The 57,784-nt window shown below is 37.4% G+C and overlaps 1 protein-coding gene across 1 annotated transcript; it reads left to right on the forward strand.

Moving 5' to 3' along the window:
• Window positions 1–29,614: 29,614 nt before the first annotated feature.
• Window positions 29,615–43,239, forward strand: LOC116115673 (DNA-directed RNA polymerase III subunit RPC5-like). The gene is made up of 13 exons (XM_031401802.1): window positions 29,615–30,016; window positions 30,103–30,171; window positions 30,250–30,357; window positions 30,458–30,526; window positions 31,942–32,106; window positions 32,577–32,627; window positions 32,790–32,896; window positions 37,666–37,737; window positions 38,492–38,543; window positions 40,296–40,894; window positions 41,556–41,765; window positions 42,617–42,740; window positions 42,972–43,239. Exons 1-13 carry the CDS (start codon window positions 29,615–29,617, stop codon window positions 43,029–43,031), a joined length of 2,088 nt encoding a protein of 695 aa, XP_031257662.1. The 3' UTR covers window positions 43,032–43,239.
• Window positions 43,240–57,784: the final 14,545 nt, after the last annotated feature.

A 57,784-nucleotide genomic window follows, 5' to 3' on the forward strand; every position in this document is an offset into this window, starting at 1 on the left:
CACAATGTAGTTTGCCTTGGGAGCGTGCGAGATGATAACTACAAGTCATGAACTGTTCATTTATACACTTTTGAAGGTAAAGAAAGAAGAGAAAGCAGTGAGCACTGAGCAATCTCTCTCGCTCGGAAAAGGTGATTCCTTTTCCCTCCATCTTTCTTTTGTCGCGACATTGACAGAGAGAAAAGTTGCAGTGTTTCCAATAAAAGTCGCAGAGGTAATTGATGATACACACAGCTACATCAAACGTATACTTGCAAGCTTTTACTAAATTTATGGCTGTTATTGCACGCTAAATTTTATTTCTAGCCAGATGGGGGAATTTTCAAGAGACACTGTTTGGTTGAATAAAAAAAGACACAAAATGTTAGGTTATGACTTACGTTAACTATCAAGACCCAAAATCATTAATTGGTAGTTAACACTTGCCACCCTAGCATCATTTCCTTTGTTGTGATAGAAAACTGGTGAGGATTCAATGAATGTGACATAACTACACCTACAGCAGCATCGTTGACAAGAGTAATGCTAGATTTATAAGCACTCATACTTACTTCTCCTACTCACCTTTATAAATATATCATAACAAAGATGTATGGGTATTATATATCATTTTAACAAAAGTGTTAGAGAAGTGAGTAAGGAGAGTGAATAAGACTAACATTTTTCCAATAATAATTATGGCAACGATTAAGGGATAGTGAGATTGTGAGAATCTGTACTGTAAATTTATGATATATCTGGCTATATTTATCATGCAAGAGAATCGATAACTATTCCATTTATGCCGCTTCTGCCATTAGGGGTGGGCATAAAACCCGATCCCGTGTTATTTACCCTGTTCCGACTTAAATGGTGTGGAGTTTTTCCGAATCATTCGGGATTTGAGTTAGGATCAGGTCTAAAATTAGCTCTAAAATTCGAAGATAGGTCGAGGCCAGGATAGGTTTTGCCCCGTCTCAACCCAGCCCCGTTTTGTCCCCACCTCGAAATCCCCAACCCAGCTCTGCTCATATATATATATTAAAAAGTCAACCATATATATTATATATACCTATATTAATTTTAATAATTAAAAATCAATCATATATACTTATATTAATTTTAATATTTGAAAATCAATCATATATTATACAATAATAAACTATAATTGTGTAAGTATTTTATGAAACCATATACAAATAGGAAATAAATAAAACTATATTAAATATAATAAATTATTATAAATATTTGTAATATATATATATATTTATTTATTTATTTATTATACATTATACATAATATGTTAATGCTATGAAACAAAAGTTATACATTCGACATTATACATTATATATGGTATATATTTAACATTATACATTGTACATTATATATGGTATATAAGTATAATGTATACAACATATATATGTTATACATTATACATAATATGCTATTATCTATAATCATATGTTAATATATAATACATATGTTATATATGTGTAACATATCATTTGGTGCTTTGGTTGATTATAATAAATAAATAAATCATTATAGATTTAATTTCTTTTTTGATGGTATATTATAATTTGGAAAAAATGGTAATAAGGACGCAAAAAGACACAAAACCCCAAAACAGGGATTCCCCGAACGGGTTATGAGCCGGGATGGGGGAATCCCCTTAGGCTTTCAGATCAAGGCCGGAGATAGGGGTCCCCGGCCTCGGCCCAGCCCATGCCCATCCCTATCCACTATCACTTTTTCAACAATTAACACATCGTTTAGGTTTTGAGGCATCATTCCATGATTTTTTTTTTTTTTTTAATATGTTCTTTGCTTTAATTCAGGGCACATGTTAAAATGCAATGCCAATTAAAATTATAACCGATTTAAGGGGTATAATAAAGATTAGCTCACAACTCAAATCTTATAAATTTTTTTCTCACAACTCCGATGTGACAACTCACAATTGGACAGACAGGACCTATTATTGGGCAGGCAAGACCCATTGCAAGCTGACAAATTACGAACTGTCATGTCGGAATTGTGAAAGAAAGTTCGTGAGATTGTGTTGTAAGTGTAATATTGACTTAAGGGTGCGTTTAGTTCAAGGAATGTTGTATTACTATGAATGTTATATTAATGGAAAAATATATTACCTTGAAGATTACTGAGAATGTTTAGAAAAATGTGTTTGATTAGGTTGGAATAAATTAGTAAATATGTTATATTGATATGTTTGGTTGGGAGTATAAATTGATGGGTATGTTATATATATTACTAACTTGCCCTCATTTTCAAATACTAATTTAATAATATGTTTTAATCACTTTTAAGCCCCTATATTTGAAATTTTGCTAAAACACCCCAGTCATATAAAACTTTACTTTGTAACAAAATCACTCCCACCCATCCTAAGCCACTGCTGACAACTAGCCACCACCGCTAGTCACCGCTAGCAGTCGACGGAATGACGCACGACCAGCCGTATTTGGCCAACAAAGCCATTTCCAGCCATGGATCTATGATCCATGGCTGTTTCGCGGCCAAAGTTGTGGTCGTGAAATGGCCATAGATTTGGCCGTGAAACAAGCACGACCGGCCAAATCTGGCTGACCGTGTGCTATTCCGGTGACTTCCAACGGCGACCGATGGTGGTGGCTGGCCGCAAACGACAGTCTTGGATGGTGGCTGGGGGTGGCTGTGATTTGGGGTAATTTGGTTGAAGTACAAGGGTAGTTTTGTCTTAAAAATCCTAAATATAAGGTTAAAATTGTCCATAAATTTATTGTAAATTGTTTCGATAACAAGGGTATTATTGTCCTATAATTTTATTTATAAAGGGTAAAATTATAAAAAAATTAAGATTACCAAGTAATCTTAAAATACCTAAGAAAATAGAGGTAAGCAGATTACCTCCTATATTACCAACAGTAAATATTATTGGTTCTGGAAGATTACTGGAATCTTGTATTACTTGACAACCAAATATGGTAATCAAGTAATAAAAGATGACATTAATGAGAGATTATCACCAACTAAACATGCCCTGGGGTAACTTTTATTCCCAATCACATTCACTTGTGCCCTTTTAGGGGGCACCTTGAAAGCATCTTCCATTAAGGTGATAGAGCTATTTCAAATTGTTGTGAGGACTTACTTAATGTAGTAGTCATTAATGTTATTAATCCTTGTGTTCATTTTTCAAACACTAGGAAATTTATTTTTAAGAAGAAATTTCTAAATAAAAGATTCCTTCTTAGAGTTTGTGTTTTGATTGATTTTTTTTTTTTTTTTAACCAAGGTGTCCAGGCCAATTTGCACATATCTCAACTAATCCCACGGTCTATTAAACACCTTACAAGTCTAAATGACAAGTTAAATCATGATGTGGTAGGTGGCCTCGAGGTTCCAATCCAAGAAGTTAATGAAGGAAGTAAATCTCTTTTACCATCAGGCCAACCCCTTGGGGTTTGTTGATGCTGGATTTTGACACCAACTATTTGCACGTGCAAGGTGCTAAGCGGAATTGGAAATTACACGTGAATGGAAAAAGAAATGACTAAAAGGGAAATGATTTTTAAAGTAGTTCGGATGCTCAAAGCGAATTCTACGTCCACTGTATTTTTTATAAATGAAAGATTACAATCTGGTCACAAGTAGCTGTCAGAGAAATAGAAATACAGAGAGGGAGAGTGAGTGTTTATGTTATCAAAATCAGAATCCCAAAAAATGAAAGGGGAGCTCTCTATTTATAGTAAGAGGTTTCTGAGTAATGATTATGAGTCTGCCAGTGAGCATGTGCCGTACAGTTCCTACCTTACTTCCCATTGGCTGGTTGCACGGAAGATATCCTTAAATCGTGCAGGGCTTGGGCAGGTGGGTGACTTCTAGCCACTCACTAGCCAGAACTTTACCTGCCAATTTGATGACAACCTTACTCCTTCTGTCCTTGGACGGCGTGGCAGTGCTTGGGTGGCACAATGCCTTCTTGAATTCTGATTGGTCCTCGTTGACATAAGCCTGCGTCAACCCTAATTTTTTAGGCATAACAGAAGCCTTCCAGTTCTTAAGGTTCAAGGCTTGAACTTTGAGAACTTCATGATTATGCTATGATTTGACTTGTCCTGAGGATCGCTTGCTCGAACTGCAAGTGGAGAACAGCTGAAATAACACGAAGTTCACAATCTAACTCGACCAGTGAACTGAGTGGAGGTTGCGATGTGGGCCTTTGCGAATTGCACAAGCGACCTGAGGTGATCGTCCCTTAGAGGTTCAACAACCTGGGGTCGGATCCTGCTTAGTGCTATACCAACGTGCTTTGAACTTTACCCATCGCTCGTGACTTGAAAACACTTAGAATATTTTCGTTGAAAATCAGAAGTCATTTCGCTTCAAGCTCAATACAGGAGAATAGTGTTTCATTTGAACGACCTCTTTAGATGTTATCCGTTGCGCTTGACAGCTGGCTTCGTCAATAAAGCATGATTTATCTGACAGATGTGTCTTTGCGCAATAAATGTTAGCCATAAGCATTAAATGCAAGCCATGCTGAACAACATTCTCTTTTTAAGCATTAAATGCGGATGAGGGCACATTTAATTTGGTGGAGATAACTACGTCGACGTTTGGTGTCTTCAACGGAGGGAAACGTTAATTGATCTCCACGAAGCGTGAAGGTTACTCTTCACAAGGATTGGCGACACATGGTCGCATCCAACGGCTAGGAACGTCTCCCGCCCAAACGTCACTTGCAAAGGAAATCAAACGTCACCTCCTTCCCTATAAAGCCCTAAGCTGGCTTCATGATTTTCACAGAACTCAAATCTTCAGAGAGAAAAACAAAGTTTTTGCACTCAAGAAACCAGTTCATCCATCTTCCAGTTGATGCACACTCACTGTTACGACAAAATGTTCGTCCCCAGCAACCAAGAGGTAAGGAAAACTCTTCCCTTTCTTGATATGAACTCCACCAACAATTGTGATGAAACCCGATAACAATGATGGTTTGGAACCCCAAGATCGTGTAGACAAGATTTGTTGAGCCTTGACACGTTACCTAACTAGATGAAAACCAAGACTACGAAGGATTGAAACGCCACACCAAGAAACCTAAGAATCTCTCAAGAATCAAGGTGATAAGTTTGGTTGTTTGAACGCCACAAGATTAACTTGATAAGTTCAAGAGTTCTTTCAAGAACGGAGAGGAATACAAGACCTCACAATGATAATAATTTTCTGAAAACCAAATCTATCTATTAAAATTCGTAATGTCAATCTATATACTTGGAACAACCCTCCAAGAATAGGAAAAGTCATAACTACAGCTAAGCAACACAAACATCAACATAAACAAGTCTCCACGTTTTTAGGCCTTTTGGACTTCTAGAGGCAACCAAAAAATAACTAAATGACTAAATTCAATGTATTTAACATAACCAGCCAAGACCATCAACATTCCCCTATTTAATATTCTTGAAACTCAACAAATTCACGCCCTTTAATGGTCAGACCATGCTGGTCATGTTTTTGCATGCTAATTAGCCTCTTCAATTGCTTTGATGACATGGACTAAGCCTTGATTATTATTTGAGCCCATCTTGGTCTTTTCAGAATTAGCTCAATTCTCTTGGATTAGCCCATTTAGTGCTTCCTTGAAACGTTTGGCTCTAAGTCTTGTAATTTGGCCACTAGGAAGTGACAAAGGGTCTTGTGCAAATTCAGCTCCATTTCCATGGGTATGATCAGCTTGTCCAGCTCCTTGGTTTGCATCATTTCTTCTTTTCATTCCTGTTAAAAACTCGTTCTTTCATAGCAATGATGGATTGTAACACCCACATCAAGGTATGTAATTTTATTTATGCCCTAATTCCTTAAAACTTCATTAGGGGTAAAATGGTATTTTCACTCATAATTAGATGAAAAAGTGTGAAGTGAAAGGAAGCAAAATAATGTGAAGAAGATAATAAAAATGAGGGTATTTTAGTAATTGACTAAAGGACATAGATGGAATTTCATAGAAAGTGCAAAGGCAAAATGGGAATACATGCTTATATTATTTGATATAAGGCTTCATTTGACGAAACCCTAACATACCTTCAGCCCTCGTTCATGCCACCTTTACCCCATTTTCTCTCAATTTTCTTTACTAAATTTCAAAGGGAAATAATAGGATTTGGCTTGGATTTTTGGAGATTGTCAATCCTAAAGCATCCTAAAGTAAGATTCTAGCAAAAGGAGTGTGATTAAAGTTTAAAGTTTTAAATTCTTATGGTTTTTATATGATCTAGGTCCAAGAGGAAGATAGTTTTTAGCAAAAGGAAGTGATCTCACACATTCAAGGTAAGTAAACCTAATTTTAACCTTGATTTGAGCAAGACTTGTGTTGAATAAATTTTTGCATGTTTGTATGTGATGGTATGAGAGAATTATTGGCTGTTTTTTATGTTTAATGATGCATAAATTCCAGCCATGAGAAGTAGAGTATGGTTATGTGATGATTTGGTGAAGTTGTGGAAGAATTTGTGTTGAAATTTTTGGAGTGTAGAGAAGTGATGAATTCGGCCAGGTTTGATATTAAAGTAAGTGGGTTTTTGCTCAAATTTTGGTGGATTCAGAGAGCTGTGGAAGTGTAGCCAACTTAGTAGTTATATGTGCATATGAAATGTTTGATGAAAATCCAAAGAGAAAATGCATGCATGAGTTGGCTAAACCCTAATGAAGAAAGGGTTAGAGAAAGGCAAGAATTGAAGTAGGAAGATTATGTTTGGGCTTAACCAAGTGTAAATGTTAACATTCAAGAGTGCATATTGTTATGCCAAAATCTAATATATCACTTGTTCATGTTGTTCCATGAGAGAAATGTCCCTTAGTGCTTGGTTCTAGTTACTTGAACTTTTACTACTTCTTGAAATGCACATGGAAGTGTTAGAGAAGAATTGCAAGTTAAAGTGTTACTTTGATATGGCAATTGTGATAGTAGAGAATGGTAGAATAAGTCATGATATACCATTATGCCATAATGAATTTGCAAGTCTGTATATGTGAATTTGGAAAGCATATTAAAGAAAGGGCTTGATCATGCATATATTTTGCACATGATATATATGTATAGCCTTGATTTAGTAAATGAGAATATGAAAGAATATGTTAGCAAAGAATGAGAAAGAAAGAAAAGAAAATGTTTATTAATTTTTTTTTAAGCTAACATGCAAGTATGTATATTTTCTCATTTACTAAAGAATGCAAGTGTAGAATTTTCATAGCTTGGAAATTCATGTTGAAATGTGTATAGTATCTCTTTCTATTCTCTTTCTATAGCATGCCATGTTATAAGGTTTTTGCGATGAGAAACCTGTGAGTAACAGAGATGCCCACATGCATGCCGCCACGAGCAAGCAGTCACAGCAGAGAGATACAGTATTTGTACAGTTCGTCAGTAGTGTATGTAGATGAGGACTGTATCCAGCAGAGCATACCTACATGCACGCCACCATGAGTGAGTGGCAACAGCAGAGAGATATAGTATTTATACAGTCCGTCAGTAGTGCATGTAGATGAAAACTGTATCCACTCACATGGCCAGGGTTCCAAATCCATGCATCAACCTAGTTCGCTCGGCAAACCAGAAAGAAGAAAGAAAAGAAAGAGATACAGGATAAGAGATAGAAAACAGAAAAGAAAAGAAAGTTCTTTTCTCAAGAAAGTTTATTATTCTGCATATGTATTATGCTACTTACATGATTCAGCATTTCTTATGTGCTCGACAATGTACAATTTTATTCATTGACTTTGCACGTTGGTAAGTAACAAATCAGAATATCAGAAAAGAATGCAGAATATCAGAAAAGAATGAAGAATATTAGCAAAGATTAAAGAGAGAAAAGGAAAATCAAAACATGAGTAACGGAGGAAGAACAGTTGTGCAATATGGTTTACTTACTGAGCAATTAGTGCTCACTCCGTTATTTTACTATTTTACAGGTACTAGATGATTTACGGTCGGGTGGGACATCAAGAAACAGAGGAGTTCGGCGGCACTGTCCAAGATTATCTTGTACTTATTAAAGTATATCAATTATTTTGTGTATATATTTATATGAATTAAATTAGAATTTTCGGATTTTACATTATATACCTCTATGTATATATGTTTACAAAAGTTATTTAGTGGATTTTTTAATATATTTCTCAAAGAATTACTAGCTAGACAGTCTATTACACAAACAGTCTACCACTATGAATTCCGTCATCTTGGTCACTTCGTTGGTCTCATCCAAAGTGACGGGAAGTGCGATCATTCCCTTGGAAATCAGATGATCCGCAGTAAAACCATAGAGAGGGATAGAGGCAGGCTTCATATCTGCCTCGTCCAATTGCATCTCCTCAAAAGCTTTCTAAAATAAGATGTTCGCTGCGCTGCCATTGTCCACCAACATCTTGTGGACTTCGCACCGACCTATTTCAGGTGCGATAACAAGTGCATCCTCATGAGGATAATGCAATCGCACTGCGTCTTTCACTGCAAACCTTAGCAGGTCGCAACGCCGTGCTCATCACACTCACGGGGTCATCGCGAGCTTTCCGAGCATACATTTCCTGGGCACCTTGAGAATTCTCTGCAAGGTGTGGTCCTACAAATATGATCCCCACAAAGTATAGACCCTTATGACCATGACGTTTCCTCCACTATTCCTCTTGATCCTTCTATCGAACGAGAGTCGGACTATCAACATAGTCCTTGAAGTGCCTCTGTTTGATGAGGTCTTCAATTGCTTGCTTGAGAGCCCGACATTCATCTGTGTGGTACCTATTACCCCAATGATAATGACAATATTTCTTGCTGAAGGGAGATTGTTCATGGGCGTCGGCTCTCCGAGCTGACTTATCCAGTATAGCCGATACTGACGTGTTCAGAAGAGTATATTGATTCTTGTCACAATCGTGACAAGGAACTTGAGCATAAGATTTTTTGGGCTCAAACCACTGCTTCTTTCCCTTCTGCTGATCGTCATTAGCCCATCTGCGATCAGCTCTTCTACTATCCTCCCCCCGGTCAGGAGCACTGGTCGAAGGACCGGGGTTGTGGTGATTGAGAGCGGCCACAAAATTCTCTATTCGAAGTAGGGGTGTTTGGTTTCGGATACCCTGCACTTTTTGAAGGAACCGAAATCGGAACCAACGGTTCCTTGAAATTTGGAACCAACGGTTCCTTGAAATTTGGAACCAGAATCGGAACCGACGGTTCCGGTTCCTAGGTACCCAGAACTAGAACCAGAACCTGTAACAAAGGTTCCGATTCCGGTTCTGGGCACCCGATAAAATTACAATGACCCCCCAAAAGTTTTTAAAATAATAAAAAAACCCTTAAAAACTTACAAATACTCCCCCGACAGTTGTTAAAAAAAATAAAATTACAAATTATAAATTCAAAATTACAAACTCCATTACTTTGTAAAGGTAGATTCTCAAAAGTCAAACCAACTTACTTTAAATATTATGAAATATAAATATATATGTATTCACATTATTTTTTCTACAAAAGTTTTTATTAACCCCCCTAATATTTAATTTTATTTTATATTAGTCTCGGTTCCTGGTTCCTAGTTTTGGTTTCTAACTATAGGAATTAGGAACCGGAACCAGAACCGAAACCGCACAGTAACGGTTCCAAAAATTTGGAACCAGAAACTACCCATTGACGATTGGTTCTGGGTAGAAACCGGAACCAAACCCAGGGTACCCGTTGGTTCCGGTTGCAACCGGTTCTTTTGAACACCCCTAATTCGGAGGTACTTCTCCGTAAGGTCGTAGAAGTGAGTGAGGGAAATGTCATCTTCGGATTGTAGCTTTTTCAACAGGTCGGTTTGCCGGCGAACTCCTATAATAATGAGAGTTTGAACAGATTCTTCAGGTGTGTTAGCCACCTTGTGTAGCTCTTTATGGAACCTATCAATGTAGGACTGGAGGGATTCATTATTCTCTTGCCGTATGTTGCTTAGATAGCTCAATGACATTGAGAACTTCCTATTTGCCTGGAAGTGTCCCAAGAATAATGAGCTCATCTACTACCATGAGTTAATAGATCCTAGCGGAAGTGATCTAAACCAACGCTTGGCGTGGGCAGTTAGGGTCACTGCCAAACAGCGACATTTGGCCAAGTTGGAAACTTGGTGAAGCTCCATGAGTTCGTTAAACTAATAGAGGTGATCCTGCAGATCAGAATTATCATCGAATTCTCGCATATCGGGCATTCTAAACCTTGATGGGAGAGGAGTAGCTAACACTGTTGGAGGAAAGGGAGACACTTCAACGATCTGCCCATTCTCATTTTGCTGAGCTCGAAGCTGATATAGAGCTCGCAGTAGCTCCTCAGTCTGAGGTAGCGGAGCTACCTGATGATCACTTTTCTCAACGTGGGTTCGACCCTTACGATTACGGTTGAGGAAAGACCACAGATCGTACTCTTCCTCGCCTCGGCCAAAAGCTCCGACATATCTTGACACATGGTGACTAGAGCCATGTGAAGGTAATGAATGGTTCGGGGAGTTATTCCGACCTCCACAGTGGTTAGAACCGACCCACGGTTGCTGGGGGTTTCCCTGCCTTGCACTCTTGTGGGGGTGCCCATGCGATGTGGCGTGGGATGATTCATGATGCGACATATTGCCAAGTCACAAAGCCACATGTATTCTACCTGCTTCATGACTGGTATTTGCTGGTCCCTTGGAGCCCTTCGGCCCATTGTCTGTCACTTGCTTTCCCTTGCCTTTACGCGCTATAGTGCACGTGGCATGGGCCTTTGCCCGTTTCCGTGCTTTAGTGCAACCTATAGGCTTTTTTGGCGGTGACACAGCCTTGTCGGTCTCGGATGGTACGACCTGATCCAAACGATCTAACATTTGGTTAACCGTTTGGAGAGTATTATTGAACCTCTCCAGGTAATCCATCATAGCTGGGTCGAGCTGTGAGCTCGAAGGAATGTCCGCCGCTGTACTATGCTGAATTAGGGGCACTTCGGGAGAAGTGTCATCCTGTACCAGGGGGACATCCTCGTTGCGGGGGCTAGCTCGCTTGGTTTTGAAACCACGAGCCATTTGCTAGCGAACAGAATCGATGGATCAAAGATTCCTGATGAAGAGCGGATACTAAATCAGGCCCTCCTTCTAGCGCTAAACTGTTGATGCTGGATTTTGACAACAACTATTCGCACGTGCAAGGTGCTAAGCGGACTTGAAATTACACGTGAATGGAAAAAGAAATGAATAAAAGGGAGACGATTTTTAAAGTGGGTCGAATGCTCAAAGCGAATCCTACGTCCATTGTCTTTTTTATAAATGAAAGATTACAATTAGGTCGCAAGTAGCAATCAGAAAAATAGAAATACAGAGAGGGAGAGTGGGTGCTTATGTTATTAGAATTAGAATCTCGAAAAATGAGAGAAGAATTCTTTATTTATAGTAAGAGGTTTCTGAGTAATGATTACAAGTCTGCCAGCGGGCAAGTGCCGTACAGTTTCTACCCTGCTTCCCATTGGTTGGTTGTACGGAAGATATCCTTAAATCATGCAGGGCTTGGATAAGTGGGTGACTCCCAGCCACTCACTAGCCAGACATTTACCTGCCAAGTTGATGACAGCCTTACTCCTTTTGTCCTTGGATGACATGATAGCGTCTAGGCGACATAATACCTTCATAAACTCTGATTGATCCTCGCTGATGTAAGCCTACATCAGCATTGATTTTTTAGGCATAACAGGGTTAATTTTGATTGAATTGTTGATGGATGAAAATTAATTATATGCTTGTCTTCTTCTCTAGCTCCATTAATCTCTATTTCTCTTCATCTAATCTGTTCCTTTTAACTTCTTGTCAGTATCTTCTTTTCCATTCTTTCGAATTAATGACAAAAAAATAAAAATAATAATAATAGCGTGCCAAATCTTTCCCAATTTAAAGAGAAAAAGTGATGCAGGATTTCACTTGTATACGGAGATGAATCCATGCAATAAATAGCTGTTCTGAAAGGATCCACTTACTTAAATGATAGACATGTAGGAGAAGTTTGAGAAATATTCCTCATCGAAAGTGATTGAATTCCTTCAATTTTAACAACTACCACCACTGCGTGGAATGATTGATGATACCATCTTTTTTACTTTTCATCCACAACCCACTAGTTTAGAAGCTCTGACTAATCATTTCCCAATTTCGATTCATTTCCATCACAAATTTTGAAAAGGGCACTTCAGCTTCACCAGCCAGTCAAATTTGGTTCTTGCTAAGATGGAAATATTTTTTTTTATGATAAAGTTTGTACTGAAACCTACCTCTTCAGCTAAACTACAAAAACTCGTCAGGAAATTCAATTCCAATCAAATCAAACTTAGTAGGATTTTAACGTGCAAGTAAGTTCATCAGTGAGCGTATTGCGTAGTAGTTCTCTTTTAAGGGTCCCATATCTCTTGTCTCAATCGTGTACTTAGTAGGAGTTGTCTATTTCATATTGAATTGCTTCTTTGTTTCTGCGTTTGGGGCCCTTCCTTTCAGAAAATGATGTTTCCTTTAGTTCAGTTCTGCATTGAAAATTGCAGAGTTATAAATCTTGTCCATTTCCAGCTCAACCAAATTTTGTATCAGAATTGAACATGTTTTCCAATTCAAAATTTATTGTAAAATGTAGTTCCAGGTTATCATTCTTGACTTCTTGTCCAGTATAATAAATCTCACTCCTCTTTTATCTTCATTATTATGCTGTTTCAGTGATTTTTATTGGACTGACAATAATAAAGTGAATAGTATGAAGGAAACAACTATGCCCCTTTCTTATTTAAGTTGTTAATCTCTACTAAAGACAACTGAGCTACAGTCATAATATTAATCAATTTGGACTGGGTTAAGGTAGTGTCAAAATCAAGTTTCTGCCTTATATAATGTGATACCGACCATAATTTTTTATTTTTTATTTTTATATTTTTATAATTGAGGGTGTCCAAGTCTATTTATACGTATTTTAATTAATCTTTCGAGTCCCTGAAATTGACAGTGAGATTAATCCCCTTAATGGTCACCTCTATTAACAATCAAAGTAGATCGAATTTAAGATCTCTTGAGTAATACATCCAAGAGTCTTAATTGATCACTAGACTATCCGGTGGTAGTTATACTTATGGTAAATTGTCACATGAAACAGAAAGTAATAATTTCAATTAAATATCAATTGTTATTGATTATTGATTAATTATTTGAAATACAAAAGTTGAGTATAAATATTAAATTGTTAAACTCATAAACAACTATTTAATTCAATTATATGCTTGTGAATTTTTTAAGAAAAAAACTACAGATTAATGCCATGAGCAACTATTTTAGCAGGTTAGGAATGTATTTGATGCGACGGCCGCAAAAAGTTTAGTACTTGTTCATTGCAGAATCGAATGAAATTCATTTTAGTCCCTAGGGTTTTGGATTACAATCAACGACACAATGATCTTTCACTGACAAAATCGTACCTAAAACAGACAGACGTTAGCTTGAAAGAGTCGGGAGAGTGGTATTTTAGACATTTACGTAAAAATAAAATAAAAATATATATAATAAAACTCCTTTGAAAGGTCTAATAGGACGATGACACGTGTTCGTAATAGAGAGATCTTAAAGGAGATACTTCCATGAGGTAAGTGAAAAGAAGAGAAAATAAAAACCATTTCCTTTCCCTTTGTTCGCTGGCAACAGAAAACATTACAATCGCAGTCACCCACCATTTCTCGCCGTTGCCCTACACAAGAAAACACCAAAAATCTTAGGTCTCGTTCGTTTACGTTTACGTTTACATTTTTTGTTCTTTGTTTTCTGAAATTTTTGCTTCGTAAAACGTGAGACTGTTCATTCACAGACATGAAACATCATTTCTTGTTTAAATAATTTACAAAATACAATTGGTTATTCCAAGAAAAAAGGCAGAATTTACGATTGAATGAGTCGAGACATTCCTCACTTTTCAATGTGACAATGTTTCCTTATTAAGCTTTTCTCTCCCTTAAACAATCTTTAAATCTTATATAATTTTTTTTATACATGAGATTTTAATTTAATTTATATCATATTCTATTTCATCTTTTTACTTGGATCAAATTAAGATTCATTTTGACTATGTATATAGGCTAAAAATTATATTAGACCTTATCAGACTCAATAACAAAATTCATGTTACATACGACCCAGTGTCTTAGCTCAATTTTACTTGGGCCCATGCTTAAATTCTTATTAAAGATTGATCATCTAATGGAATTACCCATTTTATAAAAAGATCCATTCTACAAGCTGACCCTTTCTACGACTACGAGTTAGACCATATCACTAGTCAACCCTCCCTACAAGCTAAACTACTTTCCGAGTTGAACTACTTTACGATCAGGGTCATCCCATGAATTGGGCCAACTTATACTTTGAACTACTCCACAAGTTGGTCCTTTCTACAAGTTAAACTAAATTGGGTTCCACCAATTAACTCATATTCCTTCTAAATTGTTTACATTGATGACTGAATTATTATCGGGGATAATACTTCTTTGGTGGATTGCTTTGTCACTCTCTTAGCCGATCGCTTCTCCCTTAAAGATCTTGGCTTGCTCTCCTATTTTCTTGGTGTGAAGCTTATTCCCAATAACCATGGTGTTTTACTTTCTCATCGCCACTACCTTATGGATCTTCTTGCTCAAACACATATGGTTGATGCTAAATCGGTGCAAACTCCTCCCCAACGAGTCCATCTATTATGTTGCATTCTGAAACTACTCTTTCAGATCCAACTGAGTTTCGGGCAGTACTAGGGAGTCTCCAATGTCTTTTGCTTATTCGACTAGACATTTCCTTTGCAGTTAATAAGTTATCTCAATATATGCAGAGGCCTACAATTGAGCATCGGGCTCTTGTTAAAAGGCTGCTTCGCTATCTTTGTGGTACTGTAAATGATGGTCTTCAGCTCTTCTGAGACTCCCCAATATCCTTGCATGCCTTCTAAAATGCTGATTAGGCTGGAAACAAGGATGATTTCTCCTCTACCAGTGCTTATATTGTATAACTTGGTCAAAATCCCATTTCTTGGAGTTCAAATAAGCAGTGAAATGTAGCTAATTCTTCCATTGAAGCTTAATATCGCTTGGATGTTGCCACTACAACAGAGCTCAATTGGGTGTGTTCTTTGTTACAAGGTCTTGGTGTAAGATCTTTATCAATCTCGTGATTTATTGTGATAATGTTGGGAGCTGGGACTACTAAACTCTGCTCCAATCTCGTATTTTATTCACAAATGAAACATGTTGCAATTGATTTTCATTTCATTCGTGATCAAGTTCAGAATGGATCTCTTCGGGTTACACATGTTTTCTCTACTGATCAACTCGCTGGTGCTCTCATGAAGTCACGAGCTTGGTTTTTCCTCCTCAAAGACAAGATTGGTACCATCTTTGCCGCTGTTGTTGCAACTTATTTTTTATTGTACTTTATTTGATTTTGTATTTAGTTCGTCCCTTTATTGTAGGAGTTAGTTTAAATTTTGAAGTTTACACGTTCAATGCCCGTACTCTATATATATTCAATTACATCAACGAAATAGAAAGTGTGGAAAAATAAATATTCTCTCAACTTCTACTCTTTTTACATCCATGTTCTTCTCAAATTTGTACAATACATCTCACATCAAACTACCCATGGCAGCCCCTCTCCATAACTAATCTAATCACCCATGCACATGACAACCCCTCCCCCACAACATAACCACCAAATTTATCCACCTAAAACTTATGGCAGCCCCTAAATGACGCATCCACAAAATACCCACCCACTCAAAGTCTAAAACTCATGGAAACTCCTTCACAATTGTAGGCCCCAAACTATACAATTGCTAAATGCACCTGATTGAGCACATATGGGAGAATGTGATGACTATGTAAGAAGTTAGGATTGGGGTGGCAATAGAAGTAGTTGAACTGCCGAAGAATGCCTAGAAGGATTCTGGAGAGGCAAGAGAAGCAACACTCGGTTGCAGAGTATGCCTGAAAAGAAAAGAAGAGAGGAATATTTTTTGTATTTTGATATCTTTTATGTAAAAGTTTATACAATTTATACAATTATAACAATGATACGTAAGGAAGTCAAATATACAAAAATAAATACAAATAAACATATAAACGAAATGAAATAAATCCAACAACACTATCCATACTTAGGCCGTTTCAAATATTTCCAATCTTTTAAATATGGCGCGTATCATTATTCACATGTCAACACTCCCCCTCAAGCTTGTGGTTTATAAATGTCATAAACTCCGAGCTTGCCCAGTAAATGTGAATTTCGTCTTTGATATAACGGTTTTGTGAATATGTCTGCTGGTTGCTCTGTAGTCCAGATGTGTTCCGTTTGAATCATTCCTTCCTGCATTTTATCTCTAACAAAATGGCAGTCAATCTCTATATGTTTCGTTCTTTCATGAAAGATTGGGTTGGTTGCGATATCATTTGTTGCTTTGTTGTCACAATATAGTTTGACTGGTGTTTCCACTTGTAGATTTAAATCCTTTAGTAAACCCAGGATCCATGTGATCTCACATGTAGTTTTGGCCATGGCTTTGTACTTGGCTTTTGCTGATGAGAGTGAAATAGCGGTTTGCTTCTTTGTTTTCCATGAGATGAGAGACTCTCCAAGTTTGATACGGAAACTAGTGAGAGATCTTCTTGTCATTTGGTATGAACTCCAATTTGAGTCACAGTATGCGATGATATTCATATCTCCTTTTCTAGGTAAGAGAAGTCCCAACCTTGGACAACCTTTTAAATACTTGAGTATCTTAATTGCTACATCCATGTGGGATTGTTTTGGAGCATGCATAAACTGGCTGAGAATTTGAACTGCACAGCTAATGTCTGACCGCGTCATTGTGAGACATATGAGCCTTCCAACGAGTCATTGATAACTGGAACTATCTTCTAATAAGGGATCTAACTCAGAATTCTGATTTTTCTCATTATGTTCTTTTGTGGTGAGTTTAGCATTCTGTTCTATAGCAACGACGCTTGGTTTGCATGCTGCTAGGCCTGAATCTGAAATGAGTTCCTGCACATACTTATGTTGGTTGAGGGATATTCCTTCTGAGGAGCAAGCAATCTCAATACCTAGGAAAAACTTTGGTGCTCCTAGATCTTTAATATGGAATTAAAGGTGGAAAAGCAACCCACCCGGCCCGGCCCGGCCCGGCCCGACCTGCAGTGGGTTGCTGCAAATGGCGGGTCGGTCTTGACCCGCCTGGCGACATTGGCGGGCCGAGTTAGGCCCGCCAAGATTAGAGAATTGGCTGGCCCAACTCGGACCACCAACCCTAACCCGCCGGGTTAGGTGCGGGTTGGGCCGGGTTAACCCGCTTTTTGAATTTTTTTAAAAAAAATTTTGTTTTGTTTTATTTTATTTAAGTTTAAATGTTTAATTAAATTTTCAAATGAATAATTAACAATTTATAAATGTAATTGTTAATTTCTTTTCAAATATCAATAAATAAATTAAATTAATTTTTTTTTGTTAACATTCCAAATATTAATTCAATTTTAATACATTAAAATTGTAATATAAGAATAATTAAATTTATTCATTTATTAAAAAATAAAATAAGAAATTACAATAATTATTGCCTCATCATCATTGTAATTGATGAGAGAGAAATATCTATAGATTGTAGTTGAAAAAAAAAATTGATATAGAAGAAATAAAAATTAAAGAAAGAGAATTGGAGTATGGAAATTGGAATTTGGAAAATTGGAAATATGAATTAAAAATTGCAAAAACTAATAAATGAATAATTGAGACTTGAGAGATTAGAGATTAGAGAATATGAGAGAATGAGAGAATTTGAGTTGTGAGAAAAATGTGAGAGTTTAGGGCCAATTTATAGGAAAAAATTGGAAAGAAAAATGATGAAAAAGACCCCTCCAACGGCTATAAAACGGCTATATTTCAAGGGTAAAGGTAATTTGAAAAATAAAATAAAAATTTTTATTTTTTTCGGCCAACCCGACGGGTTGGCTGTTGCAACCCGGTAGGTTTGCGGGTTAGCCGTTACAACCCGCCGGGTTGCACATAGCCAACCCGGTGGGTTACCAGGTCTCTTGCAAAAGAGACAAAATAGCAACCTGCTGGGTTGCTGGTTGCCATTGTGCAACCCAGCCCGCTCGGGGGTTGCTGCCGGGTTAGGGTCAACCCGGACCGCCATCTTGGTAGTTCGGGTTTAACCCGCATTTTTTCGGGCTGGGTTAGGGTTGACCTGCCTAACCCGGCCCAAAATTTCCACCTCTATGTGGAATGTTCTGTGTAGATGTTCATTTAATTCTGTGATTGCCTTCTCATCGTTTCCTGTAATAAGAATGTCATCAACATAAACGATGAGACTGATAAAAGACTTACCCTTGTGTTTGGAAAATAGGGCATAGTCATGTTTGGATTGGGTGAATCCAATAATTGTGAGAGCTTCTGTAAATTTTGCATTCCACTGCCATGATGCTTATTTTAGGCCATATAAAGATTTCCGCAATCTATATACAAGATTCTCCCTATGATTGCGAAGGCCATGAGGAATATCCATATAAATCTCCTCATCAAGGTCCCCATAAAGGAAGGTGTTATGAACATCCATTTGGTGTAGTGGCCAATCATTGTGGGAAGCAACAGACAAGAATGCACAAATAGTGACATGTTTGGCTAGTAGAGAAAAGGTCTCCTGATAGTCGAATCCTTCCTGTTGGGTGAAACCTTTTGCAACTAGCCGAGCTTTGTATCATTCAATGGAGCCATCAACTTGGTATTTGATTTTGTAGACCCATTTGCAGCCAATAGGTTTCCTGTGTGAGGTCGGGAAACAAGATCCCATGTATGATTTCTGACAAGAGCATTTAATTTTGCCTCCATGGCCTGTTGCCAACAATCATGTTGTACGACATCAGAAAAGGAGTCCAGTTCCCGATCAGTGAAAATATTGCTCATGCAGGATTTTTACCTAGGGGATAATCTGTCAAAACTCACATACTTGGATATGGGATAAGAAATATGTTTCACATGAGAACAGATTTAGTCGGCTTGCCATATAGGGGTTTGGCAACTTAGAGGATCGCCGTAAGGGAATAACATTTGGTGATGGAATGTGGGGAATTGACTCTGCAGGTGGAGAATTAGAGGGATCTTGATCGGACAGTTCAGTGATATGGAGAGATTCTTGAGGCTCATCTGAGTCGATAGGGTCGTCATGTTGATCAGGAAGAATCGAAGGGTTAGAAGGCTGTTGAGCAATGGGAATTGGAACCATGGTGATTGGAGTGTCAAGCAGAAACTCCAACAATACAGGCGGTGGTGTAGGAGAGGATGTGTCACTTTCGGAGAAGGGAAAAGTTTCCTCATGGAAAACAACATCTCTGCTAACAAAAAATTTGTTAAGTTGGGGATCATAAAGACGATACCCTTTTTGGAGTAAAGGATAGCCCATAAAAATACATTTCCTGGCACGAGGCAGTGGCGGACCCAAGATTTTTGCTTGTAAAGCCCGTTGCTCCGTCACTATTTACCAATCAACTAGTGAAAACATAAGAAAATAACATCCAATTCACAAGGAAACACAAGAAAATTTTTATGTGGAAAAACCTCTTCAATATGAAGAGATAAAAAAAACCACGGGAATCTAATGATCCACTTAAATCCAATATAATCAAAAGAGTTTATAATAACCACAAATCCACCAAAAATATTCTACACAAATTTAGAGCTCAATCACAACTCTAACAAAAGTAAAATACACAAAGGTTTACAAAGAGATGGATTACAATCACTCCAAATCCAAATCCAGATGTTAACATTCTAACTCAACCGTCTAGATTAAAGATCGACACATCCTCTGCGTATTGACCGAAAAATAAAGTTAGAATGTATACTTGAAGATCTAAATAATATGAATACTGATTATTTAAAAATGAAAGCAAGTTAGAATAGTAGACCTGAAGATGTTCAATTTAACACGATTTTCCGCTTCATTATGTTATGAAAATGTTCAATGATATCTCCATTTTGAATTGTAGCAAAAACTTCATTTTCAATGTAAACTACTAAGCAATTGTTCATCCATTCATCTCCCATTCGATTACGCAAAGTATTCTTAATAAGATTCATTGCAGAGAACACCTTTTCAATAGTAGCCACAGGCAAAACCAGTGCTAATTTAATAACACCCTTTCAATTGTCATTTTCTTGCATATTTTCCTGCAATTTTCAATATAATTTTAACATCAATCTTAAATATTCTTGTTAAATTACATATTTAACCATCTAAAGAGCTTATTTAAACTTAAGTGAGCATTATTTGTGAGTCATCCTGGAGAGCAGCAATTTTTTTCTCACCGCCTGCCTAGGAAGAAGCCTCTTCTGCCGATCGACCATTCCCAGAATTCTGGTCACTGGAGGAGTAGCGCGTGAGTCTCACGCGCCACCTTTTTCATCTACGTCAGTATCCACGTGCCGGCGCGTGTGATGGAGGAAAGTGCTCCGATCACCCTTCTCGGCTTCGTCTTGTTATTTCTGACAATTCTGTGTGATTAGTTCCTTAGTGTCTCAGACAGGTCAGAATAGTTTTGTTGGTTTCTATTGGTATCAGTTTTGTTGGTTTCTGTTGGTATAGAGTTTGTTCTTTGAAGAGTTTTTTTGTAGGCTATTTTTCGTCTTCTTACCATGACTGATAAGTCTATAATTGATATGGTTCCTGTAATGTCAAAAATTACGGAACATAAGCTTAATGGGTCTGATAACTATTTTGATTGGAGTAAGACAATTCGTCTTTATCTGCGAAGCATTGGCAAAGATGATCATCTCACCAAAGATTCATCTGAAGACGATTCAAAGCAAACATGGTTGAGAGAGGATGCCCGATTGTTCTTGCAGATACGGAACTCCATCAACTGTGAGGTACTTGGTTTAATTAATCATTGTGAATATGTGAAGGAATTGATGGACTATCTAGATTTTTTGTATTCTGGGAAAGGGAATGTTTCTCGTATCTTTGATGTATGCAAAGCTTTTTATCGAGCTGAGAAACAAGATAGGTCTCTTACGGCCTATTTTATGGATTTTAAAAGGATATATGAAGAACTTAACATTCTTTTACCGGTGAGTGTTGATGTGAAAATTCAACAAGCTCAACGAGAGAAAATGGCGATTATGAGTTTCCTAGCTGGACTCCATTCTGAGTTTGAATCTGCTAAATCTCAGGTTCTTGCTAGTTCTGAGATCACCTCCCTCCAAGACATATTTACTAGGGTTCTTCGTACAGAAAGCACTCCATCTGTTCAATCGAGTAGTGCTCTTGTAAGTCAGAATCATGACACCGGGCGTTCATATAACAAGAGCAACAATAGAGGAGGGGGTTCGAATTATTGTGAGAATCAGAGTCAGGAGTCAGGAGGGATTGTGTGCCACATTGTCATGAACTCGGTCATACAAAGCGCACGTGTAGAAAGTTGCAAAATAAGGCCCAGAAACGTCAGTCACCTCATGTTGCCGCTACTGATACTTCTGAGAAGAAGGTTATGATTTCAGCTGATGAGTTTGCCAAGTTTTCTCAGTATCAAGAATCATTGAAGTCCTCATCTACTTCCATCACTACTCTCGCCGAGTCAGGTAAACCAAATACATGTCTTATTTTCTTATTCTCCAAATGGGTCATTGATTCTAGTGCCACAGATCATATGACAAGTAATCCTAGTCCTTTTTCATCATATCAGTCACATAATTCCTCGTCTAATATTACTTTAGCTGATGGGTCAACTTCTTGTGTTCTTGGGTCTGGGTCTGTTATCCCTACTTCGTTAATTTCCCTATCCTCTGTATTGAGTCTACCACATTTCGCTTTTAATTTAATTTCTGTGAGTAAACTCACTCGTGCTCTTAAATGTTGCATCTCATTTTTCCCTGATCATTGCCTGTTTCAGGATCTTACGACGAGGCAGATTATTGGTAAAGGACATGAAACTTGAGGGCTTTACATCCTTGACACACAGGTGCCCCGAACCATTGCATGTTCCAATATTTCGACCCCTTTTGAGGCTCATTGTCGGTTAGGACATCCTTCTTTACCACTGTTAAAGAAACTATGTCCTCAGTTTAATAAATTATCTTCGTTAGATTGTGAGTCATGTCAATTTGCCAAATACCACCATCTTTTTTCAAGTCCAAGAGTCAATAAATGGGCTAGTGTCCCTTTTGAATTAGTTCATTCAGATGTTTGGGGTCTGTGTTCTATTATGTCTAAACCTGGATTTAAATATTTTGTTACCTTTGTTGATGACAACTCTCATGTAACTTGGCTTTATTTAATGAAAAATCGTTTTGAGTTGTTTTCTCATTTTTGGCCTTTTGTGCTGAAGTTAAAACTCAATTTAATACTTCTATCCAGACATTAAGAAGCAATAATGCCAAAGAATATTTTTCGAGTTCTTTTCAGTCTTATATGAGCCAGCATAGCATTCTTCATCAATCCTCTTGTGTTGACACACCGTCCCAAATGGAACAGTCGAAAGGAAAAATAGGCACCTTCTTGAAACCGCTCGAGCCTTATTATTTCAAATGCAAGTTCCTAAATAGTTTTGGGCCAATGCAGTTTCCATGGCCCGTTTTCTAAATAACCGTTGCCTTCCTCTATTTTGAATGGTTCCACTCCTTACAGTGTTCTCTTCCCGTCTAAGCCTTTGTTTCTTATTGCCCCAAAGATATTTGGTAGTACTTGTTTTGTTCGTGATGTTCGACCCCAAATAACCAAGTTAGATCCCAAATCTCTTAAATATGTTTTTCTAGTTTACTCTCGCCTTCAGAAGGGATATCGATGTTATTGTCCTAGTCTTAATAGATATCTGGTGTCATCTGATGTTACTTTCTTAGAAAACACCCTTTTTTTCCTACTTCGTCTACCTATACACGTCAAGGGGAGGATGATGACTTACTAATCTATACTGCCACATCCCTATCGGCTACTCCCACACCTGAGTCTTCCCCACCTACTGTTCCTCCTTTGGCACCACCACATGTCCGTCCACTACCTCCAATTCGTATTGTCTATTCTCGTCGACAGGAACCTCCTGTACTAGTTCCTTCGTCGTTAGACCAAGTCTCCAGTGATCTCGATACTTGTTTCCTCATCAACAAGACACTCAGACTTCATGTCCTACCCAAGACTCTTTGTCGTTGGATCCAACCTTGAGTGATCTTGATCTTCCTATTGCTCTTCGGAAAGGTAAATGTCAGTGTACTTATCCTATCTCTTCATTTGTTTCTTATGATCACCTATCATCTTCTTCTTGTTCTTTTGTGGCATCACTAGACTCTGTCTCCCTTCCTGCAACTGTCCATGAAGCCTTATCTCATCCTGGTTGGCGTGATGCTATGATAGAAGAGATGAATGCTTTAGATGTTAATGGTACTTGGAACTTGGTTGACTTACCTATTGGAAAGAAGCCTATTGGATGCAAATGGGTGTTTGCTGTTAAAGTAAATCCTGATGGGTCAGTGGCTAGGCTTAAAGCTCGTCTTGTAGCTAAAGGCTATGCTCAAACTTATGGAGTGGATTATTCTGACACTTTTTCCCCTGTGGCTAAATTGACTTCTGTTCGCTTATTTATCTCTATGGCAGCTACTCATTCCTGGCCATTACATCAGTTGGACATAAAAAATGCCTTTTTACATGGTGACCTTCAAGAAGAAGTCTATATGGAGCAACCACCTGGATTTGTTGCTCAGGGGGAGTATGGGAAAGTTTGTCATCTTCGCAAATCGTTGTATGGTTTGAAACAGAGTCCACGTGCTTGGTTTGGAAAGTTTAGTGAGGTAGTTGCAAAGTTCGGAATGACAAAGAGCAAGTCTGATCACTCAGTCTTTTACAAACAATCGGCAGTTGGCATTATTCTTCTTGTTGTATATGTTGATGACATTATCATCACTGGGAGTGACACTACAGGGATTTCATTACTTAAGTCATTTCTTCACACTCAGTTTCATACAAAAGATTTAGGAGTGTTGAAGTATTTCTTAGGGGTTGAGGTAACAAGGAGCAAGAAAGGCATCTTCCTCTCTCAAAGAAAATATGTACTTGACTTATTAACTGAGACAGGAAAATTGAGTGCTAAGCCATGTAGTACGCCAATGTTTCCTAATTCGCAACTTACCAAAGATGGTGAACTATTTGAAGATCCTGAGAGGTACAGAAGATTGGTTGGAAAGTTGAACTATCTAACGGTCACTCGTCCTGATATTGCGTACTCTGTCAGTGTAGTAAGTCAATTCATGTCTTCTCCTACTGTTGATCATTGGGCAGCGTTAGAACAGATTCTGTGTTATCTGAAAGGAGCTCCAGGACGTGGTATTTTGTACGGAAATCATGGACATAATAATATTGAGTGCTTCTCTGATGCAGATTGGGCGGGTTCCAAGATAGATAGGAGATCCACTACAGGCTACTGTGTTTTTATTGGTGGAAATTTGGTCTCATGGAGAAGTAAGAAGCAAACTGTTGTGTCCCGATCTAGTGCAGAATCGGAATATAGGGCTATGGCCCAGTCTGTGTGTGAAGTAATATGGATATATCAGTTTTTGACTGAAGTTGGTCTTATGGCCTCTTTGCCAGCAAAATTGTGGTGTGATAACCAAGCCGCTCTTCATATTGCTTCTAATCCCGTATTTCATGAACGAACTAAGCACATTGAAATTGACTGTCATTTCATTCGTGAGAAAATACAGCAAGGTTTAATTTCTACAGGATATGTGAAGACTGGAGAGCAACTAGGAGATGTTTTCACTAAAGCTTTGAATGGGGTTCGGATTGATTATATTTGTAACAAGCTGGGCATGATTAACATCTATGCTCCATCTTGAGGGGGAGTGTTGTAGATAATCATGCAAAATCTTACAGATATTGCATGATTAAGTGTATAAATCTATAATAGGATATTAGGATTGTAATCAATACATATTAGGAACAAATCTGTAAAATAGGAAGTTAGAATATTTATTTCCTAGATTAGATTATTTATTTCCTAGATTAGTTCTTTATTTTCCTATATATTGATGTATAATTTGTCAATACAATATGAAAAATATTACAATCAGTTCTCTGTTTGTAACAATAAGAAAGACCCAAGTCCTGTGAGAGAAATCATTAAGAAAAATCTGGATCCATCATGATTGGGGACAGAGTATGGTCCTCAAATATCAAGATGGATAAGGGCAAAAGGTTGTTTTGTGGAAGATGTGCTAATGGGAAATCTTATTCTTGGTTGTTTGACAATTTAAGTAAGGATTAGATGCACTATGGCCCAATCTTTGATGCAAAATTAGATAATTTTTATTAATATTGGCATTACAAGAGGAGACTTTATTGCTAAGAATAGTTGAAAGAGGCTCCCAGTAATAGAGACCATGATGGGCCTTATCCAAGCCCATTTGTTTGCCAGTCGAAGGGTCCTAAAAGGTACACAGATTAGGATGAAATTGTAGTATGCAATTATTATCTGCACAAAATCTTGAGACAGATATAAGGTTAAAGTTGAAAGTAGGGACGAACATGACATTTTTAAGAGTTATGCCCTTAGTTCTTTTTACAACCCCTATATGAGTGGCGGGAGCAATGCTACCATTGGGCATCCTAACAGATAGATGTGATATGGTTTTTGTGTGTGTTTGAAAATATTTTGGGTCACAAATTATATGATCACTAGCCCCTGAATCAATAATCCATAAATCACGGGAAGTTGAACTACTGAAATAGAAAGAAGTACCTGTATAATTGGCGAAAGCGTTTTTTGTTGGCATTTGGTTCAACATCTGGATGAGTTAAGTAATTTGTTCAGGTTTGATCAATGGTGGTTGGGCTTCGGATCCGGATGTGGTGGTGACAGTCACATTGTTGGCAGTTGGATTGCCTTTTTTAGGATGACCGTGTAATTTTCAGCATGACTCCTTATTGTGATTTCTTCTCTTACAATAATCACAATACATTTTTTTACTTGATCAAAATGAACTAGATCCGTTGGATTTATAACTTATTTTGAAAATTGCTTAAAAAATTACTATTGGATGAATTCCCCAAAGGTTGACCCAGTTGACCGTTGACCCCACTAACTTGGTTGACCGCTTGTTGGCCATTGGATTGCTTGGGCAGATCTGGGCCGTTCATCCCTGGATATAATTTTTTTTCATTTTCTTTGTCATTAGCAAAACCTAGTCGCGCCTCCCTCTTTTCTTCCCTGTTTGCGATGAAAGCCATGGAATCACCCATTTTTTGTGATTCCATTGAGGCCAGCCTTTGACTCTCATCTTGGATGGCCAATTGATAGGCACGTCAGAGTGATGGTGGTGAAGTGGTGGCGAGCATCTGTGTTCGAAAGGACAAAAATTGTCATTCAATCTGATTAAAAAATGAATTAACCTGTCCTGTTCTTGGATTCTTTGGTACTACTGAAGTGTTTCCAGCGATCCTCGTAAAGGTTCAGTGACAACATCGAGTTCACAAGAAGAGGATCTGGCTAAGGAACCTGGCTCTGATACCATGTAAGAAGTTAGGATTGGAGTGGCAATAGAACTAGTTGAACTGCCGAAGAATGCCTAGAAGTTTTGGAGAGACAAGAGAAGCAACACTTGGTTGCATAGTATGCCCAAAAAGAAAAGAAGAGAGGAATACTTTTTTGTATTTTGATATATTTTATGTAAAAGTTTGTACAATTTATACAATTGTAACAGTGATATGTAAGGAAGTCAAATATATAGAAATAAATACAAATCAACATATAAACGGAATGAAATAAATCTAGTAACACTATATCCATGCTTAGGCCATATCAAATATTTCCAATCTTCTAAATATGACGCGTATCATTATTCACATGTCAACAGACTAGGAAGAAAAAAGGGTAACAATGAATAAAAAAAAAAAAAAAAAGTGAAAGTTGCCATGGAAACAGAGAGGATTTCGAAGTCTTGGTTTCATGAATTTTTTTTTTTGGGTTTATTGGTTTTTATGTTATGTTGGTACTTGGTAGAGTAAAGGTTGAGAAGTAGGATTTTTTATTTTTTCTTTTGGGAAGAATCAAAGAAGAAGACAAGCCAATCTTTTTTGGAAGAATTGGAGAAGATAATTACGGGTCCGTTTGTTTTGCGATTTTGGATATGATTTTGTGAATAATATTAGGTAGTTGAATAAGGTGAGTATTACGAGGTAAAATTTAAAAATTAACAAAAAAACCCCCTAGGTTTGCTAATTTAACTAAACACGCCAATATATAAAAATTTTGTAAAATGAGAAAAACACCCCCACCCACCCATAGTGTAGATTCTGGTCACCACCGCCAGAATTTGACCGAAAAGTGACGTTACAATACAGACCTATCGGATTTGGCAGGTCGTGCGTCAATATGGCCTTTTCCAGCCGTCGACGGCTGCAAAAGGCCAGATTGACGACCAAAGATATTTCTTTGCGACAGCTAGACCGGCGAATTACCGGTCAGTTCTGGTTATTTTTACGCCATTGTGACAGATTCCAGCAACCACCGACGGTAGTTGCCGGAATCTGGCAACTATGGGTGTGTGGGGGTGTTTTTGTTAATTTTTAAACTTTTTTTCTAGGGGTGTTTATTAAAATAATAAATTTAAGGGGTTTAAAAGTAATTAAAAAATAGAATAGTATTTCTCAAATAATAAAACAAACAAGTATTTTGAGAACAAGATTGAGAATATGGATAGGAATAACAAAACAAAGGGAGCCTACACGTGTTCTATGAAAGATGAAAGATGAAAGAAATTATGTTTGACTAAGCTAGGTCTGGTAATTTTGAAAGTTAAAAAGTACTGTATAATGAAAGTTTATAGGTTAATTTTTTTATTTAATAAGGGTAAAAATAATTTAGTTTTATATGTTTCTCAATTTTTTTTATTAGCGGTATTTTATACTTTACACAAAAAGTTTTGCATTACGTAACGAAACTAAGTGATGGATGTTTGTTTCAGGGACTAATTTGTCACTGAAAAATCAAAGTGTCCTTAATTTTACTTCATGTAAATACCATGACGTTGGGGTGTTTACCTCTTCTAAAATCACATCCCACACTGAGGCCACAAAAGTTATGGGTGCGTTTGTTTTCCTATTTATTTGTATTCCAAATCAAAATGTGTATTTTTTTTTATTCTCAAAATCATATCCTAAATTATTCAGCTATTTTTAATTTTCAAATCCTACTTTGTAATAACCATCAAAATCTACCTAACAATAATATTTAAAAAATATGAGCGACAGAGCATGAGTAACTAAGATCTGTTGAGCTATGCCACGTAAAAGATTTGATCATCTAAAGGTGATCCGACAAATGCTCCTATTACACTAGTAGTCTCTGAAGTATAATAACCAATTCTATAGCATCTATGTCAAGAATTCAAGTACTATATACGTTATTAGTTCAATCCTCAAAAAATTAGAAGAAGAAGGGATTTTTTTAGTTAGACGCATGGAATTAGTTAAGCATTTTCTTTGAACAAAAATAGAACCTGAATGCGCGGTTTTATGTCTAGTACCAGATCTTCCTCCTGAGTTGAGACCTGTCATACAGATAGATGACGATAAACTAGTGAGTTCGGATTAGCAGGAACTCTTTAGCCGAAAATAAAATTAGCGAGTGGCCTTGCCGATTAGCCCTCCACTCTATATGTTCTTACACCTAAGTAGCCCCCTGCCTACAATGGCCTTTGCCTAAATCCATCTATTTTGTTTGCTCAACTTCAGAAGGAGAGTGGTGTTATTTGAACTCCAAGAAAACACTTTAAAGTCCATTGTTAAATTAAATTTATATGAAAATTAATTTTTAAAGATATTATAATTTATCCCTAATCTAAACCAGTAATCCAAAAAATTAAATCTATTTTCTATTGCAAATCTTCTAAGTTATAGGTTATACTGTTTTAGAAGGAATTGTACTAAATATTTACAAGTTATTCAGGATTTCGTCACTAGGAGAGTTAGAGATCGACTCATGAAAGAAAGTTACAATTTCTATGAACTATTTTTACTTGTCAATAACCTTTGTGGTAATTTCAATTTAAAATATGCATTTAATTTCAAAAAAATCAGTGATGACGAATTTATATTTATAAGTTACTATTCTTTGCCAAAACAAAAAAGTTTTAGAGGATTTTTCTATTATTATTGCGTTCAAGACAATTTAATAATGCAATAAAACAAATTATAAGTGATTGAGTTTACTATTTTACCCTCTATAAATTTGTATATAGGGGCTAGTTAAATTAAAAAGATGTTAATAGCACCTCTCTAAAAATAATTAATTTTACCCTTTTTTGATTTTGATTGCATTAACCGTCATATTAAACGGTTGTGGGTGTGGGGTGATAGATTCTGAAACTGGGGAGACTATTGTCTTTTCCTTGCTTAGAGGTGTCAATTTATTTATATTTTTCAAAAAAGTAAAGCAAGTCCCCGCGTTTGCTGCCTCTCAGTCTCAGAGTCTCAATAAACTCACTAACTGGAGCTACTCTTATTCAGCCATCAACCGCGAGAGACGAACTTAGTCTTGAGCATGGACCTTGACAACTTTGATGAACTGGATGACAAGTCGACTCAAGTTCCTCGAGTCAAGAAATTCTTGCCGAAATCCAGTCTCAATAAAACGGTTCCAAAACCTGAATCACCGCCACCAAAACCTGCACAACAACCACCGGATGTCTCAATCTTGAAGAAACGGAAATCCGAAGAAGATTTAACTTCATCGACATTAACTGCGCATCTTTCACCGAAGATTGAATCTTCGGCCTTGAATGGTGCTGTCAAAATGGAGAAGAAACCGCTACCGGATGTCAGAATGGAACCGAAAACGGAGGAGCCGGCGGATTCAGACAGTAATGAATTAGAAGAAGAAGATGATATGATTGTTCGCGAAATTGATGTATATTTCAATGCTTCAATCGATGCCGATACTCAGGTCTCATGTTTGTTATATCTTTTATTTGATTTCAGTATATTTATTATTTGTATTTAGTTGCTAATAGCTATAACTAAAACGTTCAGTTATTAGTAATGCAATATCCATTGAGAGCATGTTGGCGCCCGTATGAGTTGGATGAGAGATGCGAAGAGGTGTGTTGTATTATGCTTCATTACATTTATTTATTTATAGAACGGAAATAGAGATATGCGTTTCGTTCTTTTTCATAGGTTAGGGTTAAACCTTCGACTGCAGAGATAGAAATGGACTTGTCAATGAATGTTGATTCGAATAATTGGGACAGTGACAGAGCTATCAGGGTTAACATAACGAAGCAGGTTTGATTGCCTCTGAAGTTGCATTTGGAAACTAAAGTTCAATTTATGTATAGCTTGTTTGATTATGGAGCATAATGTCTTATTTCATGGTTTTTCTTAGACTTTGTCTTCTTCATGGAAACCATCTGTGGCAGGTGGCTATGCTGTTGGTGTTCTGGTGGGAGATAAGGTATTTAACTACTATATTCATTATGCTTTAAGGTTAGAAGCGCTTTTATGAAAGCAATGGTGCTAACTTTGTCTTTAATGTGTTCTTAGTTTAGGGTAGATTGACCAACTTTTTTCCTCAAATCAAGGGAGTTTTGTTTCTAACAAAATTGTGTATCTCCAATTGCAACATCTTAAGGAATTTTAGTATTTGCTGAGAAGAGATTTGAAGCACTTTGGTGGATGGCTTTTGAGCCAATTGGTAGATGAAATGAAATGCTATTTTGATTAGGTTTGCAAAGACGCTGTATATAGATTGGCTTGTTTAGAGAGCATTTAAGGTCTTGATAGAAATGTTAATGTTTGATGCAATGTTCACTTTGACTTGTGAATGAGCCAACTTGTTTGGAATGTATATTTTATAGTGGAAGAAAGAGTTAAGTGATGAAGGTTAATGTATGTAAAGTAAAATTTTCAATAACTGTAAGCTTGGTAGACTTGAGGTCCTTCACAAGGTCGTAGGTCTTTATATAGTTCAATTTATTGGCAGTGTATTGTCTCTACAAATCTTTCAGCATAATGACTGAAATGCTCCTTTTACGACCTATGACTTAACTATCATACTCTTGCTTGTTATTAACAGATTTGTATGTGTTCAGAACTAAAAAATTCAATGGTGGCACATAAACATGAACTGTAAAGAGTTGTGTCTGCTTTTGAACTAAATACCTTATGTCACCAGTGTTACTGGATATGCAATAATGCCATTCACCTTATGTAGATAGCTGTTCTAACTTGCTTCTGGTGTGTAATGTTGAAAGTCATCAAAGGATTTGGCCTCCCTCCTTATAGAACATACTTGAGTGTGCAATGTATTTTTCCCTTCTTGATTGGACTCCAGTTGGTTTTCTGTTGAAATGGTAAAATCCAATGATAGCAACTAGTTGAGGCTTTGCAATTAGCTCTAGCAGACCATATCTTTGACCTCTAGCTAGTTTGGTTCAAGAATTATGGATTTTACAAGCATAAATACTGTGGGAGTAGTAGTTTATGCTTTTGATTGTATGATTACATCTTTGATTTGTTCTTTTGCTCGATCTCAATGATTGCCAAGGCTGTGTCTATAGAATGTCATTTGTGCTTGTGCGTGCTAACATCCTTTCTTTTTTCCCTGCCCATCTCTTAGTTTTAGTGTTCTGCACAAAACATATCTATTTTGGATTACATGCAATCAAAATTTTTTGGTTTGTTGCATGTAACGCTTAAGGACCTTTTCTACATTTAAGATTAAGATATTTTGTCCTGCAGCATCAGTTTATCTGCTGCTTAATGAGTTAATGTTGGTCTATTGTTGCCCTTTGTTTTAATTATATATCTGTATAAGTTATACTTAACCTTAAGTATTGTAAGAGACCTATGTCTGTTTTCATCTTGCAGTTACACGTGAATCCTATTAATGCAGTTGTGCAGCTTCGACCATCAACAGATCAATTTAAGTCTGGTGGCTTAAAAAGGAAGAAAAATGTCCCAAGCAATGCAGAAGTTGCTGTTAAATTAGAAGCTTCGAATGAAAATAAATCTGTTGGTCCATCAAAGAAACAGGTAATCTTTCCTCTGTCATATATGTTGCAGGTATGTACTCTTAAAAAGAATTTTCAGTATAGAGATCTCACTGTTTTCATCGCGAGAGCATCTTAAACATGCCCAGACAATAAACCAGAAGACTGCTTATTCAATTTTCCTTCAGCAGTTTGCATCATTGTATATAGTCCACATTGCCAATATGAAAAAGGGATTAGTAACGAGTGTCATACCATAATTTGTTGTGATGCATTCTGAAAAGCCATTGCCTCATGCTAGGTCCACCAAAATATCCTGGACTATGTTATGTTTCTTGATGGAACTGAATGGCACTAAAGGATTCACGTGGAAAACTATTTTGTTTGGATCAAGGCTTATTTAGCTATTTTATATGTCCTTTTTTGTCTGCTCCAATTGCTGGTTGGTCTGTTATCTTTTCTTGTCTATATTTACGATGCTTGAGGTTGGTCTTATTAGTTTCTGTGGTTCAGAACAAGCAGATGGAGGGTTCTGTTGAGCAAAAAAGAACAAATGAGGAAGAGGTATGTCTGTTAACTGTGCAGTGCTCCCTCTCACAAGCATTTTTCAAACTTCTCTCTCTCTCTCTCTTTTTTTTACAAGAACAATTGGACTGTTAATTTGCAGACTGTAAAGTTAATTAAAGCTTTTTTTGTTCATTTATATTGTTTATCCTTTTCATCTAGGGTTGGGTTCCACTGAAGTACCATGGGTCAAAGAGTGATTTCTCAGCTAGATTCCTGCAGAGAATGTTGGCTCAAGAAAATTCTCCTTTACACTTCACAGTGAACCCGTATGTAGTTTATGCCCATTTTGGCTACTATTTCTGCAAGTTGTTTCAGATTATTTCGTTTTGGATTGTTATATGAATTGATTGTATAATTTTGATATCTTTATGATGAATACCTCTGACCTCAACCTCCCTTTTCACTCACAACGCAGAACACAAGCCAAAATAACAGCAGCAACTCCAGAACACACAATATTCCAAACCACAATCAATAACAAGTAATAAACCAAACAACAAATAAGCGAAGAAATGGCAATATTCATTAACTATATCTGAATCGGTAAAAGGTAACCAGAAAAGAGAAACAAGAGAAACAAAGCGAAACAAAAAGAACAAACCAGACTTCGAGGGCCAGCTCCTTCTAGACCCTTTTTACCCAAATATTCCGAATGATACCTCACACACACGCCTTAGTCCTTTATTCCTGACACTCAAATCCTAACGAACTATCCAGGCCACCTGTCCCCAAGTTGATTACCCTTTTTGCCCCCTCTTTTCCTTACATTTGTACCATTTAGTAACAACAGGTCCATTGATACCCTCCCCAAGGAGTGTCACCTTGTCCTCAAGGTGGAAAGCAGGAAACTGGTGGCATAAGGATTCGTATTCCTCCCAAGTGTTATCGCAAGCTTGTAGGTTCTTCCATTTGATCAGCACCTCATAGCTCCCATTTAATAACCAGCATTTCAGAATTGCCTGCTAAAGTTCAGCTCTAAGTACCATATCTCTGTCCAGAATCTTTGGGAGAGGTCGTGAAGGAATGGGATGGGAAGAGACCTTTTTCAGTTGAGACCTGTAAAAAACATTGTGAATTTGGGTTGTGGGTGGAAGTTTCAATTTGTAAGCCACCTACCCAATCTTCTCAATGATTTCGTAGGGGCCGTAAAACCGAGGGCTAAGCTTCTCATTAGGTCTCTGTGCTAGGGACTTTAGCCTATATGGTTGGAGCTTCAAATAAACTGAATCCCCTACATCAAGTTGAACCTCTCGTCTCTTACCATCAGCATTCATTTTCATCAAATTCTAAGCCTTGTCAAGATTGCTCTTTAATTCCTTCAAAATCAGGTTTCTTTCTGTTAGGGGCTCATCCATTGCTTCCACAATTGAGCTGTGTTCGGTGTACTTAAGAAAGGTAGGGGGGTCTCTCCCATATAATGCCCTAAATGGAGTCACCCCGGTTGATCTGCTGTATGTAGTATTGGACTAGTACTCTGCCCAAGCAAGCCATCGAGGCCATTGTTTGGGTTGGTCACTCACAAAACATTTTAAGTACGTTTCAAGTCATCGGTTGGCAACCTCGGATTGGCTGTCTGACTGAGGGTGATAAGTCGTGCTCATGTGGAGCTTGGTATCCGACAGTTTGAACAATTCCCCCCAGAACACGCTCATAAATAGACTGTCCCGATCAAATACAATGGTGCAGGGAAATCCATGTAGCTTAACCACATTAGTGAGAAAGAGGGCAGCTACCCCTTTAGCTGAGTACGGGTGTTGTAGTGTAATGAAATGACTATATTTGATGAGGCGATCTATCACCACTAAAATAGTGTCGACTCGCTGAGCCTTTGGGAGGCCCGTTATAAAATCCATGGATACGTCCTCCTATACTTGAGAGGGACCTAGTAATGGTTGTAGTGACCCGACTGGTTGAAGGCAGTCATTCTTGTTTTGTTGGCATGTAGGGCAGTCTCGTACAAATAGGTGAACATCCCTTTTCATTCCTTCCCAATAAACTACCTGTAATAACCTCTTATAAGTGCGAAAAAACCCTGAGTGACCTCCCATAGGATAATTCAGTAATTTAAGTAACATACCCATCAATTTATTCCTCCCAACCAAACATATTAATATAACATACCCGTCAATTAACTAAACATATTTTCCTAAAGATTCTTAGTAATCTTCAAGGTAATCTAACTTTCCAGTAATCCAACATTCCCTGAACCAAGCGCCTCCTTAAGAATAACTGACTTACCAGCCAAGTTGAATCTCATCACCAAAGTCTTCCAATTAGTCATCGCTTCCCCCAGTGTTTCCAACCAAGCAACTCTTACGATGACATCTACCCCACTCATTTCAAATGGAAAAAAAGTTCTGGACCACCATGACATTTTGCAATTTCAATTGAACTCCCTTACATTCCCCACTGCATCTGACATGGTATCCATCACCCACTCTCACACCAAAAGCCTTCGTACTTACCACTGGAACTCTCAACTCCTCAACCACTTGCCAATGGATGAAATTATGTGAGGCTCCATTGTCAATTAGGACGATCAGCTCTTTAACACTGATATCCCCTTTTAGCTTCAACGTATTTGGACCATTAATCCCGACGACTGAATTGATCGAGAGCTCTGCTTCGTGTGGTGTTGGATTCTCTTCAACAGTTGCTTCCTCTTTATGCTTATCTTTACCGTCTTCCTCTTCATGTTTTTCTATCAACATAACCTGAAATTGTTTATCACCATACCTATGGCTTGGAACGTATTTTGCATCACAATGATAGCACAATCCCCGCTCTCTCTTTCTCTGGATTTCGGCTTTGGTTAACTTTTTGAATGGAAAGTCATGTCATAAATTGTTAGATCGAAAGCTGGATGCCGGAGTTGACCCTGAGCTAGAGGCATTCTCGGTGAAGCTTCGTCTAAATGAGGGTCGGAATTGGGGATTTTTTTGGCTAAGTAGTGAGTTGGGTTGGGTTATATTAGATTGGCTGTTGTTGGGTTGGGCTTTGCTGTTCTCATTGGGCTTAAGTGAATTAGTGAATGGGTTTTTTCCCCCCACTTTTCCTTGTTGGCCCAAACCTACTTGGGCCTCATTGAGCACCTGGTTTCTTTCTTCCACCCTTTGGTACAGGAGAGTCACTTGGACCAAGGAGTTGGGTTGGTTAAGTATATTGGGTTGCTGGAGCTTGATCTTAGCATTAACCTTAGGTTTCAACCCGTTCAGAAATGCGACTATTAGGACTTCTTCCCTCTCGCCTCTTGTCAACGCTGCAACTTCTTCAAATCGCCGGTGGTAGTCCAACACTGAGTTGATTAGCTTCGTCGACATTATCAACTCCAAGGGGCTGATTTCTTGAGCGCCACTGAATCTCTGTGAGAGTGCCACTTTAAAAGCCGACCAAGTCACTGCCAAAGTTCTGGACTCTGTCCATTGGAACCAGTGAAGGGCTTCACCCTTTATACACAGCGTTGTGGAAGAAACCTTGTTCTTCTCCGAAATTTGATCAATGGAGAAATATGTCTCAACCGTAAGGGTTTGCTTGGGAGGTTATTTTTTTTTTTTTTTTTTTTTTTAATCACTAGTTTTGAGGTCTTCTAAAACCATTACTTGCTAGATTTTTTATGCAATGATTTTGACTGGCTTAAAAACCCCCCATAACCAGTGTAGTGTATTTTTGAGGGGTTTATAAAACCCCCCAAATTGAGGTGTTTAGGTTGGTTTTAAAATTTTATTCCACAAATAGCCTATCCATTACAAAACTATCTCAATTATATCCAAAAGAAAATTTTAACTATATTATGCGCGTCTCCAACCATATTAAATATAAAATAATTTTAAGCAATCATAAAAAAAAAATGATTAAAATCTCTTTTCTAGATGCTTTCTTGAAGAAGTGGAGCCACAATTTTTCAATCATTCCAGATGCTTCCAAGAATGGCGAAGAAGGATAAGGAGACTTTATTACATTTGAAGTTATGAAATACTAATAAGTAGAAAACAAATAAAGAACCTTTACTTTGTAATTATAAAAACAAAACTCCCAAATACTGGTTGAAGTTAGAATACTTTAATAGGCATATATGTAAATTTATCATTTTAAAAAACTGTTAGAACCGTTAGAAAATAAACTTCTAAGCATAGGTTGGGTGTTTTAGAAACTGTTACTAAAAACCCCTCAAAACCACTAAACTTCCAAGCAGACCCTAAAAATCCACCCATAGGGGTCTTTGCCGAAAAAAATCGGGAGCTCCAACCTTCGTCCACCTCAGTCTCTCTTGTTCCCTCCCTTTTCGTGATGGTAGCTACCGTAGTCAGGTGGTGTTAGTGGTGGTGGTAGTTGTTCATTCCCCAAGTGGGCTCCTCTGTCACGTTGGTTTCCTAATCCAAAGTGGTCACCTTCTTCCAGGACCACTTGTCTACGGCGAACATCTTTTTCTTCATCCTTCTGTCGCATCCAGTTCTGCATTTCGACCAAGATCTCTCTCATGAAGGTAACATTCTCTGTCAGTCTGGTTATCTCTCTTTCAACATTATCTACCCTACCCTCCATTCTGGTGTTAACCATGCCCCAATGAGTGACGGCTCGATACCAGTTGTTGAATACCTCTGACCTCCTCACAACACAGAACACAAGCCAAAATAACAGCAACAACTCCAGAACACACAATATTCCAAATCACAATCAATAACAAGTAATAAACCAAATAACAAATAACCGAAGAAAAAGCAATATTCATTAACTATATCTGAATCACTAAAAGGTAACCAGAACAAAAGAGAAACAAGAGAAACAAAGTGAAACAAAAAGAACAGACTAGACTTCGAGGGCCAGCTCCTCCCAGACCCTTTTTACCCAAATATTCCGAATGATCCTTCACACACACGCCCTTAGTCCTTTATTCCTGACACTCAAATCCTAAAGAACTATCCAAGCCACCTGGCAGGCCACTTGTCCCCAAGTTGATTACCCTTTTTGCCCCCTCTTTTCCTTACGTTTGTACCATCTAGTAACAACGGGTCCGTCACTTTATGACAATCTACAGGTGTGAATATGTTAGCGCTTTATGCCCTGGAGCATGTGACAGTAAAATTAAATCCAAAAGCCGTTCAAGCAGGTATGGTCTTTTTTCTAATCTTTTGATTCTTTTAATGACTCTTCTGTGTCCATGAAGGTGATATAGCTATTATGCACAACACCATGTATTTTTGTGTGTGTTTATTGGTCATTTAGCTGTTGTGCACTAGACTTGTATGTATTCTTTATTTTGTGTTGGTTGGTATCGACATTTGTGTGCGGGAAGCATGTACGTTTATGCATTGTGTGTATGGATATGTGATTCCGTGATGCTGCTTTTATAAGAGAGTGACAAGTGAAAAAAACATCAGTTACTGGTGCACTGATAGAATACTTGGGAGGAAAGCAACAATTGCAAGGTAATCAAAGTTGTTCGGGAAATATGGTAGAATATAAAAGTTTTGTGCTTTCCTAATGTTATTCTTCTTTGGATGGCGCTTCTTGTAAATTTTATTAGCCTACACATGGAAAGACTACGATTTTGTCAAATGGAATTATATTCCTTTTTCTGATATTCTGTTTGCAAACATCTTCCTTTGCGGTCTTAAGAGTTTGATGTTCAATTCCATGACAAGGGTTTATATTCTGTATGTTGAACAGCCTGATCAATAGTGATACAAATTTGTTTGCATTCATCTTGGCTGTATCTGTCCGTAGTAATTGTAATTATTTGGTTTTATTTGTATCTGTCCCCTTTGTTAACAACTATGTATGTGTATATGGAGGTTTTTGTTTAATATTCTTGCATGGTAATTTTAATATAAATTCAAAAGTGCAAATGGATATTGTTTCAGGATTTTGTTTTCTATGCCCCTTGAAGAACGTGTTCGGAAATTGCTTTGTGAGGTTTGTTGCAAGTTCAGACAATGACATTTCTGGCTATTCATGAAGTTGCTGCCAGATCAAGCTATTTATTGATATATAGATTTATCCTTTGAGGGGTGTTTATTTTTTATATATGTGTCTGTTTATTGCTTGCTTTTGTGTGTATATTTCTGTAAAGCAAGTCAATAGAATCAATATGCATATCACCTGTGTCTCATCTTGTTTTTTATTGAGGCTTCTGATCTTTTATCAATCCTTGTTATATTGTGGTTATCATGGATTTTGTGTGAATAGGTGGAAGTATGTCTAGGCAGTGGACTATAAGCTTGTAGTAAAAGGAGTTGACAGTGTTTTGAGTTTCACGGTTAAGTCATGTTTCCTGGAGGTCACAGTAAAGTTAGCCAAGAAGAATATTGTCTTATCTAGTTTTTAGGTCTAAATCCTGAGGACATAGAAATTCAGTTAGTATAATGCCTTAGTTATTCCTAAGAAAAATAAAAGGTTGATCTTCTTATTATGAAAGTTTGCCTCAGTACCATAAATACCTGGCTTCTCTACTGCTCTAGAATATCGGAGAAGGGATTACATTAGATATAAATATTGTTGGATTCCATTTTGGCAGTTTAGGATTTTTATTTTATGAGGCACTTGGCGAGGCTCTGATGGTGGTGAAACTTAGATATAAATATTGACTGATTCATTAGTTTAGAATTTATAATGTTGGTTTAGGAGTTATGGTGTTGGTCAAGTTTATAAATTAGCCAATGAACCTCTGGGACTACAAGAATTGATCAATGGTAACTTTCATAATATTTTGTGATTTTTGCACAAAAGGCTATCCTATACCTGGTCTTGTTATAAATAGTTGTCTTCTTTGGGAAGAATTTTTTTTTTTCTTTTTTTAATTTATTTTGTGTGGCGGGTTGCTGAAGGCCTAAGGGGATATGTTTATTTTTCTCATGACTAGGATTCTATTATGCACTGCTCATAGTTCAATGTATATCTTTATCTTTCTTTTAATTTATTTTGGTCCTAGGTACAGTACAGTATCACGCTCCTAAGTTGTGACTTGAAAGCTAGATGTCATAGGATGTACATGGGCCTTCACATCTTCTAGTGCTCAACTGAACTTAGGGTTGTATGATGTATGTATTATTAAAAATGCTTTTGTTCTCCTAAATTATATCTAATATACTGTTGATACTTTTTCTTTTTTTGGATTATGAACCGCCTGTCCTCTTTCTCAATTCAGATCTTTCTTTCTTTTTTTTTTTTTTTTATTGAAATATGATGCAATTTCGTTCAAGAAAGTTTTTACCCGCAAGAAGGGAAAGCATTCTCTTTGGTGTGAAGGAGAAGGCAGTGGACACTTGGCTGCTAATGAGTGATTTCTCTAGAAGAAGTTTGTTAGACGGTTATGTAAATAGTGGAGAATAAATACAGGAGGTTGGAGGGGATCGGTAGACAATTATGTGGAAATTTTATTTGGCAGGTCGCAGCTGCTCGAATTGCTGCATCCCTTCATTTTTCTATCCTTTGGACTGTACCGGACTTGGATTGTAATTGCTCATACATCAATTCAACTGGTTTCTGTCCAAATTCTATCTTTGAGTATATAATTCTTTTTTTTTTTTTTTTACTGGTTTCTGGGTTTTTACTTAACAAAATACCTTTAGAGAAATGTATTTGTTTAGGTGTTCCTCTGACAGTTTGATTTCTTTTCATTCTTTTTCTTCCTTTTTTGTAACTTGAACATTTTTCTTAATTTAATAGGGTCCACCAGCTCATCGGTTTAGTGCACTTAAGCACTTTGCTCCTGATGACTCTGTTGAAGATCTTTTAGGAGTCCTTCAGAAGCATGCTCAATTAGTGCAAGGTCTCTGGGTTCCTAGAATTTTGTTGCTATTTGATGACAAAGCTACATGTTTAGCTAGAGATTATGTTCTTCTTTTATTTAGCAAGAATTTGGCAGTCAAGTCTGAGCAATTATTGGTCGAAGCAAAGCTTAAAGATCATATAAAACGAGTTCTGAATGTATTTGCTGTTGAGAGACCTTCCTTTAAAGATTGGAAGTTTAAAGTGCATAAAGATGTGTCATTTATAAAAGAATACCCAAATATTGTTAAGAAGCAAGAACAAGTTTGGGCAGCTGCAGAGAAACAAGTAACTGATGTTATAAATAGATCTAGAAAAGTTGGACCTTGTAAAGGTGTTGCTACACAAAAATCTGGGACAGCTGGTAAGCCTCTAAAAGCAATGAATTCTGATGAAGGTGCAACTGGAGTACAAAGTAGGAAGCCCATGTCAAAGGAAAGTCGACAAGTGTTACCGAAGGCCTTGCAGAAAATTATTCAGATTCACAAGGTTTGCAGGTATGGACCGTATGGTGTCTGGAACTCTTTTTTGACACAAATTAAGATATAATTTTGAGCCATTGGCTCAACACAATTTAAATGGTTGAGATTAAATACAACTTGAACAATTAATACATCTTAGAAATGACACAGTTTAATCTAAGAGTTTTAAACGTGTATCAAAATATATGTTGAAAAAGAGGGTTTAATTGAGGTTAGATAGTTTCAAAATTTATCATAATTTAACAAGACTTAATTGTTTTGGGTCAAACCTTTATAATAGTTTCAAAGGTCGATACATCTTAGTTGTGGAGTCAGAGAAACCAAGGCTGCTATAATATTTTATTGTTAATCAATGCATGAGTCTATGATTAAGCTGATATCTTTATTTTCAGTCGGATTATCATTGACGGATATGTATTGGTGATTATTCTTTCTAGTCAAGTCATTTTAATTAACCATAACATAGAAATGCTACCCAAGTGATATACATATAAAAGGTTAGTCAGTAGAGATTTCCTTTTTTAATCCCAAGACTGTTCATCCCAAGCTATGGTATTATAGACTGTACAATCAAAGGTTTTTTATGTACTCAAGTATTGTGTTTATTACAAGTAACAAATTCTTTAATTTTTAGAATATTTTTTAATATTAGAATAATGTGGCAATTTCTTGGCAGCAAGCAGTTCATTCAAGAATGTTTGCGGAATTGGGCTGTTGCTCGCTCTCATATTCCAAAGCAAGCAGTTGATGCTAAAATTGCTGTACTTGCAGCAGATGGTGTTGACACTGCAGATTTTGAGGAAGTCGTAAGTCAGGTTGCGACAAACATTCATGGTTATTATGTTTCAAAGTCATCCTCGGAGCACCTAGAATATGATCAATTGAGGTAAATTATATTTTTTGTTAATTAAGAATTTTGATTGCCTAAAACAGGTGGATCTAAAGCGTTGTTATTTGCCTTAGGATCTATAGATGAACCATCTATCAACATGTATGTGCTTCATAGTTGTTGGGGAACTACCAAAAGCTTAAGCTATTAGAATGTGTTAAATTTTAACATGCCGCCTTGCATGTATGCCCAAATAAAATTATTGGACTTGACAACATGGACCCAAACATAGAAGTCACAAATGTGATCTAGGCACACACGATAATAGACGTAATAGATTTATTGATTTGAACATAAGTCTTCTTAGCTTTGGTTTCATATTGAGTAATCATTAATTTTTAATTTTGAGTTAATAGGAAAGAACTTAATGATAGTTTTGAATTTGATAAACACACTTATCATGTGGATCCTTACAACATTAAGTATTACTTATAATTTAAATAATTGAATGGAATTATTTTTAGGATTTGAATGTGTGACATGTTTGTTAGATAGGGCTATGATATGTATTGAAGAGCCTTTAATCCCAAATTTAAACTAGAAGGGAAATGCATATATTCTAATATACTCTTTCATATGTATGATGAATTTAACTAATGAACTTATTGTATTGATTCTCACTCAAACACAAACTTGGATTTGAAACACGCATTTAACAGATTGGGGGTAGTCAACCCGTAGATCGCTTGGTTTTGATGTCATGTTGAGTTAATATAATTGTGGAAACTTAAAAAATTTTCTTGTTAATAGTTTCGTCAACAAAAGCCATCATTGAAACATCTTGAGTACCTTGCATTTAACATTTCATACTTATTCTCGTGTTAAGATAATTCTGTTCTACAATACAGGAAAGTTGTGATTGACCTTCTACTTGTTAGAGGAGCTGATGCGAAGCTTAGGAAGGCTGATGTTGTTGAAGCAGCAAGACTTGATCTGAAGAGAGAGAATATCACAGAAAAGGAATATAAGAAGGTCAGTAACCAAGGCCCAAGGGCATACTGTCAGATTGACCATTTCTTATTTTGTGCACCAACGGTTTAAGAAATTTCTTGTTATGGAAATCGTTGGATTGTTTTAATGTCATAAGAATAAGGTCATGAATTGTAGTGAGACAGAAGTAGGTAGCATCAGATTGTTTATTTTCTTATTTTCAAGTAAAGGCCTTGTATACTTTATCTTAACCGAAGCTATGCTCTTGCGCAGGTGATGAGTGATATTTGTGAATCCAAAGGTGGTGTATGGGTCTTGAAAAAGCAGAAATGACTTGTTTGGTTGGGTACATTGGAAATAGCCAATTGGGTACCCATGTTGCCATAAATGCTCCCAATTATGAACATTTTTTTGCCTAACCCAGATAATAATATGAATATGATGGAGACACATTCCCCTCTGCCCATTGTAACAAGAATGATATGGTGCATCAAATACATTGTAAATGTGAATGACAAATAGCACATTATGTTTTTATATATCATAGTTTTTTTCTGTTTTACGTGACACATTTAAATAGCAGGATTCAACTCATGCCTTTTGTTAGAGTTTTCATCGCTTTCTTTTCTGGTGGAAGTCAGCAATTCATCAAGAAAATTTAGCTGCATAGCCATCCCAAGTTTTCATTTAACAAAATGGCTTTGAAAATGTTTTTCATTTTTTTTTTTTTAAATTTAGAGAAGCTGACGTGACATAATTAGGATTCATTAAACACGTAAAATGGGTTAAAATGAAAAGATTAAAACATATGTGGGCCGAATCATAAATAATGAAAGTTTTTAAAATTTGAAATTTACAAAACAAGCCCCACCTATTCACCTCGCTTAATCGAAATTCATTAGGGCAAAAAGCGATTTCTTGAACCAAAGGGAGGCACTGCGATTTCCTATCGAACCTGCAAATTTCCACACCATATTCAATCTTAAAATCAATTTCTTGAACCCTAAACGAAATACAGTGGCGATTTTTGGCGATACAGTCGCGATTTTCGATTGATTTCTTGAACCCTAAACAGAATTTGTGCGATTTCCGGCGATACAGTCCACATTTCTGATCGAAACTGCAAATTTTGACACCAAATTCAATCCAAAACCATGGTTGACACTCACAATGAGGAGGAAAACCCAACACCACTTCGAATCCTAGATTCTGGTGGCGCAAGCAGTTCAATGGTTGCTCTGGCGGATCATCCGATCAGTGAAGGTGGTCCACAGGCAAAGGAGACGACGGCGACACAACAACAGAGAGAAGAATCGCAAAACGGTTCTGAAGAGGAGGAGTCAGGTGAGAATTCAGGTGAGGAGGAGGAGTCCGGCGAGAATTCAGGCCAGGAGGAGTCTTCCGAGGAGGAGGTCGGCGAGAATGCAAGTGATGAGGAGGCCGACGAAGAAAGGGTACGTTTTTGTTTTGGGAGTATTGCTCTGTACTGTCGCTTAAGCGATTAATCTCTTTTACTCATGGTTATCGCTTAAGCGATTGATTCAGTTTACTCTTTGTCGCTTAAGCGATCTTGTCCGAGGTAGAATCATCTTAGATATAAGATTATCGCTTAACTGATTCTTTCAGTTTACTCTTGGTCACTTAAGCGATTTCAGATCGCTTAAGAGATCTTGCACGAGGCAGAGTCAAGATCTCTTAAGCGATCCGAAATCTCTTAAGCGACCACAGAGGTAATTTTTTGTTGTTGATATTTTGTTTATTAGTTGTTTTGGTTTATTTTTGTTGTTGACATTTTGTTTATATCGATTGTGTAGATTGTGCGGACCGTAAACTATAAAGACTACGAGTTAGAGCTTGTAAGCAATAAAGTATCCTACTTCCCTGCAAGGGTGACGGTCAGGTCGAGTTGGGAAGTTTTTGACAGAATAAAGGAGATTTTAGCTAGAATGAGGCATGGTGCAAGAGATTTCGAAGACACTTGTTTCAGTCGGTTTTTAAGAATCGGAACAAATTGGAAAAAGGCGTTTTGGGGGCAGGGAGTGCATTACATGTTGCTGCACTTAGTAAAATGCAATAAAAATAAAGAAATGTGGTTCGTCGTGGACGGAAAGCCACTACGTTTTGGGATGATGGAATATGCCGTGGTGACGGGCTTAGGATGTGGGAAATTGCCAGATAAGGCAGAGGCAGAGGCAATAAGGAAGAGTCCGGGAGCCATAAGATTTCGTAAGAAGGTTTTGCAGGGGGCAAAGTCTATTACAGGACACGTTTTAGAGAAGAGACTAGAAACAGTTCAGTTTAATGATAGAGAGAAGATAAAAGTGTGCTTGGTATTGTTTTTACATTCGATCTTATTGGTTGGTGACTCAACAAAAGCTGTTGAGAATGATTGGTTGTTGTTTGCAAGCGACTTGGAGTTCTTTAATTCTTATCCGTGGGGACGGATATCATTTGAGCGAACCATCAAGAGCCTGAAAAAACCAGACATGGTGTTAAAGCAATCCTAATGGATCGAGAAGGATAAACCAAGCACGTACAATTTGTTTGGCTTCCCATGGGCAATGCAAGTAAATATTAATAGCTTTTTGTTATATTTTTTGTAATATATGTGTTTGAATTATGATATGGACTGTTTTTTTACAATGTAGGCGTGGATGTATGAGGCCATCTCTGTCTTCGCTAAGGCGGGGGGGAGGAGCAACAGTTTGGATGTGCAACAACAATTTCCTAGGATGTTACGGTGCCATGTCGAAAGGTATACCCATTGGGATTACGACCAAATAAACATTGAGATTGAAGCGGCTGGGGTAAGATTAAAGGATTAAACTTTGAATATGCAGTTGCTTTAAAATGTCGCTTCAATCTGATTGATTTTGTTTTCTTATTGCAAGGAGTCGTCCGTCCCTTTCTTACCCCTACTGGGGATGAAGTGGAAGAGGACTATGTTGCATCTTTCAAAGCACTGGAGGATGAAAGGGATGAATGGATAGACCGCCTGATGCGAGACCTAAAAGGGGTCACGCATGTGACGGCAGTTGCAAGGCCACTGCTTGACAACTTGGTTGATGCTGAGGATGATGAAGCTCCAATCGGCGAGAGGCCCGAGGAGGAGGAGGAAGAGGAGAAGAGGGAGGAAGAGGTTCGTATGCCTCAGCAAATCGGTAAAACAAGTACCGCTTTGCGAGACATCGGTGTCGGGAGAATGAGGTGGTTGACCTCATAAACGGCCTGTTTGAGAGTTTTACAGTAGCCGTTTATGACAGGTTTGACAAGATAGAAGAGCGCATGAAAAGGGTGGAGGAGAAAGTGGATAAGCTGGCAGAGAAAGTTGGTACAGTGGAGGAGGAAGTTGGTGGAGAATTAAAGGCGGTTGAAGTGCAAACTAAGCTGAAAAGAGAGAGCCGAAAGAGCAAGTTTGTCAAATCGCCTTACATGGTAGTGACACAGGTAAAGAAGAGGAAAATTAAGAAACAAATGGAGGAAGAACCATAAATGGAGGAGGTTAAGGAGGTTGGTGGAGGAAGTGGGGCAGTGATAATGGAGGAGGGCGAGGTGGGAGGCGAAGGAAGCGGGGATGTAAAAATGGAGGAAGGGGGAGGAAGTGGGCAAGCGAAAATGGACTCAAATGTTGATTTGTATAGGCCAATAGAGGAAAAGAAAAAATTGTTCTATGCCTATTACAATGAATCAGGAAGTAATGCCCATATAAAGTGTAAGACATAGGATTATCCCCGTGAATGGTTTGAAAAGTTGTTGACAATGGGCGTGTGGCTTGAGGACTCGGTGAGTTATTTTCGCTTAATTTTCCTTATTTTTACCTATGTTTTCCATACTTATCTTGTTATTTTTATTTGATGTAGCATATCGATGAGATATTGGCACTAATAAGACTACGACAGACTAGTGCTAGTGATCTAGTGTATCCCAACTGTGCCATCACCGATGTGGCGTTTGGCCAAATGCTTGTTTCGACATATCGCACTTTAATTAAAAATGTAGTTGGTAGAGGTGCAGCAAAAGGAGCAAAGCAAAAAAGATTGGCCCTATAACAGTTAGACTGCATCCCTGATGATTTTCAGTTTGATGACAAGATTATACAGTATGTACGGGGGAAAGGCCCAAATATGGCCACAGTTGGGCCTTTATTAAAAGAGTCTACTGCATCATCCTCGTCAGAGAGATGCACTAGATAGCAGTCGTCGCACATCTAGAGGAGGGGTTGTTGAAGATCCTTGATTGCAACCCAACTATTTGTCGAGACAAGCAGTTGCAGATCGAGTTGGAGCCACTGTCCAGGTTGTTCCCGCAGCTATTGCATGACAGCAGGATGTTTGGGCACTTCAGTGATCAAGTACTAACTGGAAAGTGGCCACTTAAGCACTCTACCGTCCCAATAAATGAGTCAAGGTAAATTTTATATAAAACTAACTTACATAATACAATTGTTCTATAAGTTTATTCTAATGCTAATGTCTTCTTCTTATTGTAGTGTTGAATGTGGGGCATATGCCCTGAAATTTATTCAATTCGACATGACCAACACCCCGATGGACAGGTTAAATGACGAAACAATGAGTAACTGTCGGGAGCATTGGGCTGTTGAATGCTTTCATGGGCATATGGATCCGTTTTGAGTGACCAGAACCCAATCAAAAGGTATGAAAGTTGGACTTTGAATTTTGTAGTTTATGTGATGTTGATGTTGATACTTGGGTTGTGGTGCTGATGCTGCAGGTGACATGCTTATATGGAGCTTTACCAAAAGAGACGGACTGAGTGAACTTCTCAATCTCGCACTTTGTAACTTTTTTACGTGTTTTTTTTAATTTACAAAAGCTGACGTGTCTGCAGGTGTGTGCCGGATAATTTTGCAGGTTCCTGGCAAACAATGAGAGGAAACTTCTCAAAGGCTGGTTGGCAAGATGAGGCATCTACAATAAAGGTTGTTGGGAAGGCATGGTACCAAACAATGATCTCAGACAGGTTCCTGGCAAACAGAATTCAAAAACTTCTCAAAGGCTGGTTGGCAGGAGGAGGCATCTGCAATAAGGCTGCTGGGAAGGCATGGTACCAAACAATGATCTCAGACAGGTTCCTGGCAAACAGAATTCGAAAACTTCTCAAAGGCTGGTTAACAGGAGGAGGCATCTGCAATCAAGGCTGATGGCAAGACATGGTACCAAACAATGATCTCAGACAGTGATTATACAGAATTCGAAAACTTCTCAGATGTTGGTTGGCAGGTCACAGGAGGGAATGAGAATGTATGGAAGGGAAATGGTACGAAAAATGATACTTGGAATTGGGTTCTTCTTTGCAATTGTTTGGGTGGAGGAAATTTTATTACAATCAGAACTAGAGTTAAATGTCCTAGGAATTATTGTGTTTTTGCATTTTTATGGATGATTTTAAGTTTAAACTTTCAATTACATTGATGTCTTTAAACTTTCAATTACATTGATGTCTCTTATATTTTGAGTTGTGATGAATTAGATTGATATAAATTATTTAATTTTGGGATACAAATTCTTTTCGGATTTGGGAGGGAAATGAGTGAGGTAGAAATGTATCCTAATCACAGTCATTTCGAAATTAATTAACTTAAAGACAGCTATGGTACCAAACAATTACGTATATGAGCGACCACATATATCTCTTAAACGACCAAGAGTTTTCCACAAATGATCGCTTAAGCGACTAAGAGTTATTTTACGAAGAATCGCTTAAGCGATCATACATCTGGGCAGATGTTGATTATGCCTTGGTAAAGATCACTTAAGCGACCAAGAGTCTTTCCGAAAAACCGCTTACGCGATACAAATGGATCGCTTAAGCTATCATAGATCTGGGCAGAATATTCTACCTGGAAAAAGATTGCTTAAGCGACCAAGAGTAAAAGCCAGTAATCGCTTAAGCGATAGGTAAGGATCGCTTAAGCGATCATAGATCTGGGCAGATGTTGATTCTGCCTCGGTAAATACAAACGGATCGCTTAAGCGATTATAGGTCTGGGTAGATGATTGTGCCTCGGTAATGATTGCTTAAGCGATCATGTCTGCGGTCATCGCTTAAGCGATCTCTTAAGCGATCATCCGTGTGGGCACTTGTGTATTCTTTGCTCATGATCGCTTAAGCGACCAAGTGTAAAAGGTTAGGATCGCTTAAGAGATATCATAAATAACATTGGATCTCTTAAGCGACTAAGTCTAAATACACAGGATCGCTTAAGCGTATAGAAAATCGCTTAACCGATCCTGTGTATTGGGATTTTATTTATTGTATTTCAGAAGATCGGTTAAGCGATTAACGCTATCTTAAACATATAAGGTGTACGATTCGTTCTCAGTAGAACATGACCGTTATTGTATTTTAATTAAACATATAGTTCTTTTACGTCAATATGAAACATATAAGGTGTAAGATGTTTACGTCTATGCTAAACATATAGGGTTTACGATTCATTCAGTAGACCATAACCATTATTATATTCATATTAAACATATAGTTCTTTTTGTTTTGCATAAACAAAGAAAGAGCGAGAAGTACCTCATGAAGTTTGAAGGGTTTAAGAGAACTAGGTAACCATGCAAGGTTAACATCTTTATATTCCGAGAAAAGAAGAAGAATATCTGTTCACTAAGCTTGCATGGTTACCTTCAACCGTTCAAACTTCATGAGGTACTTCTCGCTCTTTCTTTGTTTATACAAAACAAAAAGAATTATATGTTTAATATAAATATAATAACGGTCATGGTTCACTGAACGAATCGTACACCTTATATGTTTAAGATAGCGTTAATCGCTTAATCGATCTTCTGAAATACAATAAATAAAATCCGAATACATAGGATCGCTTAAGCCATTTACGATTCGTTCAGTGGACCATAACCGTTATTATATTTCTATTAAACAAATAGTTCTTGTACGTCTATATCAAACATATATGATATATAATGTTTACGTCTATATTAAATATATAGAGTGTATGATTCGTTCAGTAGAACTTGACCGTTATTATATTTTAATTAAACATATAGTTCTTTTACGTCTATATTAAACATATACGGTGCAGAATGTTTACGTCTATATTAAATATATGTTCATAAACTTGGAAAAGAAATATGGCAGTAAATTACCCTTAATCACTTAAGTGATCCCGTCTATTTAGCTTTCGTCGCTTAAGAAGGTTACAGCAGTTGTGCTGAAAACCTTATTGTGATATCAGGAGCCATTGTTAATAGTCTAAAAGTTTCTGAAAAATTCTGGCAGTCTCTTGGTCTATAGAGTGCAGAGCATATTGTTACAGAGTTCAATTTTATATATCAGTTAAGCGATCCTATATACATAAGTCATGATTTGCTTAAGTGATATCTCGCATCGCTTAAGCGATCATGCCTAATTTCCTTTGTATTGTACAATAATCATTCTCGTCTATTTGTTTAATTATTTAGTAAATATTAGTTCATTTTTTTAATTACTTTTAGACCCCTTAAGTTTATTAATTTCATAAAAACCGGCAGGAAAAATTTTAAAATTTAACAAAAACAACCCCACCTACCCACCACTGCCGGAATCTGGCCAAAAAAAGGCGTTACGACGCAGACCTATCGGATCTGGCCCGTAGGGCGTCAATATGGCCTTTTCTTGCCACATCGACCGCGGATCTGGCAAAAAAAAGCTAGATCGACGGCCAGAAAGTTCAGATCTGGCCGAAAAAGGCCACATCGGTGAATCACCAGCCAGTTCCGATTGTTTGTAGGTCGTGGTGATAGATTTCGGCTACCACAAACGGTGGTTACTAGAATCTGACAAGTATGGGTGGGTGGGTGGGGGTGTTTCTGTTAATTTTTAAACTTTTTTCTAGGGGTATTTAATGAAATTAATAAACTTAAGGGGTCTTAATTAATTAAAAAAATATACTTGAATCCTGTAACCATATGCTCTATAGTCTGTAGACCATGAGAGTGCCAGAATTTTTCAGAAACTTTTTCACTATTAACAACGGCTCCTGTTATTATAATAAGGTTTCCAACATAACTGTTGTAACCTTCTTAAGCGATCGCCTGCTAAATAGACGGGTTCGCTAAAGTGATTAAGGGTAATTTACTACCATATTTCTTTTCCAAGTTTATGGACATATGTTTAATATAGACGTAAACATTCTACACCATATATGTTTGATATAGACGTACAAGAACTATATGTTTAATTAAAATATAATAACGGTCAAGTTCCACTGAACGAATCGTACACCCTATATGTTTAGAGTTCGAGCAAGAAAATGGCTTCAGAGTTGAGATACGGATAAAGAAGAAGACGGTTAAATTTTCACTTGGTCGATTAAGCGATCTACAATCTCTTAAGCGATCATGTGATGGGCAGAATCAATATCTACCTAGGTGCATGATCGCTTAAGCGATCCGTGATATCGCTTAAGCGATTCTTCTCTTTTTCACGTCGATTAAGCAATCTGTGATATCGCTTAAACGATTCTTCTCTTTTTCACTTGGTTGATTAAGCGATCATGTGATAGGCAGAATCAATATCTGCCCAGGTGCCACGATCGCCTAAGCGATCCGTGATATCTTAGGCAATACATACTTTTCCATCTTTTCTCCTGATTTTTGACAAACTAAAATTACCAACACATATTAATTCCATACTTTCTCCTTAATTTGACAACCTAATTCCAAACTAAAATCACCAACCAACATAGATTTAGGCCGTGTAACAAGAATACTAAATATAAAGAATTATTTATTCAAGGTAACAATAAAATTGAAAACATCAATAATTGAAAACAATAACTCATCAACGGTTGGCCTTGGCAACTCCTTGAATTTCATCCTTCTTCGAACCTAATTTTCAGGATCTGCATGTGATTACTTCTGGCAACTGCTTCTCTTGTGGCCAGGTTGCTTGCAAATTGAACACTTATTCATCTTTCGAGGAACCTCAGAGGCTGATGGAATACGTTTAACTCTTTTTCTCCCCTTTGCTGTCTTCTTGAATGGCGGATGGATGATAATGTCAGCCAACTCTGGCGGCATTACCCACTGCTCTTCTGGAGGCACTGGATATATCGTTTCTGAATAAGCTAGCATGTAATGATTTGCCATATACAGAATGGAGCAAAGTTCCATGTAAATTCTTGAACCAAAATCCGGCTTCCGTTGGTGTTTCAATGCTGCTAGTGCATGACGACAAGGTAAACGTTGAATGTCAAGTACTTTACAGTTGCAAGTTTTAATAACGAGGTTAACTAGGGCATCTGGATCATAGTCGCACACAATGAACTCGTGAGAATTAAGAAGATAGGCAAACAGTGTATTTGACAGTTCCATACGTTCTCGCAATAATTTTTTAGCTGATGGAACAAGGGTTGTAGTAAAATTATCTGACTCCGTACGACGCTTATGGAACCACCGTGACAATGTCATCTGGATTGCATCAAAAAATGCAACTATTGGAAACTCTCTTTCTATTATCAACTTCGAATTTATGGACTTCGCTATGTTTGTGGTCATGACATCAAACCTTCTTCTAGGAAAGTAAGCTTTACTCCATCTCTCGAAACCAACATCATGTTCAAGATACTTAGCAACTCTATCATCCTTGATTCGGATTTGCTGGAAGTGCTCCTCGAACTCATCAACCCAATAAGCTTTTGCTGCCATGTAGTATGTTTGAAGGAGGCCAACACACTTAAACTTTTGTTTTATGTTCTCACCAAGGTGCCTCACACAAAATCCGTGATGTGCTTGAGGGTAAATAGTGGCAATCCCCTTCTTTATAGAGCTATGCCTATCAGATATTATGCACAACTCGTCACTGTCAGACACTATCATACGTAATTGCTGAAAAAACCAAGTCCACGACTTGTCATTCTCAAAGTCAACCACACACCATGCAAGAGGATATGTGTGATTCTCGCTGTCCTGTGCAATGGGCACCAACAATGTACCTCCATACTTTCCTATCAAAAAGCAACCATCAACAGACAACACCTTTCTCATGTTTATAAAACCCCTTATAGCAGAACCGTAAGCAACAAAAAAATATTTAAACATCGTATTCTTGTCCCACTTCAAAGCCGTCTTGCTACCTTCGTTTGTCAACTCAAGCATATAACGGTACGCTTCTAATACTGCGTACCCGTGCTCCCTCTCACAAAATCTTGTGCACGTTGTCTCCCTTTCCAGCATTTCCAATAACTAACAACACATCCCAACTCTGTGCGCACAAGTCTCTGAATCTCTTTAGGAGATGGACCTTTCCCTTCAACGAACTAACTTTTGACAAATTGTCCAATAACATCAGCGGAGGCTTGTCAATGCTTACCTGAAATATGTCCCAAATAGGGCTGCTTAAAGAACTGAGCCGCTCGCGAGCCGACTCGGCTCGAGTCCAGCTGGTTAACGGCTCGATTCATCTGATAACAAGCCGAGTTCGAGCCATACTCGACTCGGCTCGTTAGGCTCGTGAGCTAAGCCTGGGTCGAAATACCGGGGTGTTTTTTGAGAATTTCTGAACTACTGGGATTTAATTGAAAATAATGCAATACAAGTTTTAAAAAATAACAAAAGGGTCCCCGTTATTAAAATCCCCAAATCGTCGAAATCCTTCGCCAGTAAAAGTTTGAATCAAATTTGTTCTCCCAAACTAACGATTTTGTTCTCCATCATCAACACAAATTTCCATCGCATTTTTGTGGGATCTTCATCATCTTCATCAGATCTTCGTTAGCTTCTTGGGATCTTCGTCTGGTCTTCGTCGGATCTTCGTCATCTTCGTCCAAGCTTCGTCATCTTCGTCAGATCTAAATCATCTTCGTCGGATCTTCATCATCTTTGTGGGATTTTCGTGGGATTTTAATCGGTGAGTAGGGGGAAAGGATTGTGGTACCTGAAAGGGTTAAGGTGATTGGGAGGAGGATTGGGGAGAAACCTATGCGGGAAAGAGGCAGCCTTCTCTTTTCTTAATCAACATTGGGTGGCCATCAGATTCAAGAAAGCTTGGTATAAAATATTGCTTGAGCATCAAAGTAAAAGCTGGCAGTAAAGATTTGATTGGGCATCAAAGTAAAAGATTTGATTGAACATTGATTGAGCATCAAAGTAAAAGCGGGCAGTTGAGATTTGCATTTATTTGGGTTTTATGGCAATTAGACAATCAGATGAGCGGTGCCAGCAATTTTTTTTTTAAATTGAATTAAAAAAAAAACAGAATTATTTGGAGTTGGTTAGCGAGCCGGCTCGAAATATGTCAAAACCATTAACGAGCCGAGCCGAGCCCTATAATTTATGACTCGACTCAGCTCGTACTCGGCTCGTCAAATCTTCTTCTTTCACGAGCCGAGCTTGTTAAACCGAAAACTCAGCTCGGCTCGGCTCGGCTCGATAACACCCCTAGTCCCAAACCACATGTGTGCTCACGGGTATATGTGCTAAGAATAAATTTTTCGGACTCCGTCAACCTTCTACAATAAACTCGCCACTTGCACTTTCGGTCACGACATGCAATCGTCATAATCAATGAATTTGACTTTTTGGTGATGAACTCAAAATTATCTCTCATTGCAACAAGTTTTAGCTTCCTTACCACTTCCTCTTTGTTGTCAAATAAATACCCTATGTGCAACTCCGATCCATCCGTAAAAACATGAGCTGATTCACTACTACCTGCAATTGTCCCCTCTGAACCTGCATAAACGACCATAATGTGCTCTTCCTCACAAACTACACCTTCTGCATAATTTTTATTTAAATGAATCTCTACATCTGCGGGAACATGTACGAGGTCCTCCTCCTCAACATTTTCATTCTGCCGCCCATAACCAATCTCTTCTACAGTGTCCTCCTCACCACTCAATTCACCGTCTACTCTTGATTTTTCAACTAACAAATCAATGTCCTCGTAGTTCAAATTAAAACCAGGCAAATCTCCGCCAATTTCCTCGTTATCCCCTTCCTTTGAACCAACTTCCAACGGTTTTCCTACAAAAGAAACCCTTAAAATCGGCCTCGAACCATTATCGGCCACATCAATCATATATAACTTCACACTTTCATCCGACTTTAATATAGCAAGAGGTACCTTATAATGTTCAGGAACTCTGCTTAAAACATACTTCACAACTATATCACTACGTGAGCAACTCAAATCACCTCTTCTAATTATTTCATCAATCAACTCATCAAAACTAACCTTTATGCTTACAGTAATTGGTATAACTTCTTTGCTCTTTCCAATCCACTTCCACCTACTTTCTTCATCCACCCACTCACCAAAATATTCAACACCCAAAACAACTTGTTCCATGTCTAATAATAGCCAACTACCTATAATGCAAGAAAAAAAATATTCTTAACTGATGTACTAAGGGTTGAAATATTTTAAAAAGCATCTGCACAGTCGCTTGACAGATCTACTGTATCGCTTAAGCGATCTGGTATATCGTTTACTGGATCTCTTAAACGATATAATGGATCGCTTAAGCAATCCAGTGTAAATAAGCATGATCACTTAAGCGATCCAGTGTAAATAGGCATGATCGCTTAAGTGATATTATGCCATTTACTGATCGCTTAAGCGATCTGCTGCTATACATCAGACTTTTAGCAGATCGCTTAAGTGATCTTATGCCACATACCTGATCGCTTAAGCGATCTATCTGCTGCAATACCAAATGCACCAGATCGCTTAAGCCATCCATCATATCCAGAATACGTTTTTAGTCATCTCCACCTATAATTGGTGCTACCACCCCCAACTACCCACAATACAAGAAAAATTTCAACAAATTCCACTCCTTTCAACTTCTATTACATCAAACACAATCCAACAACCTAAACAACTAAATCAAAATCATAACCCAAACCCAATCCATCATTAAATATTTGTAAATCGAAAGGGGAGATACACATACCTAGATCGCTTTTTCAGCAACAGGAGGAGGACTAGGAGGAGGAGGAGGAGGAGGAGGAGGATCTGTGTTGGAGAAGATGTTAATGGCGGAGGAATGCTTTAATGTGGCGGGAGGAAGAAGAAGAAGGTGTTTGGGATTGTTTGCAAGATTTTCGACTCTTTGGAGACTTATATATTTTTAAAAGATTACCCAATTATTCATTAATCCTAATTAACCCCCTAATCATGTTTAATTAAGCTTAATAAAAAAAACAAGGTCATTTAGTTAAAATTTACAAGCTCTATAGCCTTTTAATTAAATTTTTAGTTAAATGGTCTTTTAATAAAATGTCACGCAATTCATTATGTGTTGCTGCTTGACCGCACATTCAAACGGTACCGTTCAAAAAAGGCTATAAAGGAGAATTTATCAAGCCTACCGACTTTCAATAATTAATCAGCAATCTGTTTTACAAATTTCCATTAATCGAACATATCACATGTAATTAACTTAAAATCAATATTTTAATATTTGACTGAGTCAAAATAAAGATAAATATATTTGGACTTGAAGATTGATAGTGGTTGTTTGCGTGCCTATGGTTTATTGAGTGTTCTCAAAATTTGTGTGATAGAAAGGGAAATTAAAGCGAAGAGAAAGTGTACATGAGTGTGACGTGATACATCTAACGTTGGAGAAAATAATGTTATATAATTAATGAGAAGAGATTATCAACACTGCGTTTGGTTTAGTATTTTTCCATATTCTGGACCGAATTTTTTAAATAATGTTTGGTTTATTATTTGCACAATCCAATCTTCATGATATCTTTTTCTGACAGGTCTTTTGACTCTTTTTTTTAGTGTTGGCTTTTATTTTTCTCAGTTGGCTTCCTTATTCTTCACTGACATTTCCCATTTTCTCACTTCACCATTTCACTTTCTCAGTTCACCATTACCAGCTCACTTTCTCAGTTCACCGTTACCAGCGTGCTTCACCATCTTCATTGACATTTCCCACTTTCTTACTTCACCACTTCACTTTCTCAGTTCGGTATTCTAATAGAATGAACAATTACCCATTAGATAAATAAGGGAAGATTGTTATGGCATGTTGTGTATTTCATAATTTTATCAGAATGTACAATATGGACGACCGTATCTTCGAACAAACCAATAATAGTACGGGTAATGAGAAAGTATATTGTAATCGTTAAAACGGGGCAGAATATGGCCTAAATGGAGAAGGACGGAGTCAACTGCAACAAGGTATTATAGACAACATGACGACTGTACGGGATAACATAACGAATGCACTGTGGGCAACAAAGTGTACCATGTCGTAGTCAGTGACAGACCCAGGAATTTTGCCCGGGGGGGCCCCCTTGCTCCACCACTGTTTGCCAATCAACTAGTGAAAACATAAAAAAATAACATTCAATTCACAAGGAAACTTAAGAAAATTGTTACGTGGAAAAACCTCTTCAATGTGAAGAGATAAAAAAACCACGGGAATCTAACGATCGACTTAAATCCAATATAATCAAAAGAGTTTACTAATGCGTATTTTTGTCAAACATGCAAATGTAGCAAGTGCACTAGTCGCAAAAAGTAATAAAGTGATAAGTAGAGTATCGTTCCCACGAGGATAGTGTTACTAAGTACTGATTTCTCTAGTTTAAGTCCTAATTGAAGCAACAATAAATTGGATTGATGGAAAATTAACGAACTAAATACAATTTAAGAAAATATAAATGAATGATAATGAAATTAAAGCAAAACCCAACAACTTAACTAATTAAACAAAATGTTAAAAAAAATGTTAGGGTGTTGATTTTACTTAGAGATGCTAACCCAAATCATAGAATCTATTACCCAAGTTCTAATTCCTTGGTTGAAGATGAAATTCCCTAAGTTGTAAAACATACATTCTCAGGCTATATTTTCTTACTTATCCCTATTAAGCTTTGGCACCCAACAAAATGAAGATTAATAGTTCAAAGTCTTTTAAGCTTTATGGAATTCTATCTAGATTTCATAAATCGCTAAACCTATCTCTAGCATTTGCTTAATCTACGGTATTTATCCCAAGAGGCACAATCACAAATCACTTCTTAGTCTCATTATGAATAACACACATTTAAATGGTGATCAAGCATCCAAAAGTCATTAAGCAAAGA

This window comes from Pistacia vera, unplaced genomic scaffold (assembly GCF_008641045.1).
Source record: "Pistacia vera cultivar Batoury unplaced genomic scaffold, PisVer_v2 Contig749, whole genome shotgun sequence".
Classification (NCBI taxonomy): domain Eukaryota; kingdom Viridiplantae; phylum Streptophyta; class Magnoliopsida; order Sapindales; family Anacardiaceae; genus Pistacia; species Pistacia vera.

What these genes read in the sequence shown, in the direction of transcription:
- LOC116115673 (XM_031401802.1), top strand. Translation starts at nt 29,615, where the DNA reads ATGGACCTTGACAACTTTGATGAACTGGATGACAAGTCGACTCAAGTT. An exon ending in GGGTTAACATAACGAAGCAG is followed by an intron (nt 30,358 to 30,457) that starts GTTTGATTGCCT and finishes GGTTTTTCTTAG; the next exon opens with ACTTTGTCTTCTTCATGGAA. An exon ending in CAGAAAAGGAATATAAGAAG is followed by an intron (nt 42,741 to 42,971) that starts GTCAGTAACCAA and finishes GCTCTTGCGCAG; the next exon opens with GTGATGAGTGATATTTGTGA.